Raw genomic sequence first — 72,089 nt, 5'->3', positions numbered from 1 at the left:
TGAAGAAGCCTTGGGATGTTTCATTACATTCAAGATTCTATATAAATATACGTTGTTATTTTTGTTGTATGGAAAGTACAGACTAGGCAATAAAAGGGACAAATTTATTTGATGTGATACTGTTTCAGCTCACGTGTATCTCACCATCAATATCTGTGTATGTACCGTACTGTGTACACAAAATGTAAGGGATAAGTTAATCTCACCTCGAACTCAACCATCTATTTTAGTGTCTGTTATGCTAAATAGAAACAGGATAAACTACAGCTCCCTTATAAGTCGGTTCTGGTGCTGTAACTAAAGTTGCCACAGTCCCAGATGACCAGAGGCTGCTTTCCCCTTTGAGGGGGAGAGCTGACTGGTGGTGATTTAACCTGAGGTTCACCGCACCTCAGGCAAGGGACAAGGTTGACAAGGCTGGGCCTTCATGGATAACCTCAGCCGGTACGGGAATTGAACCCGCGCTTCTGGCCTCGCTCTGTATCACATACCAGCGAAATGAGCTAAACCCGTATGATCTGTCTGAATCACAGTGTGAACTTTTCCCACAGTGTCACTATAAAGAGTGGCGGAGCAACTTCTGCCCGGTACTTTCCAACTTGTGTCTAGCTTGCTATCACCTGTGCATCTTAAACTGGGTGAAAGGTAACAATTCTCTCCTGTCTGGTTACTCTGTGACTCATCTCATCTTGTGTACAGAGTAATAAGTCACAGAGGGGCTGTGAAGGCTCAGGACTTGTCAATACCCCGACCCGTAGCACGAATTAAAACCGAGATGGAAAAGAAAATTGATTACGCTGATAGTGATGTTAGCGTCTTGCGATGTTTTACTACCTTGAGGTTTTATGCGCTGGCAGCACGGTGGCACTGTGGTTAGCATTGCTGCCTCATCGCGCCAGGGACCCCGGTTCAATTCCTGCCTGGGGTCTGTCTGTGTGGAGTTTACACGTTCTCCCCGTATCTGCGTGGGATTCCTCCCACAGTCCAATGAGGTGTAGGTTAGGTGAATTGGCCATGCTAAATTGCCCATTAGTTGGCTGGCCTGTATGTGAGTGTGGTTTGATGTGGTGTAATTCCTCTCAAACTATAAGCTCCTGGCGACAGACTAGCGACCTGTTCCAGGAATAATTAACAACAGAAGCAGGCAAATGTCTGACCTGTGCACCATCAGGGAGCGGAAAGGTTGAGAGAGAAAGAGAGAGAGAGAGAGAGAAGGTTCTATGCAAATCCAAATGTTGTAAAAACCGAAAATCTAAATCAATTCAGTTTCCTAACAGACAAACACAGATTAGTACCTAAAATCTCAACCGAGCTTTCAGATGTAAACAAATATGTCCCATACAAACAGCACAAATTAATATCGACCACATGGAGGATCAGTATTAAACTGCAACTCGTAACTGATCCATGCAAATCGGTATTCCCAAATTAAATTCCCACTCAATGCTGAGAGACAGATCTGAGTTACAGGAGGCAACTGGTTTCAGTAAACCCTGGGACGAGGGAGATTCACCGGTCAGAGTTCTCCCTCCTAATTGCTATCTACTGACAAGGGCGAAGACAGGATTGGGATAATGATACCTTCTCATGACGAGAATCTGAAATTTGTTTTCTGAACTCTGATAACTGGTTCTGCTACATCAAAAGCAAAACTCATTGGAAGATTAAAGGTTGTACAGTTATAACGCTCAACACAGGTTTACCAAACCAAAACATGGAGTAATGTCTGTTCAAGCAGTGAGTAGGTGGCATTGTTGTATTGATTACAGGGCACAGAAACAAGCCATTCAGCCCAATTGGGCTGTGCCAGTGTTTACTCTCCAGTTAAACATAACCCTTAAAGAGCAAATATTAAAGCAGACTTGTCCAAAGTACAGCCAGTGGGTCAGATGTGGCCTGCGAAGTCCAACTGTGCAGCTAATGAACCAGTTTTCACACGAGTGATCAACTTGGTAGATTTGAAAGGAAGATTCTGCACACAGGTGCTCCTCTAATCACAGGCTGTTTCACTGGTGAGCCTACCAGCTGCACGTGAGAGAGAGATTGGCAGGACAGCGAAGACCAGCAGTGGTGAGTGTGCTGAGGGCTAGTCAAGCAGGGCTGGAGCCCAGGGACGACAGAGTTGTGTTGGGCCCGGGGAGGATGGAGTTGTGTCAGGCCCAGGGAGGATGGAGTTGTGTTGGGCCTGGGGAGGATGGAGTTGTGTCAGGCCCAGGGAGGATGGAGTTGTGTTGGGCTCGGGGAGGATGGAGTTGTGTTGGGCTCGGGGAGGATGGAGTTGTGTTGGGCCTGGGGAGGATGGAGTTGTGTTGGGCCCGGGGAGGATGGAGTTGTGTTGGGCTCGGGGAGGATGGAGTTGTGTTGGGCCTGGGGAGGATGGAGTTGTGTCAGGCCCAGGGAGGATGGAGTTGTGTTGGGCCCGGGGAGAATGGAGTTGTGTCAGGCTCGGGGAGGATGGAGTTGTGTTGGGCTCGGGGAGGATGGAGTTGTGTTTGGCCCGGGGAGGATGGAGTTGTGTTGGGCCCGGGGAGGATGGAGTTGTGTTGGGCCTGGGGAGGATGGAGTTGTGTTGGGCTCGGGGAGGATGGAGTTGTGTTTGGCCCGGGGAGGATGGAGTTGTGTTGGGCCCGGGGAGGATGGAGTTGTGTTGGGCCTGGGGAGGATGGAGTTGTGTCGGGCCCAGGGGGGATGGTGTTGAGTCGGTCCTGGGGAGGATGGAGTTGAGTCGGGCCCAGGAAGGATGGTGTTGAATCGGGCCTGGGGAGGATGGAGTTGTGTTGGGCCTGGGGAGGATGGAGTTGTGTCGGGCCCAAGGGGGATGGTGTTGAGTCGGTCCTGGGGAGGATGGAGTTGAGTCGGGCCCGGGAAGGATGGTGTTGAATCGGGCCTGGGGAGGATGGAGTTGTGTTGGGCCCGGGGAGGAGGGTGTTGTGTCGGGCCTGGGGAGGATGAAATTGAGTCGGGTCATTGTTCCCATTGTGGCCGTCCCCACATTGTCGGGAAATCCTTGGCCCACGAGTGCGCTGCCGGCGGAGCGAGGAATCCCGCTGACGGAGAATCCAGGTCCTTATTTTTCTGAAATTTACTCATCGGCTCCTTGATCGGTAAAATATGCAACTGTGCCCCCCGTGTGAAAAGTATTATTCATAAAACGTATAAAAGTACATTGCATGACCTTTCAAAGTTGACGTTACATCAAAAGCAAAATAAATCAGCTTCTTTCAATACTGTATGTTACTCACTACATTTACAACAGCGCTCAAAATTAACAATGTCCATTACATGCCAAACATACCGCCCTTTCCAGCCATCAGTATAACATGGCCGACCTTTCCTCATGGTGCCTTTGTGACTGCTACCCCATGTTGTTATGCATTCCTCAGCATCTAGTCCTGAACCTTGAAATGTGCCAGTCTGCAACACTCAGTAATGACTCCGCAATGCTCTTTGCACTGGAAAACCAGTGAGTTTCGGGCAGACCAAATAGCATCTTTCAACCGGGTTGGTAGTCCTCCAGCAGCAAAGAATACTTATCTCGGGTGTGTGTTGCTGGGGACCAGCCTGTGGAGCAGGTTCTGCCTCACAGAGCTCCCCAGAATCCACTGGCACATTCCGGGAGGAGGCGGGCGATGCTTTCCTCATTGTTGCAGCCACCTCAAGGGCAACGAACGCTGGCACAAAACAGCAACTTTTATCGTACCAGTGAGAGAGCGAGTATTTCACCACGAGTGTTCAAAAGGAGATTTAGGGTTAATGAAGCACTTTTAAACTATAGCCACTGTTGTGACGTCGGAAACACAGCAGCCGGGTTTCATACAGCAGATTCCCCTTACCCAGATTCTGCTTTCCTTTGCAGCAACATACTTTAACGAGACTTGTCACAGACACACCTAGTGTATGTAATGAAACAGCTGCACAAGACACACACACACACACACACACACACACCACCTTATTCAGCAGGCAAACAGAATTGATTTATCTGGGCCATGTAAAAAAAAAAGATAAGTTTGTTAACAGTCATGCTGATTGAAACCTGACTGTCACTGTGCGTGAAATTTGTTCAGACATTCATTTGGGGAATGTAAAATATGTATGCCGGCTAAAGTGGGCGGCCACTGTTGTTATTATGAAGATGCTTACCTGTAAATATACATGTTAATTTTTGCGTGTTTTTTTTTCTAATAATTTGTGATTTGTTGGATATAAAATATGAAAACTCAATAAAAAACATTAAAAAAAAAACAGCAGGGAGATGTTTGCTTTTTGTACATTGCACTTTCGCATTCCTACTTCCTCAGCTAGTTCAAGTGAGCCATATAGGATCCTCTGTTTCTTTTTGAATCTTTGCTATCTTCTCTCCTCCCCTTTGATGCGACCATCAATTCACCCGAGACAGAGAATCGAAGTGAACAGAGGTTTTAATCAACGAGAACAGTGCCTGCCTGCGACTGCTCTGCTATGAGAGCCGCCTACAGGGCAGCTGCTCTTTATACCTCCCCTCAAGGGGGTGGAGCCAGGGGCGGAGCCCACAAGTGCACCAACATGATACAATCAGTGTAGTACAGGACAATGGTCTATAGGTGGAGCCCACATGGGCAACAGCGTGATACAATGTAGTACAGTGGTGAATGGTTATTATAATACGTTCACCACACCCTTGAAGACCCCCACAGTTGCTCAGTTACACTTCCACTGACATTGGTCATTCGCCGGCCAGGAAAGGTAGGAGGAAGTTGCATTTGTACAGTACCTTTCAGTTGCACAGGACATCCCAAGTTCGATTCACAACCATTGACCTCCCACCTCTGTTGTTCCCTAGGCACGGGTGACATAACGAGATCTCACAAGCATCAAAATGGGATTATGTTAACAGCCAATGTGTTTAGACACGTTGGTCATCGTACAGAGGAGACTCTCAACTTGCCATAAGATTGTTGTTGCCCAGCTGAGCAGGTAGAGTGGGTGTCCATCGGTGCAGCACCCACTGTGTCAAGTTAGGCTAATTGCTCAAGTCCTGAAGTGGAGCTTAAACATGCAAACGGCTGACTCAACCTGATCCGGCCCTCACTTGACACCTCCAGACATGCACGGTCCAATAGAATGATGGGCAGGAATTATATTACTGATGTTTCCTCTACATTGTGCGGGCTTCAGGGGGACCATTGTAGAATCTCCCCCCAAGTTAGCAACTCGGTAACAAACCAGCTAAAGCATCCGGGGCATTGCCCTTAGTGTTGGGTGGGGTTACTGGGTTATGGGGATAGGGTGGAGGTGTTAACCTTGGGTAGGGTGCTCTTTCCAGGAGCTGGTGCAGACTCGATGGGCCGAATGGCCTCCTTCTGCACTGTAAATTCTATGATTCAGGCATCATGCAATAATTTGGAATACCACATAGAATGTTCAATGAACTGATGTGTGTGTGTGTGTGTGTGGCCAAGGGAGGCTTTTGGTTTAATTCCAGCATTTCTTAACTTGCAAAACAAACGGGCATTATTTATTGGCACAAACCCTAATTGACTGCAATGTTTGCGACATGATTTTTGTTCCATGCATAAAAGGGGCAAGGTGGGGGGGGGGGGGGGGGGGGGGGCGTGGGTCACACTGTCAATGGGAGTATGTGTACATAAATGGGAAAAGTGAAATAGCCAATAAATATTTAATTAGGCGAAGTTGTTTCTTGTATTTGACTCCCAGCTTGAGCAAACATTTGTCTGTTTGTTGAAGGAAGATTGACTCTGAGGAGATGCTGAACCTGCACCTGTTGAACTAGTTGTTACTGAACAAACTCCATCTTTGCCAATTTGACAATTGATTTTCAGCAGAGCTATGCGACACAGTCAACATCTCTCTGCCACTCACCACTGACCAGGTCAGTTCATATTTTCAGTTGCACTCCAGCTCACCATGTTCCTCCTTGCCTGCCTTGGGCTTTCTTTGAGCTGTAGTAATCTTTCTTATGAATAATCATAATCACTCTTATTATTGCCTGCTGCCTGCTACTGTAATGACCCTCCGTAATTGAACCGCATTTTCCAAATCCATGACCTCCACCACTTCAAAGGACAGGGGCAGCAGATGCATAGGAACCCCACCACCCGTAAGCACCCCTCCAAGTCACGCACCATCCTGACCTGAAAATATTTAGGCATTTCCCCACTGTCGCAGGGTCCACATCCTCAAACTCCCCCTCATCCACCAGCCTCCTGACAGCAATGTGGAAGTTACCTACGCCAGACGGGCTCCAGCTGTTCAAGAGGGGCAAAGAGGTCTGAGTAATAAATGCTGGGCAAAGAGGTCTGAGTAATAAATGCTGGACAAAGAGGTATAAGTAATAATTAATAATCTTTATTGTCACAAGTAGGCTTACGTTAACATTGCAATGACGTTACTGTGAAAAACCCCTCGTCGCCACATTCCAGCGCCTGTTCGGGTGCACAGAGGGAGAATTCAGAATGTCCAAATTACCTATGTCTTTTGGGACTTGTGGGAGGAAACCGGAGCACCCGGAGGAAACCCACGCAGACACGGGGAGAACGCGCAGACTCCGCACAGACAGTGACCCAAGCGGGAATCGAACCTGGGACCCTGGAGCTGTGAAGCAACAGTGCTGACCACTATGCTACTGTGCTGCCCATGCTGCCAATAAATGCTGGGCAAAGATGTATGAGTAATAAATACTGGCCATATCTCGTGAATGTAAATTTTAAAAACGTGGTAGAATTATAATCCCACATCCCCGAACAGGCGCCGGAATGTGCCGACTAGGGGCTTTTCACAGTAAACTCATTGAAGCCTACTCGTGACAATAAGTGATTTTCGTTTCATTTTCATTTCATTTTTCAGATGAACAGCATAGTGTGACCCACATGTCTCAGAGCAGAGACCAACCTGTCTCAGATTATCAGGGAACTGTCCAGTAATCTGGTTTAACATGATTATGGACCGCCTGGAGACACGGTCACACCTCTGGGATGCCAGAACTGTTCAACCGAGCAAGTAGTCACAATTACTGTAGTGTAAACGCTGACCTTTGATTGATGGATTGCTCGAAACACCTACACCGGTTTAGCTGACGGATAAACTTTCTTTGTTTGTGTGTGCATGTATGTGTGTTTAGATAAACATATCATGCAACATGTGTGTGTGCTTGTGTGTTTGTATACACTGTTTAGCCTTAGCTCTGAATATTCCCAGGGCATGCGGGGTGGCTGTATCCCTGACCTTGTCCCTCTGACCCGATTGGAATCCCCGAATCCAGAATGTTTACATAAAGTGGCAAGCTCTTGTGCCAGTGATGGTTATGTGCCTCAGGGCCTGGTGTAACATGTGTGTAACATGTGCATTTAGTGTGTCAGTCTGTGTGTAACATGTACATTTAGTGTGCCAGTATGCATGTAACATGTGCATTTAGTGTGTCGATCTGTGTGTAATGTGTGCATTTAACGTGTCGGCCTGTGAGGTATCTGTGCATTTGGTGTGTCAGTCTGTGTACAACATGTGCATTTAGTGTGTCAGTCTGTGTGTAACATGTGAATTTAGTGTGTCAGTCTGTGTGTAACATGTGCATTTAGTATGTCAGTGTGCATGTAACACGTGCATTTAGTGTGTCAGTCTGTGTGTAACATGTACATTTAGTATGTCAGTGTGCATGTAACATGTGCATTTAGTGTGTCAGACTGTGTGTAACATGTTCAGTTAGTATGTCAGTGTGCATGTAACATGTGCATTTAGTGTGTCAGTCTGTGAGTAACATGTGCATTTCGTGTGTCAATCTGTGTGCAGCTTGTGCATTTAGGCTGTCAGTGTGCGTAACATGTGTATTTAATGTGTCGGCCTGTGAGGGATCTGTATTTTTAGTATGTGTAACGTGCGCATTTAGTTTGTTAATCTGTGAGTAACATGTGCATTTAGTCTGTCAGTCTGTGAGGAACATGTGTGTTTAATGTGTCAGCCTGTGAGGATACTGTGAATTTAGTGTGCCAGTCTGTGTGTAACATTTGCATTTAGGGTGTCAGTCTGTGAGTAACATGTGTAGTTAATGAGCCAGCCTGTGAGGAATCTGTGCATTTAGCATGTCAGTCTGTGTGTAACATGTGCATTTAGTGTGTCAGTCTGTGAGTAACGTGTGCATTTAGTGTGTCAGTCTGTGAGTAACATGTGTATTTAATGAGCCAGCCTGTGAGGAATCTGTGCATTTAGCATGTCAGTCTGTGTGTAACATGTGCATTTAGTGTGTCAGTCTGTGTGTAACATGTGCATTAAATGTGTCAGTCTGTGTGTAATGTGTGCATTTAGTGTGTTAGTGTGTGAGTGATTTGTGCACTTAGTGTGTTAGTCTGTGAGTAACATGTGCATTTAGTGTGTCAGTCTGTGTGTAGCATGTGTATTTAATCTGCCAGCCTGTGAGGAATCTGCACATTTAGCATGTTAGTCTGTGTGCAACATGTGCATTTCGTGTGTCAGTCTGTGTGTAACATGTGCATTAAACGTGTCAGTCTATGTGTAATTTTGCATTTAATGTGTAAGTCTGTGTGTAATGTGTGCGTTTATTGTGTCAGTGTGTGAGTGATTTGTGCATTTAGTGTGTAAGTCTCCATGTAACATGTGCATTTAAAGTGTCAACCTGTGTGTAATGCGTGCATTTAGTGTGGCAGTCTGTGTGTAACATGTGCATTTAATGTGTCACTCTGTGTGTAACATATGGATTTATTGTGTCAATCTGTGTGTAACATGTGCATTTAATGTGTCAGTCTGTGTGTAATGCGTGCATTTAATGTGTTAGACTGTGTGTAATGTGTGCACTTAATATGTCAGTCTGTGTGTAGTGTGTGCGTTTATTGTGTCAGTCTGTGGGCACGATTCTCCGCCGCCGCACGGCATCGGGAAAGTCGTCGTGATCTCGGCCGAGTTTCACGATGGCGTCGGAGGCCGCTCCTCGCACCTTATTCACCCCCCCCCCAGGGGGCTAGGAGCGGCGTTGCGAGAAACTCGGCCGATGGGCCTTGACGCTTGCGTCAAAGTGGCGCGCCGAGAATGACGCGACAGCGGCGCCTAAGTGACATCAGCCGCGCATGTGCAGGTTGGCCGGCTCCAAACCGCGCATGCGCGGTTGCCGTCTTCCCCTCCACTGCCCCGCAAGACATGGCGGCTTAATCTTGCGGGGCGGCGGAGGGGAAAGAGTGCGTCTCTTAGAGACGCCGGCCCATCTCCATGTAACATGTACATTTAAAATGTCAGTCTGTGTGTAACATGTGCCTTTTGTGTCAGCTTGTGTGTAACAATTTCATTCAGTGTGTCTGTGTGTAACATGCGCATTTAGTGTGTCAGTTTGCATGTAGTGCGAGCGTTTAGTGTGTCAGCCTGTGTATAACATGCGCTTTTAATGGTCTGTCTGTGTATAACATATGCATTTAGTCTGTCAGTCTGTGTGTAACATGTGCATTTAGTGTGTCAGTTTGTGTATAGCATGTGCTTTTAGTCTGTCAGGATGTGTGTATCATCTGCATTTAATGTGTCCGTCCGAGTGTAATGTGTGCATTTAATGTGTCAGTTTGTGTGTAGCGTGAGCATTTAGTGTGTCAGTTTGTGTGTAGCGTGAGCATTTAGTGTGTCAGTTTGTGTGTAGCGTGAGCATTTAGTGTGTCAGTTTGTGTGTAGTGTGAGCATTTAGTGTGTCAGTTTGTGTGTAGCGTGAGCATTTAGTGTGTCAGTTTGTGTGTAGCGTGAGCATTTAGTGTGTCAGTTTGTGTGTAGTGTGAGCATTTAGTATGTCAGTTTGTGTGTAGCGTGAGCATTTAGTGTGTCAGTATGTGTGTAGCCTGAGCATTTAGTGTGTCAGTTTGTGTGTAACATGTACGTTTAGTCTGTCAGTCTATGTGTAAATTTTGTTTTTTTATAAATTTAGAGTACCCAATTCATTTTTCCTAATTAAGGGACAATTTAGCGTGGCCAATCCACCTATCCTGCATATCTTTGTGTTGTGGGGGGTGAAATCCACGCAAACACTGGGAGAATGTGCAAACTCCACACGGACAGTGACCCAGAGCCGGGATCGAACCTGGGACCTCGGCGCCGTGAGGCAACAGGGCTAACCCACTGCGCCACCGTGCTGCCCCAGTCTGTGTGTAATGCGTGCATTCAATGTCTCTATGTAGTCAATGTGTGGATAAATGCTATCTTCGCCATTCTAAAATTCTTATTTGCATTCAGATGTAGAAAAGTACAAACTGTTTTTCTTAGACCCTGCTCTTGTTTAATAGGGAATGAATAAATCACTGCAGTTTTGGATAATCAGTAGAATGCTTTTCATTTAAAAAAATAAAGTGGAGGAGTCTTTAGTTGTACAGTTTTATGCAGAGGAAAGCTATTGTATGTGTGTAGTGAAGCATGTCTTGTACTGCTGTATGTTTCCAGATTAGCTCATTTGCTAAAAATTGGTTTGGAATGCAGAAAGGTCTATTAGCGTTACATTATTGCATCTCAGAAGATAAATTGTCTTGTATTGAGATGATGCAGCTAGCACTGGGAGTTAACAATCCACTTTCAGCCCTCTCTAAGACAGATGGGACAGTCCGTGTCTGGACCGTGATTGATTTGATTGGAAAAGCCTGTTGAACAGGATTGCATGAAGATTGATGGTTGTTCCCTCCAACAATATTTCACCAAGAAAAAAGACAAACAGAAAAAAATGTGACGGCAGTTAATAATATCTAACAGTCTGCTTCGGTTCCGGTTAAAATAAAGTGGGTTAAAAAGTTATATGTTTAACATGCTGCAAATCCCATTTGTGAACTTAACTTCTCGAGAATTGTGATTCTTGTTGAAAGGGAAGAGTAAGTGGTCAGACTGGACTGTACCTTTAAATGTAGCCAAGTAGCATTGATTCCTTTTAGACTAGTTGGCCTGTTCCAAAGTAATCTTGCCGTAAAGGTTAGAATTTGCAGTGCAGTCCTTGTCAATTTTTAAAATTCTGTTATGACTGCTTGTCCAAATGGTTTTGCAAGTAGGTGACCAGGATAAATCTTCCATCAGCCCAAGAACTACCAGGAAATAAAGCATTGCCATTGTAACACAGGTTACAATGTAACTGTTTTTACAGAAGACAAAGATAATTCTTTTTTTAGGCAGGGTGTAATCTTGTTCATAGGGTGGTGAGATTCAATAATTAATTGTAATAGCAAATTAGTTAAATGCGTGTAAAGGCAAAGGAATGTGGACCTATGGGGGGGGGGGGGGGGGGGGTTGGGTAAGAGCAGGAGAGTGGACTAATTAGATAGCTCTTTCAAACAGCTGACACAGGCACGATGGGCTGAATGGCCTCCCTTTATATAGCATGATACGTAGTCACTCTCTGTCCAGGTCATGGTGTTAGGGTGGAGAGAGGAATGGGGGAAGGACAGTTTTAAGGGATTGTGCTCGAGGTCTGCATTCGAAGTTTGGCTGTTGGTTGTCTGCATGGCAGGCACAATGGGCGCGATTCTCCGACCCCCACGCCGGGTGGGAGAATCGCGGGAGTGCCGGGCGATTCACGCCACGCCGCCCTGGCACCCACACGCGATTGTCCCCCCCCCCAAAAACGGCGTGTCGCGTTTTGCGACAGGCCGCTCGGAGAATTGCCACTCCGGTCGAGCGGCGACTCTCTGGCCTGAATGGGTCGAGCGGCCTGCCTAATCCGACCGGTTCACGCCGGCACCAACCACACCTGGTTGCTGCCGGTGTGAACAGCGCGCGACCGCTGCGTGTGGGGCCTGTGGGGGGCGGAGGGAGGATCGAGCACCAGGGGGGTGCTCAGGAGGGGTCTGGCCCGCGATCGGTGCCCACCGATCGTCGGGCCGGTGTCTCTGAAAGACGCACTCTTTTCCCTCTGCCGCCCCGCAAGATCAATCCTCCATGTCTTGCGGGGCGATGGAGGGGAGAACGGCAACCGTGCATGCGCGGGTGACGTCATTTAGGTGCCGCCGGCCGCGTCATTCAGGCGGCGCCACTTTGATGCGGGCGCCAAGGCCCGGCACGCGAGATTGGCGCGTCGCTGCTCCTAGCCCCCTGGGGGTGGGAGAATCGGGGGCAAGGAGCGGCCTCCGACGCCTGAGTGAAACACTCCGGCATCGGCATTTTGTCTCCCTTTGGGAGAATTGCGCCCAGTATGTGTGAGAGGCCTGTGTAATGCATTCGGATCCAATAACAGGCTCTGAGCTTTTTATAAACTCTTTCATGGGGTGTGAGCATCGCTAGCAAGGCCAGCAATTGTTGCCCATCTCTAATTGCCTTTAGGTAAGACAATTGAATGTCAGCGGGCGATGGTTAAATTCTCTCTTGTTGAACATGTTTATCAGGGGCTGGTTTAGCTCACTCAGCTAAATCGCTGGCTTTTAAAGCAGACCAAGCAGGCCAGCAGCACGGTTCGATTCCCGTACGACCCTCCCCGGACAGGTGCAGTAATGTGGCGACTAGGGGCTTTTCACAGTAACTTCATTGAAGCCTACTCGTGACAATAAGCGATTTTCATTTCTCTTGGCACCTGTAACAGCCTCCCTGAACAGGCGCCGGAATGTGGCGACTAGGGGCTTTTCACAGTAACTTCATTGAAGCCTACTCATGACAATAAGCGATTTTCATATATGTTACTTGCCACTTATCATCCCAAACCTGGGACGGGATTCTCCCCTACCCGGCGTGACGGAGGGTGCCGGCGTAGGGGAGTAGCGCCAATCACTCGGGGGTCGGGCCTCCCCAAAGGAGGGGAATTCTCCCCACCTTTGGGGGCCAGCCCCACGCCGGATGGGTTTGCACCAGAAGACTGGCGCAAAAAACCGGCGCCCCCGGCAGCGGGGCTGGCCGACAGGCTTTCGCCGGTCGGCGCATGCGCGATGTGGGGTTCTCTTCCACTTCTGCAATGGCGGAGGCCGTGGCGGACGCGGAGGAAAATAGTGCAGCCAGGGCACTGGCCCGGAGTCTGAGCGGGGGGCCCCGATTGCGGGTCAGGCCACCATGGGGGCACCCCCCCGGGTTCGATCGCCCCCCGCCCCCCCCCAGGATCCCGGGGCCCGCTCGCGCCGCTGGTCCCGCCGTTCCAGAGGTGGTTTAAACCTCGGCGGCGGGAGAGGTCTCCCAGCGGCGGGACTTCGGCCCATCCGGGCCGGAGAATCACCGCAGGGGCCTCTCCGATCGGAGTGGCGAGATTCCTGCCGCCGCCACTTCCCGGGTGGCGGAGAATCTCTGCGGGGGCGGAATTTTCGGCGGCCCCAGGCGATTCTCCGACCCTGCTGGGGGTCGGAGAATTTCGCCCCAGAATGTAGTCCAGGTCTTTCTGCAAACGGACACAGACTGATTCAGTATGTGAGGAGTTGCGAATGATACTGAACATTGTGCAATCATCAGTGAACATCCCCTCTTCTGACCTTATGATGAGGAAAAGGTCATTTCTGAAGCAGCTGAAGATGGTTAAACTAGGACACAACGTTGAGGAACTCTTCAGTGATGCCTTGGGATTGAGATGATTAGCCTCCAACACCCACAACCATCTTTCTTTTTGTGGGTGTAATTTCACCCAGTGGGGAGTTTATCTCCAATTTCCACTGATTCCATTTGGCAAATTCTTTTTGATGCTACACTCAGTCAAATGCTGTCTTGATGTCAAGGGAAGTCACTCTCACTTCACCAGTTCAGTTCAGTTCTTTTGTTCATTTTGGGACCAAGGTTGGAATGAGGTCAGGGGCGGAATTCCCCGACCCCCCGGGAATCGGCAGGAGCGGGAATCGCGCCCCGCCGATCGGCGTGCCCCCCACGGTGATTCTCTGGCCCGCGATGGGCCGAAGTCCCGCCGCTGTCAGGCCTCTCCCGCCGACGTGGTTTAAACCAGCTCTGTGCCGGCGGGATTGGCGGCGCGGGTGGGCTGCCACCCTGGGGGGGGCGCGGGGCGATCGGTTCCTGGGGGATGCCCCCACGGTGGCCTGGCCCGCGATCGGGGCCCACCGATCGGCGGGCGGGCCTGTGCCGTGGGGGCACTTTTTTTCTTCCGCCGCCGCCGCCACGGCCTCCACCATGGCGGAGGTGGAAGAGACCCCCCTACCGCGCATGCACCGGAGCGTCTGCAGCCGCTGACATCACCACCGGCGCATGCGCGGACTCACGCCGACCGGCGAAGGCCTTTCGGCCAGCCCCGACGCCGGGCGGCTTGGCGCCAATGGCCGTTGGCGCCAGTTTTGGCGCCAGTCGGCGGAGCGGGAGCCACTCCAGCGCGGGCCTAGCCCCTAAAGGCGCGGAGAATTCTGCACCTTTTGGGAGGCCCGACGCCGGAGTGGTTGGCGCCACTCCGCTACGCCGGGACCCCCCGCCCCGCGGGGTAGGGGAGAATTTTGCCCCAGGAGTTGAATGGCCCTGGGGAAACCCAAACTGAGAGTCAGCGAGCAGGTTATAGCCGCGCAAACCATGCTGGATAGCACGGTTGCTGATCACTTCCATTACTTTACAGGTGATTGAGAGTAGATGATGGAGCGGTAACTGGCCAGGTGGCATTTTCGTCTGCTTTCCGTATTTAGGGCATACCTGGGCACGTGTTCACATTGTCAAGTAAGATACCAGTGTTGTAACTGTACTGGAACAGCTTAGTAAGTGGTGTGGCTAGTTGTGGAGCACAGGTCTTCGGTGCTATCACCAGGATGTTTTCAGGGCCCATAAACTTTGCCGAATCCAATGTCTTCAGCAGTGCGAACTAAGAGAGGGCATCAGCTGGACTATTGAGCTGCAAGATGGAGGTGTTGATGTCAAACCAGGTCATCACGATTTGTCAGCTCTCTAATAATGACGCACTCCCTAAAGCCTTTACCAAGATGGAATATGGGGCGCTCACGTCAGAAATGTGCACATGTGCTGCAGCCACCAGTCTGAAAGCGTAAAGGCGCTCATAGCACCTAATAAATGGTTGTACTGAGCCCAGCGTTTCACACGTTTTAGTGCTGTTTGTGGAACCTTCCCACGTGCAAATTGGCTACCACGATTCCTACATTACAACTGTGATTAGAAAATAAGTATTCTGTTAGCTGTAAAGTGCTTTGGGATATTCTGAGTTCATGTAAAGCTGAATATAAATACCAAGTTCTTTCTTCCCTTCTGTATTGTATCGATGAGTAGCACTTCATTTAAGGCCTAACGCTATAAAAAGACGAGACGGTTTAAGGTTTAGGTGGGACATTTTGTCAGAAGTAAGAATGTAGAATTATAGGATGACCACAGACCGAAAATGAACTGAACTGGAAAAATTTCAGGTATTTTTACATAGAATTTACAGTGCAGAAGGAGGCCATTCGGCCCATCGAGTCTGCACCGGCTCCTGGAAAGAGCACCCTACCCAAGGTTAACCCTATCCCCATAACCCAGTAACCCCATCCAACACTAAGGACAATTTTGGACACTAAGGGCAATTTATCATGGCCAATCCACCTAACCTGCACATCTTTGGACTGTGGGAGGAAACCGGAGCACCCGGAGGAAACCCACGCAGACACGGGGAGGATGTGCAGACTCCGCACAGACAGTGACCGAAGCCGGAATCGAACCTGGGACCCTGGAGCTGTGAAGCAATTGTGCTATCCACAATGCTACCGTTTTGTACCTGAAATTCAGGTATGTTGGATTCGGGACAGATTTTTTCCCCCCAACTTGTAGGAAGAAGGACAGAGTAACCGCAGAGTAACCAGAGTAAGGTGCAAGAGGAGGACTGCGGGTCAGGTTGCTGTGGAGTCTGAAAAAGCAAGGCAAAAAGCAACGTCACTTGGATTAACCCGTTTCAAAAAAGCGGGTTCTGGACATGGGTGTAGGAGCCACATTTCAAGGCAGCTGCCATGGCCCCCTGAAAAAGTCTGAGCTGAATTTAACACATTGAGCTTTCCCACCGCTAAATTTGGCATTGTTGACTCCAAAATGCTGTCCAAAGAGGTGCAGGTTAGGTGGGGTTACAAGGTTGGGCGGGGGAATTGGACCTCAGTAAGGTGTTCTTTCGCTGGGCTGGTGCGGACGTGGTGGGCCGAATGGCCTCCTTCTGCACTGTATGGATTCTGGTGGGGAGGGGGGTTTCCCAGGCCATTTCAGACCCCCGGGTGGTCAGGGACAGGGCAGAGTGGCACCCTGGCACCGCCTCTGGCACCCTGCCAGTGCCACCTGGACACCCTGGCAGTGTCACCTTGGCACAGCCAGTGTGCCAGGGTGGCAGTGCCAGGCTGACAGTGGTGTTGCCAGGGTGCCAGGCCGCCTGGGTGCCAGGTTGGCGCTGCCAGAGATCCGGCCCGAGGGGGCTTTACCAGGTGGAGGGGAGGGTGAGGGGGTGTTTCGGGGGCTTCCCCAAGGTTGGGGGGAGGAGGGGAGAGGGTCCAAAATCTGGGGGGGCCTGAAAGGGAAATGTGGGGGAGGGGAAGACTGGGCAGCCTTCCAAAATACCGTCCCGATCTGCGAGGAGCCTTTCCTTACGGCAGGCTGAAGCTGGCCAGCAGGAAATGTTAGTGCGGTCTCGGCGGAGAGACAGTCCTTGAGGCCACAAAAAGTGATAAAGTGCCAGCGAATCACAGGGTATATCTCGGCACTGCAGCTGGCGAGAAACACTCTGCTAAATGCACCCAAGACCAGACATAGATTTCTTCCGGTTGACTCTTGCCCACTATCTCTGGGCATGGTTTTCCAGCCGCCCCCCAATGCAACATGCTTTCCGGCAGTGGAGACTGCTCCCCACTAACCATTGGTGGCATCTTATGGTCCCACTGATGACTATGACACCTGGTGTCGCTCACCCGCTCCGCCACAGGGGTCATGGCCTTTGGCGGGACCGGAAGGGCTGGAAAATCCTGGCCGCTGTTTCCCTTCACAGATGTTGGGTGAAAGGCTCCTCGCAGATTGAGGCACCATTTTGGAAGGCTGCCTGATCTCCCCCCCCCCCCCCCCCCCACCACCCCCCTCCACACTATCAGCCCTCCCCCACTTTTGACCCCAATCCCCAACACTGGCAAGGCCCTCGGAAGCACCCCCTCAACCCCCACCTGGTAAGAGTGGCACTGACAGGGTTCCTGGGTGCCAGAGGGAGTGCCAGGGTGCCACCCTGCCCTGTCCCCAACAACCCAGGTGTTCCTAATGGCCTGGGGGACCCATCCAGCTGCCATTATGACTGATTCAGGTTTGTGTGGACCAGTACTAGATGGCGCCCTGGCAACGTACCCCAGGCGCAGCCATTACGTCCCGGGCACCAGGAGAATTCGACAAACGCATATTCAAATGAGCCTAATGGTTCATTTAAATATGCTGATCTAGATCATGCCCAGTGAAGGCAGGATCCAGATTGTGACATCTCGTGAGATTCCGTTAAATCTTGCAAGATGTTTAGAGCATCACAAATCTCCCTGGAGGCCTCACGCGAGACTCAACATCCTCGTCCCGACACCAAGTTGAGCGTGACAAGGGCGCTAAATCGCACCCGTTGTCTGACCTGCTGAGTATTTCCAGCACTTTTTGTTTCAAGTTAAAATACTACTCTTTGTGTGCTCCACTGGATGGGCTCAGGGTAATCACATTATGCAATCGTCTTGCCCATTTTCACTAGTTCACTAATTTAGTCTCCCATATTTCAGTTTCTCGTTTTGAGGTGCATGTGGCTTATTACAGAACTGCAATTTGATTATCAGCTCCATCTTCATCCCCCAAAGTCTGAAATGCCTCTCCTGAATGGCCCATTCCACCCATATAATAAATCCCTTTACAAAAAAGAACAAATGTGTTGATTGGTTAAATATTACCACATTTCAACTGAAACAGATTCACATTTTGCTCTCAAGAATCTTCCCTTTATTACAGAACTTGGTGCTAAAATTCTGCTTCAATGAGGCAGCTTCAGTCTGTTCAGATCAATATCTGGATCGTATCATCCCACAGTGAGATACAAACAAGGCTTTGGAGATCAAATTCTTCAGGAAATGACATTTGAATCTGCTGACCGAAACAGTCCTTCAGCCTTCAGTCCTCTCTCTCTCTCTTTCCCTCTTTCTCTCTTTCACTTGAATTTGGGATGCTCTTCAATGAATAAAAGATTGCGAACACACTTTCTCAGTCTTGTAGCCCCAGGCATCTTTCGAGGAGCCTGCTATGATTGGACGCTTCTCTCTCTATGATCAGATTGATGATGCCATTACCCAAGCAGCAATCAGCAACTGTGTGAAGATAACAGAAGGAAGTCAAATAGATCTCAGGAAGCCATGAATGTGCATTGAGAGCAATTTGGCCAGTGGATCGAATGTCTGAGCTCCAAAGGGTGACCCAAGTCCATGTCAATTCCATTAGTCCAGAGAACATGAACTGCCAGGGGTTTGGATGCACATTTCCCTCCTTGAGGTGCGAAGGATCTAGCTGGAGATTTACTGGAGCCACCAGGGATTTGTTGATAGATAGGGGTATGACCTGCATAACAAATAAATAAAATAAACTCCCACCTTTGTTCGCTACAGTGTGGTTTACAGTTTAAATTTCATTGGGGTTTCCAAGCCTCGCAGAAATCGTGAAGCCTACTGTAATCCACGTAGGACCATCGCTCTTGAACGGTTCAAATGAGTATTCAGAAGGAACACAAATACAATATCACCATAGATAATTGCAGTCTGATGGACGAGTGAAGCATTTATATGAAAGGCTACCTGTATGTAAAGTGATTGATGATGACTAATCTGAACCAATTATCAGGGTCAATTTTCAATCAATAGCTCTCTGTTTACCCTTTCTGCCTTCATTATCATTGCAGAATCCCCCAGAAGAGACCTTACATCTGCACAAACCGCTTAAAATGTGTTGCAAATGCTTTACGCTGATCCTTCGTGTATTTTCCGCAGGTCATATTTTCAAATATTTATGGCTTTTCCTGAATGTTACAACACGGGAAAATGGGCCATACGTTCCTTCAGACCAGCGTTGGTGTGGAGCGACCACGCCGAACTCCAACCTCATGTTTGCTTTTTGCCTTCTTTAGCATTCTTCTTTTTCAAACTACAATCCGTCTTTAAGATACATCGGGTGGGATTTATTATTTTTTTTAAATTTAGAGTATCCAATTCATTTTTTCCAATTAAGGGGCAATTTAGCGTGGCCAATCCACCTACCCTGCACATCTTTGGGTTGTGGGGGTGAAACCCACGCAAACACGGGGAGAATGTGCAAACTCCACACAGACAGTGACCCAGAGCTGGGATCGAACCTGGGACCTCGGCGCCGTGAGGCTGCAGGGCTAACCCACTGCGCCACCGTGCTTCCCTCGGGTGGGATTTATGGGCCACGATAGCAGTGGGTGCAGATCCTGTCATGGCCGGTAAATCGCACAAGAGGCCAGAAATGGGATTTGCGCGGTGGGATTTCTGATTGCGATCCTCCCGGGCCCTCCACAGCCCCGGATGTGCGGGAACCTGATTTGCATGAATTAGAATACATTAACATGTACTTAGCAAGGTTAATGTCGCATTGTCAGCGCCCCCGTTTCGCATTTACCCATCCACCGGGCATGCTATCATGCCTCTGTGGATTACTGTTGCGTTTTTTAGATGGGAACCAGGCGAGAGAGGGAGGATGGAGGTGAACACCTTTGTCTCCACTAAGCGCCAGGCTACCCAAGAGGAGAGAGCCCGCTGACCAGCTCCGGAGAAGCGGGGGTGGGGTGGGGGTGGGGGGTGTCCAGGGGTGGGGGGAGGGGGAAGGGTGTGTGGTGTGGGTCCTGAAGTCTGTTGTCTGTGTTGTTTAAATGTGCTTTTCGAGCTGTGTTAGTCTGCTGTCTGTGACATTGGGTTGTGGGGCGGATCACATGGGGTGCGGGGTGTGGAGTGTGATGGGAGTAAAGCAGATTCGCCTAATGGACTAGGCCGATGAGAACCCAAATGAGAAGGCAACATGGTGGCCAGCCTGGGAGGGGGGCACAAACTCTGGAGCGGGGGTCCAGGAAGCTAAAGTAACATGACAGCAATGCGACTTCAGAAAGATGGAGCCTGAGTGAAAGGGTGCCTAACCCTGAAGCAGAAAGCAATTGTGCCCTCTAAATATTCCTTTTTAAAATAAATTTAGCATACCCAGTTCATTTTTTCCAATTAAAAGGCAATTTAGTGTGGCCAATCCACTTACCTACATATCTTTTGGGTTGTGGGGACGAAACCCAGGCAAACACAGGGAGAATGAGCAAGCTCCACATGGACAGTGACCCAGAATCGAACCTGGGACCTCGGCGCCGTGATGCCGCACTGTTATCCACTGCGCCATCATGCTGCCCCCCTATAAACATTCCTGAGACTCATGGGCAGTGATTCTCCGACCCCGCGCCGGGTCAGAGAATCCCCGGGGGGACGTGAAGATTGAGCTTCGCCACCTGACGCCGCTTCCCTATTCTCCGACGCCGATTCCCGGGCGCCCGCTGGATTCCCGCCGCGCCGGTCGGGGGCTGTTGAAAGCGGCCCCCCTCGGTGATTCTCGGGCCCTGATGGGCAGAGTGGCCGTCGAGTTTGGCTGAGTCCCGCCGGCGTGGGTTACTCAGGTCCCACACGGCGGGACCTGGAGGGTGAGTCTGTGGGGGCCATCCTGGAGGGGGTACAGTGGGATCTGACCCCGCGGGGGGGGGGGGGGCACTGTGGCCTGGCCCGCGATTGGGGCCTGCCGATTAGCGGGCTGGCTGGTTCCGTGGGGACCTATGTTCCTCTGCACTGGGCCCCTGTAGGGCTCCGCCATATTGCCCGGGGGCCGGCGAGCGCGAACTCGCGCCGGCGTTCTGCGCCGGCTGGAGCTGCGGGGACAACTCCGGCGCCGACCTAGCCCCCTTGGAAGGGGAGCATTCCTCAATATCGGGGACCGTTGACGCCGGAGTGGTTGGCGCTGCTTTTCACACCGCATCGGAACTTGGCCACGGGATTGGAGAATCCCGGCCTTGGTGATCAAACGAATTGCCCATCAAGTGTTAGCCCTTATCAAGTTTGTCTGCAGTCTCAATGTACAGGAAGGCTGGGTATCCCTGAAGAGGGAGCATGTGGTGTCCACTGGCACCATTACAGCCTTACATGCCTGGTGGGCACCGTAGTGTCTGGAGTGCCTTATGGACCCTTTTAGTCACCATGTGGTTTGAGGTTTTAAGTTCCAGTTGATCTTTGTTTCTGTTTGGTCAGTGCCCCTTTAAGGAGTGGCCTCTTTTGTTTTATCTCTTAATGAGTTTAATTTACTTTAATTTATTGAACCCCAAAAGTGTTCAATATCCAGGAATGGGATAAATACTCAGGGTTCAGGATGAAACGCTTGGTTGTACGGGTTAAGAGGCACTTGTTTGGACCCTAATACCTGACAGCTTGGACCCATGATCCGCAAGGCGGACATCACTGCCCAGTAGACCCTTGCCATTAGGAATATCCTCTCAGGTCTTGGCTGATGATGCCAGTGCAGAGGCCAGAGACCGCAGCAGAGGCCATGAGTCTCACGAGCGGTGCATCGACCTCCTACGGATGTGGTTCCGCTGCCGTGACCAGTTGGGTGGACGGGCCCTCCAGTACAGCCCCCAGAGGGTCTCCTGCATTGTCGTGGTCTGCTGTGTGCTACACAATCTGCCTCTGCAGCAGGGCGATGACCTTCCTGAGGACAATCTCAAGGAGTGGCATGTGTCCTCGGATGAGAAGGATGTTCAGGAGGGGGGTCAAGGAAAAGGCTGCTGAGAATCTGGAGGATGGAGGGCAGGTGGGGGCCCGCTCCTCCGCTGCGAGCTCCATGGCTCTCTCTTCGTGAGGAGTTGGGATCCTCAGCTGGGGCATCCCACTGCTTGTCTTCTCTCGCTTGCAGCGGTTCTGGACGAGTTTGTCCCGTAGGAACAGGCGAATCAGGTGCGCTGTTTTTCATGTGGGGAAAATTTAATTCTTCTAAGTGCCCGAAAATGGTGGTCCAGATCGCAATGCTGGGGCTGACAGGAAGCGCACCGCTTCTCCTGCGAATAATGACACTTTGGGTGGAATCGTACCATATTTTTTCATCGTTTGGTCCTGGTGAGAAAATTGGGGAGAATCCTGCTGGTGCCGACGGCGGAAACCCAGGAATTTTCAGCCAATTTAACAAAGAGGCGGCTTGCCTCTGAAACGCTCGCCCCGGGAAAACCTAATCTCTGTAATCAGTGGAGCGCTCCTTTTAAATTTTTTAATGCCTCCCAGCACTCCGCAACCATTGTTCCAAGTCCATTCGGGGGGATGGCTGTGAGAAAGACAGCACCATGATTCATGGAGGGATCCCTCACCAAACCCCATCAACCAAGGTCAGCCCCTGGGAGGCTGTGGCCGTGGCAGTGAGTGCCAGTTTGTTCCATAAGAGCAGTGCTGGAAGAAGATAAATGAACTACTTGGTGCTGCCAGGGTAGATCTGCCTCCTAATGTCTTCCGCTATACCCCTACACACATCCATCACACCACCACGGTGATCTCTCTCCCAGCCACCTCACAGATTCCCCACACTTGTCATGGCCCCCCACCCCCATCTCCTCATGGCCCCCCACCCCCACTCCCCATGGCCCCCCACCCCCATCTCCCCCACTCCCCATGGCCCCCCCACCCCATCTCCTGCACTCCCCATGGCCCCCACCCCCATCTCCCCATGGCCCCCCCACCCCCATCTCCCCCACTCCCCATGGCACCCCCACCCCCATCTCCCCCACTCCCCATGGCCTCCCACCCCCATCTCCCCCACTCCCCATGGCCCCCCCACCCCTACCTCCCCCACTCCCCATGGCCCCCCCACCCCCATCTCCCCCACTCCCCATGGCCCCCCACCCCCATCTCCCCCACTCCCCATGGCCCCCCCACCCCTACCTCCCCCACCCCCCATGGCCCCCCCCACCCCCATCTCCCCCACTCCCCATGGCCCCCCATCCCCATCTCCCCCACTCCCCATGGCCCCCCCACCCCCATCTCTCCCACTCCCCATGGCCCCCCCAGCAGATAGTCGCAGATTCACACTGCCACTCCCACTCACACCAGCCTTCAGCCGCATTTGACCCGGCTAAATTTACCCCATCTCCCTCATTGTCGGGCAAACCCAAGCACAGCCGGCGTGAGCGGGCATAGCCTGCGGGAATCACACCCAAGCTGAGAAGCCTAACACCCTATGAGGTGAGAACCCTTGAGCAGGGCAGGCGAAGAGCAGGGTCACATCTGTGCAGAGGGCGAGCTGGGGGCAGCAGACAAAAGTGAGAACCCTCAAGATAGGCAGCCACAGTGCAAACCTCACATGAGGTAACTGTCTCCCATCATTCATCCCCCATGATGCACTAATGCCATCTCGCTTCCCTTGCAGGTCAATCAGTCGATAGCTTGGACCATCCTCATGCCCTTTGGAGACAGCAGACCAGAGCATCTCCGAGGGAGACATCTTGGAGATAAGTATTGAGGAGGCATCACCTATACCCTCCACCAGTGTAGATACTCACACCTCGGTGGGATTACCTAGTAGGCAGTCGTCTGGGTCAGTCACTTATGAGCAGCGCACAGCTGAAGATCCACCGCAGGCTGCTGAAGGACCTTCCCAGGGATCGGGTACTCGGAGGGATGCTGGAGCCCAGGACTCTGCTGAGCCCCTGGCCGATGATGTACCCCTGGATCTGGTCGTCCCAGAGCTCCTGAAGCTACAAAGGCAGAGTCACCAGCATCAGGAAGGGATGACAATATCCCTCCTTGGAGTCCCATCACCTTCTGTCCAAGGAGATGGTGCCATAACTCCAACGCAACAAGACCAACACTGGTCGTGGATGATCTGGGCATTTAAGGAATGGAATCCCTGATGGTTATAAATAGCTCCCCATACGTCATGGGGAGATCCACGTGAGTGCAGCCGATGATACCCTGCACCTGGGGCATGCCAACTATGTGGGTGAAGACCATTGCCTGGCACCCTGGCTCACTCGATCCCGGTCCAAGTTGACGTACATGTGGGCACTCACAAATAGCGCATCTGTTACCTGCCTTATGCACTCGTGTAGTGCTGACTGGGATATTCCACACAGGTCACCCATGCAGCCTTGAAACGAGCCATTGGCAAAGAAATTCAGAGCGGCGGTAACTATCAGGGCCACAAGGCAATGGGTGACCTCCCAATCCATGCGATGGCAATGTTTGAATCCCCTGGCACAGGTAGTCAATCGTCCCCAGGACAGATAGTCTTCTCTGGCGCTGGACCTCTGACATCTGGAGGTACTAACTCCTACGCTGGAATACCCATGGCCGGGAGTATCACGTGCGAGGTTCCACCATCTGTGACCCTGGTCGCCTGCAGTGGCACGTCGATGCCGCTGCTGATGGTCAATCGCAATCAAAGAATTGCCAGCTCAGCTGTTCCATGATTCTCCAGAATCAAAGGCTGAAAGGAAATTAACATAATAATAATAATCTTTATTAGTGTCACAAGTCCGCTTACAGTAACACTGCAATTAAGTTACTGTGAAAAGCCCCTAGTCGCCACACTCTGGCGCCTGTTCGGGTACACAGAGGGAGAATTCAGAATGTCCAATTCACCTAACAAGCACGTCTTTCGGGACTTGTGGGAGGAAACCGGAGCACCCGATTGCTCCTCACCTGCACCGAGTATTTTTACAGGATATCTTTGTGGAGAAGCATTCATAGAATAGAATCCATAGTGCAGGAGGACGCCATTCAGCCTATTAAGTCTGCACTGACCCCCTGAAAGAGCACACACCCACACACCCACACCCACACCCCCGCCCTATCCCTGCAACCCCACCTGAACTGCACACCCTTGGACACTAATGGGCAATTTGTTTAGGGTGACCAATCCACCGAACTTGCACATCGTTGCTCAGTGGGACGAAACCGGAGTACCCGGAGGAAACCCATGCAGACACGGGGAGAAGGTGCAAACTTCACACAAACTTCACCCAAGGTTGGAATCAAACCCGAATCCCTGATGCTGTGAGGCAACAGTGCTAATCACTGTGCCACCGTGCCGCCCACCCCACATACATTTGCATTTCTGTGCAGTTGCCAGAAACACAGTGCAGTAGCTTCACTGGCTTTACTACTCAAACACTGAGTGGAGGTGGGAGACAGGATTAACATCCAATTTCCCTGGGCACAACAACCGTTATTCACACACTACTTAGGAGCTAAACCCTGGAAAATCAGCCCCATTATCCAACTTGTTTACATGGATCCTTCTTCATTCACTATCCATGGGCGAAATTCTCCCCTACCCGGCGGGGAGGGGGGTCCCGCCGTAGCGGAGTGGCGCCAACCACTCCGGCGTCGGGCCTCCCCAAAGGTGCGGAATTCTCCGCACCTTTAGGGGCTAGGCCCACACCGGAGTGGCTCCCGCTCCGCCGACTGGAGCCAACGGCCTTTGGCGCCACGCTGGCCGGCGTCGGGGCTGGCCGAAAGACCTTCGCCGTTCGGCATGAGTCCACGCATGCGCCGGAGCATCAGCGGCTGCTGATGTCACCATCGGCGCATGCGCGGTGGAAGGGGGTCTCTTCCACCTCCGCCATGGTGGAGGCTGTGGCGGCGGCGGAAGAAAAAGAGTGCCCCCACGGCACAGACCCGCCCGGCGATTGGTGGGCCCAGACCGCGGGCCAGACCACCGTGGGGGCACCCCCCGGGGTCTGATCGCCCCGCGCCCTCCCCAGGACCCCAGGGCCCGCTCGCGCAGCCAATCCCGCCGGCAAATAGGCGGTTTAAACAACGTCGGCGGGAGATGCCTGACAGCGGCGGGACTTCAGCCCATCGCGGGCCGGAGAATCACCGTGGGGGGCCCGCCGATCGGCGCGGGGGGCCCGCCAAACGCCGGGGCGCGATTCCCGCGCCCGCCGATTCCAGGGTGGCGGAGAATTCCGGCCACGGTGGGGGCGGGATTTACTCCGGCCCCGGGCGATTCCCCGACCCTGCGGGGGGTTGGAGAATTCAGCCCCATATCCATTTCCATATTCTGTCTCTGAAAAGCATGGGCACGAGAATCTCCAGGGTCGGCATGAATCCCTGCTGCTCCGACGCCGGCTGCCGAATTCTCCAGCGCCAGTTTTCGGGTGGGAATCACGCCCCGCCGGTCGGCGGCCGTTGGCAGTGGCCCCCGCGGCAATTTTCCGGGCCCTGATGAGCCGAGTGGCCACCCGTTTTCGGTCAGTCCCGCCAGCGTGAAATGGACATGAAACTCTGATTACCGGAGTTCTCTGGGGGGCGCGGGAGGATCCGGCTCCGTGGGGGGGCCCCCACGGTGGCCTGGCCCCTGATCGGGGCCCACCGATTTGCAGGCGGCCCTGTGCTGTGGGGGCACTCTTTCCCTCCGTGCCGGCCTCTGTAGGTCTCCGCCATGACTGGCGCGGAGAAGAAACACCCTGTGCATGCGCAAGAACATGCCGGCGGTTCTGCACATGCGCGGGACCACGGCGGCCCTTTGGCGCTGGTTGGTGAGGTGCCAACCCCTCCGGCGCCGGCCTAGCCCCCGGAAGTGCGGAGGATTCCGCAACTTCTGGGTGGCTTAACGCCGGAGCGGTTTGCGCCATTCTTGGCGCCAGCATCGGGCCATCCCGCCGATTGCGGAAGAATCCCGCCCCATGAGTTTTCCTTCCACCTTCAACTATTTTCATCCAATTCTACAATCCAATCCAATTTATCCCTGTCTGTATAATTCCACATCTATCTTTTGGTGTTTCCCTTCACTAGCATCTGCCTCTGTATCTTTATATCACTGTCTAACTGTATCTCTGTAACTCCATCTATTGGTAGCCCCCTAATCCATTTCCCAGTCTTTCTGAAGTCCTTTGTCTCTCACCTGTCTCCATATCTCCATCTGGTTGAGTCTCTGTAATCTACATTCACCTCTACAATCTTTTGTCTCTTCATTCCTCCATTTGTTCAATGGGTGCAGTAGTGTTAGTTGTTGTGCTGCTAACCTCATTACCCAGAAGCCTGAACTAATAATGGGAATTCCAATTCCACTGTGGCGATTTGAAAATTTGCATTTAAAGAAAAGAATGTCAGAAATATGTATATATTTTGGCCCGTGCAGACACAATGAAACGAATGGCCTCTTTCTGTGCTGTAGCTTTTCTAAGGTTCCAAAGGCCAGACTGTATAAAGACTGCCGTTTTCCTTCCCTAAAGGACAGGAACCATTTGGGTTTATATCGCAAAACTGGTGTCACTTTTTCTCATTTTCAGATTGAAAGAAATTTGTATTCAAATTTCCATGGTGGGATTTGATTTGACATTTCCCAGGTGACAAAGCCACTCGACTACCAGACCCTACACCTGCTTAATAATGGGAATCTACCATTTGTTTCATCTATCGGCCTATCCACATCTCTCCCTCCCTCTGTTTGTACATGTTGACGTCTTTGGCCCCATCAAGCATCTTGGTGACAGAAAGTTACAAATTAGGGATTGCCTGGGCCATTTCTGAGGGAGCTCTCACAATCCTACTGGTCCAATAACCCACCTTGAGTAATGTATGAAGATATATATGTACAAGATCAGAATGGGGAATCTACAATTATAGAATTGTTGAAAGAGGGAGAGAGATGTGCCCACAACACTCTGTTTATTCCGCACAGACTGATCTCATTATTGATCTGGCATCATTTCTGCCAAGGCGGCTTCGATAAGGCAGCAGGGAGTGGAGTCCTAGCAGAGTGCTAACCTCACCTGGGTTCCATTCTTGCCTATCTGCTTTATTCTGGTGCTGGGAACAAAGCACCTCAGTTGTAGCGTGTACTGGCTCCACGGCATTATGTGTGGGTCAGGGACCTGTCGCATGGCCAAGTGCGAAGGCATCAGTCGCAGCCAACAGGATGCAGACGCAACGCACATTAAAAACACCAACACACAAAGTTCACGAATGCTAAATCGGTTTGTCATCTTAGAATTTTACAGTGCAGAAGGAGGCCATTTGGCCCATCGAGTGCGCACCAGCCCTTGGAAAGTGCACCCTACCCCAGCCCACACTTCCACCCTATCCCTGTAACCCAGTAACCCCACTTAACCTTTTTTGGACACTAAGGGCAATTTAGCATGGCCAATCCACCTAACCCGCACATCTTTGGACAGTGGGAGGAAACGGGAACACCCGGAGGAAACCCAAGCACACACGGAGAGAATGTGCAGACTCCTCACAGACAGTGACCCATGCCGGGAATCGAACCTGGGACCCTGGAGCTGTGAAGCAATTGTGCTAATCACTATGCTACCGTGCTGCCCCTGTCAGCCAGAGACAGCTCGGATCACCCCAGTGACAGTGTCATGTGCTTATTAAGCCCCAGCACCATTCAAATTCCATCTCTTTCATCAGAGTACTTGTGTACGAGTCCCTAATGAAGCCTGAGACTTTTCCTACCCACTGAATTTTTGCATTATCATCAAGGGACATTAACTTGCTTTAATTAGCTTCAGGAAGACAAATGGAAAGCCCCCCCCCCTTCCTCCCACCAATAATTTTCAGCTGATGTGATGTGTTGCTATGCTGAGTGTCCGGTTGCAGTCACATTACTGATGCTTGAACAACTGCGACCTCATGCTTTCTATATAAACTGGCCACCTGGGTTCATGACATTCCGCAATCCAGGGCAATGATCTTCAAATCTGTCTGGGGCCAAGTCCCACTAAACAGGCTTCCCATAACCTCTCGAGGCCCATTAGATCTGGATGTTGATTGTTTGCCAAGATCACGTCATCTTCGCTCCTGTGTCTTTTCTCCTTTGCCAGTTTCTCTCTCTCTGCTCTCTTCCTCTTTCATCACTTTGGTATCTCTCTCTCTCTCTCCTTCAATTCTGTTTTCCCACTCCTCTCCATCTGTTTCTCTCTGGCCCTCTTGAAGAAAACAGCAAAGTCTAATTAAAAAAAAACATTTTGAGTACCAATTCTTTTTTTTCACAATTAAGGGTAAATTTAGCGTGGCTAATCCACCTACCCTGCACATCGTTTTGGGTTGTAGGGGGGGCGAGACCCACGCAGACACGGGGAGAATGTGCAAACTCCACATGGACAGTGACCCGGGGCCAGGATTGAACTCGAGTCCTCGGTGCCATGAGGCAGCAGTGCTAACCACTGTGCCGCCGTGCCGCCCAGCGAAGTCTAATCTACGTGAGGATTGTACCATGATTGGGAATCGCATGCGCTTGAACTGTGAACCGTTGTCATCACTCCAAGTAGCAACTGAAAACCAGGAAAGAACAAATCATTTTTAAAAATTCATCCATGGGATGTGAGTGTCATCGGCTGAGCCAGCAATGATTGCCCATCCCTAATTGCCCTTGCGAAGGTGGTGGCGAGCCGCCTTCTTGAGCCGTTGAAGCCCGTTTGGTGTAAATTTCTGTAGCCGTGAGATGCGACTGCGTGGCCTGCGAGGCCATTTCAGAGGGCAGTGAAGAGACATTGCTGTGTGCTTGAAAAGATGCCTTTGGACAATGTTCGCCTTGTGGCTTGCCATAGTCATGTGACCTCTGAGATCATCTGGGGTAAATAAAAGGTTTGAGGCCAGAAATTATTTTTTACGCACCACACATAACATGGTGGGTCTGGAGTCACAGATAGTCACCCAGACTGAGTCAAGGCAGAGGATTTCCTTCCCTAAAGGGCACCAGTCAACCAGATGAGATTTTATGACAACCTGGGAGTCTCATGATCATCATTACTGAGACTCATATTTTATTCCAGATTTATTTAATTAACTGGATTTAAATTTCCCAGTTGCCATGGTGGGATTTGAACTTGTGCCCCCAGCACATTAGTCCAGGCCTCTGGACCTCTACTCCAGTAACATAACCACCCTACGAAACTTCTCTTAAGATTTACTGGCTCACATTCCTTTGAAGCAAATTGTTGTCATTCTCTTGCTCAGCCTATCTCCGCTGAGATGCTGTTAATGGTTCTCATTTTATCCCTATCTGTAGGTTGCTCGCATAGGAAGTAGATAAATCATTGGGCATTAAGTCGCCCTCCGTGGGCATCTGGAGCTTGCTTGATCATCTCTGGTGGAGAGGGGGGTGGGGGGTCATCGAGAAATTTCTCAGAGTTTGTTTTCCAAAATAGAACCCTCTGCTTTCAGCCATTCCAGGGAAATTGGATTGGGGGTGTGGGGGAGCGGGGGCGTGTATCAGTGGGGCAGTCTTGTGGTGCCGTGGTCGAGTCCCTAGCTCTGCACCAGAAGCTCATGGCTCAAGTCCTACTTCTGGACTTGATGGTCACGGAAGGTGCATTTGTAATCCAGCCCAGCAGACTGATTATCAGGCTGGAAAACCTTCCAGTATGCCTGATGGCAGGCAGTAAGAGGGCGAGAGTTTACTACAGAAGGCACTGCAATCTGGAGCTGGGGTTGAGGCACTGATCAACCATTGAATGGCAGAGCAGGTCGAGGAGCTAAGACACTGCAGTACTTTGCCAAGCATAATCATGAACCAATCCAATTGAGGGCCATGGTCACTAACATCTTGAGGGAGGACGGAAGGGAGTACAAATAGACAATTAGCTCCTCGATCGGCTCTGAATTCAAGAGTTGATCAGTGCCTCAACCCCAGCTCCAGATCGCTAGGTGTCCTTGCCAAACGAGAATTTACCTAATTGAGTCTTGAAAGCTCCTCCTGCCCCAGCATCTATAACCATGAGGAGGAAGAGTTCCAGATTTCTTACTTTGTCCTGTGTGAAAAAGTGCTCCCGGATTTCATTCCGATTGACCCAGCTTTAATATTACGCTTGTGTCCCTTGTTCTTGGTTCCCCCACTGGAACCAATGGTTCCGACCGGACAAAAGCCTTTAAACATTTTAAACACCTCAATCCTATCTTCCATATTCAAAGGGACACAAGCTATATTCTAGCCCGTGCAACATGTCTTCATAATTTAACCACCTAAACCCTCATTCAGCCTAATCCTGGTGAATCATCATTGCACTTCCTGCAAGGCCAATAAATCCTCCCTGATGTGGGGTGACCAAAAACGAATAACGTTCACCAGGTGGGGTCCAGCAAAGGCTGACTGAAGCATAGCTTTCTCCCTTGTATTGTGTGTATTTGTCTCCATGCTATACTAGAACTTATGCCTGTCAGGAAAGGAAGAACATGCAGGAGAGAGGATGTGGACGAGATTTGTAAATATGTGGAAGGTTTTGGTCGAATAGATGTAGAGAAAGTGCTACCAGGGCAGCACGGTGGCACAGTGGTTAGCATTGCTGCCTACGGCGCTGAGGACCTGGGTTCGAATCCCGGCCCTGGGTCACTGTCCGTGTGGAGTTTGCACATTCTCCCCGTGTTTGCGTGGGTTTCACCCCCACAACCCAAAAGATGTGCAGGATAGGTGGATTGGCCATTCTAAATTGCCCCTTAATTGGAAAAAATAATTGGGTACTCTAAATTTATAAAAAAAAAGAGAAAGTGCTACCACTTGTAGAGAGAGATAAACCAAAGACCATCGACATCAGATAATCCAAAAATCAAACAGGAAGAAACTTTTCTACCCAGAGTGTGGTGAGAATGTGTAACCCAGGGGTGGGCAAACTACGGCCCGCGGGCCGCATGCGGCCCGCCAAACGTCTTCATGCGGCCCACCAAGATCAAGTCATAAAAATTAAGGTTAATGGGGGGGCTGTTGGGTTACTGGTATAGGGTGGGTACGTTGACTTGAGTAGGGTGATCATTGCTCGGCACAACATGTGTTTCATGTGAAGTTTCTACTTTAAAATATTAATTAATTAAAATTAATTGCTTTTTTTTCTTTAAACTGAGTTACTTTGTTTTTCAAATAAATGTGTTTCATGTAAAGTTTCTACTTTAAAATATTAATTAATAAAAATTAATTGCTTTTTTTTTCTTTAAAAACCTTTTATTTTGGCTATTTTAAATATTAATTATTTTACTTAATATACTATGCGGCACTTTAAAATTGTGAATTTCTGAATGTGGCCCTTGCACAGAAAAGTTTGCCCACCCCTGGTGTAACCCGTTGAGATGAATCGTAAAAATGGACTGAAGGTGAAGCCAAAAAGGATATGAGGAGTAGGTAATTTAGGGCTATTCTGATAGTCACATAACAGAAGCATGGGGGAAAGCGAAAGTTCAGCATAAATATGGACATGGAGAGGTTGGGCTGAATGGCCTATTTTTATGCTACTTTTCTATGTATTTAAGAAGCAGACAGGGTTTCGATTTAATGGGCAAAATTTCCCCCTCAAAATGAGGATTTCCTGATAATACGGGTGGAATGGCGGTTAGCACTGCTGCCTCACAGCGCCAGGGTCCCAGGTTCGATTCCCGGCATGGGTCACTGTCTGTGTGGAGTTTGCACGTTCTCCCCGTGTGGGCGTGGGTTTCCTCCGGGTGCTCCGGTTTCATCCCACAGTCCAAATGATGTGCAGGTTAGGTGGATTGGCGAAGTAAAATTGCCCCTTAGTGTCCAAAAGTGTGTAAGTTCGATTAAGGGGTTATTGGGAGAGGATTGGGGAGTGGACTTGGTTAAGGTGCTCTTTCGGAGGGTTGGCGCAGACCTGATGGGCCGAAAGGCCTCCTTGGGCACTGTAGGGATTCTATGATTTTGAGCCTGTGTTCGCCGTCAGTGAGATGGCCGATGTGGGTGAGTCAGTGAGATGGCCGACGTGGGCGAGTCAGCGAGATGGCCGACGTGGGCGAGTCAGCGAGATGGCCGACGTGGGCGAGTCAGCGAGATGGCCGATGTGGGCGAGTCAGCGAGATGGCCGATGTGGGTGAGTCAGCGAGATGACCGATGTGGGTGAGTCAGTGAGATGGCCGATGTGGATGGGCCGGCGAGATGGCCGATGTGGGCGGGTCAGTGAGATGGCCGACGTGGGCGAGTCAGCGAGATGGCCGACGTGGGCGAGTCAGCGAGATGGCCGACGTGGGCGAGTCAGCGAGATGACCGATGTGGGTGAGTCAGTGAGATGGCCGATGTGGGCGGGTCAGCGAGATGGCCCATGTGGGTGAGTCAGTGAGATGGCCGATGTGGGCGAGTCAGCGAGATGACCGATGTGGGTGAGTCAGTGAGATGGCCGACGTGGGTCAGTCAGCGAGATGGCCGATGTGGGTGAGTCAGTGAGATGGCCGATGTGGGCGGGCCGGCGAGATGGCCGATGTGGGCGGGTCAGTGAGATGGCCGATGTGGGTGAGTCAGCGAGATGGGCGATGTGGGCGGGTCAGTGAGATGGCCGATGTGGGCGGGTCAGCGAGATGGCCGATGTGGGTGAGTCAGCGAGATGGCCGATGTGGGCGAGTCAGTGAGATGGCTGATGTGGGTGAGTCAGTGAGATGGCCGATGTGGGTGAGTCAGCGAGATGGCCGATGTGGGCGAGTCAGTGAGATGGCCGATGTGGGAGAGTCAGTGAGATGGCCGATGTGGGCGGGTCAGCGAGATGGCCGATGTGGGTGAGTCAGCGAGATGGCCGATGTGGGCGGGTCAGCGAGATGGCCGATGTGGGTGAGTCAGCGAGATGGCCGATGTGGGTGAGTCAGCGAGATGGCCGACGTGGGCGAGTCAGCGAGATGGCCGATGTGGGTGAGTCAGTGAGATGGCCGATGTGTGCGAGTCAGCAAGATGGCCGATGTGGGCGGGTCAGCGAGATGGCCGATGTGGGCGGGTCAGCGAGGTGGCCGATGTGGGTGAGTCAGCGAGATGGCCGATGTGGGTGAGTCAGTGAGATGGCCGATGTGGGTGAGTCAGTGAGATGGCCGATGTGGGCGAGTCAGTGAGATGGCTGATGTGGGCGAGTCAGTGAGATGGCCGACGTGGGTCAGTCAGCGAGATGGCCGATGTGGGTGAGTCAGTGAGATGGCCGATGTGGGTGAGTCAGTGAGATGGCCGATGTGGGCGAGTCAGTGAGATGGCTGATGTGGGCGAGTCAGTGAGATGGCCGATGTGGGCGGGTCAGTGAGATGGCCGATGTGGGCGGGTCAGGGAGATGGCTGATGTGGGACAGTCAGTGAGATGGCCGATGTGGGACAGTCAGTGAGATGGCCGATGTGGGTGAGTCAGCGAGATGGCCGATGTGGGTGAGTCAGCGAGATGGCCGATGTGGGTGAGTCAGCGAGATGGCCGATGTGGGTGAGTCAGCGAGATGGCCGATGTGGGCGAGTCAGCAAGATGGCCGATGTGGGTGAGTCAGCGAGGTGGCCGATGTGGGCGAGTCAGTGAGATGGCCGATGTGGGTGAGTCAGCGAGATGGCCGATGTGGGCGGGTCAGCGAGATGGCCGATGTGGGCGGGTCAGCGAGATGGCCGATGTGGGTGAGTCAGCGAGATGGCCGACGTGGGCGAGTCAGTGAGATGGCCGACGTGGGCGAGTCAGCGAGATGGCCGATGTGGGTGAGTCAGCGAGATGGCCGATGTGGGTGAGTCAGCGAGATGGCCGATGTGGGTGAGTCAGCGAGATGGCCGATGTGGGACAGTCAGTGAGATGGCCGATGTGGACAGGTCAGCGAGATGGCTGATGTGGGCGGGTCAGCGAGATGGCTGATGTGGGCGCGTCAGCGAGATAGCCGATGTGGGTGGGTCAGCGAGATGGCCGATGTGGGTGAGTCAGTGAGATGGCCGATGTGGGAGAGTCAGTGAGATGGCCGATGTGGGCGGGTCAGCGAGATGGCCGATGTGGGACAGTCAGCGAGATGGCCGATGTGGGCGAGTCAGCGAGATGGCCGATGTGGGCGAGTCAGCGAGATGGCTGATGTGGGCGAGTCAGTGAGATGGCCGATGTGGGTGTGTCAGCGAGATGGCCGACGTGGGTGTGTCAGCGAGATGGCCGATGTGGGGGAGTCAGCGAGATGGCTGATGTGGGCGAGTCAGTGAGATGGCCGATGTGGGTGTGTCAGCGAGATGGCCGATGTGGGGGAGTCAGCGAGATGGCTGATGTGGGCGAGTCAGTGAGATGGCCGATGTGGGCGGGTCAGTGAGATGGCCGATTTGGGGGCGGGTCAGCGAGATGGCCGATGTGGGTCAGTCAGTGAGATGGCCGATGTGGGTGAGTCAGTGAGATGGCCGATGTGGGTCAGTCAGTCAGATGGCCGATGTGGGCGGGTCAGGGAGATGGCTGATGTGGGCGAGTCAGTCAGATGGCCGATGTGGGCGGGTCAGCGAGATGGCCGATGTGGGTCAGTCAGCGAGATGGCCGATGTGGGCGAGTCAGTGAGATGGCCGATGTGGGCGAGTCAGCGAGATGGCCGATCTGGGCGAGTCAGTGAGATGGCCGATGTGGGCGGGTCAGTGAGATCGCCGACGTGGGCGAGTCAGCGAGATGGCCGATGTGGACGGGTCAGCGAGATGGCCGATGTGGGCGAGTCAGTGAGATGGCCGATGTGGGCGAGTCAGTGAGATGGCCGATGTGGGTGAGTCAGCGAGATGGCCTATGTGGGTGAGTCAGCGAGATGGGCGATGTGGGCGGGTCAGCGAGATGGCTGATGTGCGTGAGTCAGCGAGATGGGCGATGTGGGCGGGTCAGCGAGATGGCCGAAGTGGGCGAGTCAGCGAGATGGCCGATGTGGGTGAGTCAGCGAGATGGCCGAAGTGGGCGAGTCAGCGAGATGGCCGATGTGGGTGAGTCAGTGAGATGGCCGATGTGGGTGAGTCAGTGAGATGGCCGATGTGGGTGAGTCAGTGAGATGGCCGATGTGGGTGAGTCAGCGAGATGGCTGATGTGGGCGAGTCAGCGAGATGGCCGATGTGGGCGGGTCAGGGAGATGGCTGATGTGGCGGGTCAGCGAGATGGCCGATGTGGGTGAGTCAGTGAGATGGCCGATGTGGGAGAGTCAGTGAGATGGCCGATGTGGGCGGGTCAGCGAGATGGCCGATGTGGGACAGTCAGCGAGATGGCCGATGTGGGTCAGTCAGCGAGATGGCCGATGTGGGCGAGTCAGCGAGATGGCCGATCTGGGCGAGTCAGTGAGATGGCCGATGTGGGCGGGTCAGTGAGATGGCCGACGTGGGCGAGTCAGCGAGATGGCCGATGTGGACGGGTCAGCGAGATGGCCGATGTGGGCGAGTCAGTGAGATGGCCGATGTGGGCGAGTCAGTGAGATGGCCGATGTGGGTGAGTCAGCGAGATGGCCTATGTGGGTGAGTCAGCGAGATGGGCGATGTGGGCGGGTCAGCGAGATGGCTGATGTGGGTGAGTCAGCGAGATGGGCGATGTGGGCGGGTCAGCGAGATGGCCGAAGTGGGCGAGTCAGCGAGATGGCCGATGTGGGTGAGTCAGCGAGATGGCCGAAATGGGCGAGTCAGCGAGATGGCCGATGTGGGTGAGTCAGTGAGATGGCCGATGTGGGTGAGTCAGTGAGATGGCCGATGTGGGTGAGTCAGTGAGATGGCCGATGTGGGTGAGTCAGCGAGATGGCTGATGTGGGCGAGTCAGCGAGATGGCCGATGTGGGCGGGTCAGGGAGATGGCTGATGTGGCGGGTCAGCGAGATGGCCGATGTGGGTGAGTCAGTGAGATGGCCGATGTGGGAGAGTCAGTGAGATGGCCGATGTGGGCGGGTCAGCGAGATGGCCGATGTGGGACAGTCAGCGAGATGGCCGATGTGGGTCAGTCAGCGAGATGGCCGATGTGGGCGGGTCAGCATGATGGCCGATGTGGGCGAGTCAGTGAGATGGCCGACGTGGGTCAGTCAGCGAGATGGCCGATGTGGGACAGTCAGCGAGATGGCCGACGTGGGTCAGTCAGCGAGATGGCCGATGTGGGCGGGTCAGCAAGATGGCCGATGTGGGCGGGTCAGCGAGGTGGCCGATGTGGGTGAGTCAGTGAGATGGCCGATGTGGGCGAGTCAGTGAGATGGCCGATGTGGGCGGGTCAGTGAGATGGCCGATGTGGGTGAGTCAGCGAGATGGCCGATGTGGGTGTGTCAGCGAGATGGCCGATGTGGGCGGGTCAGCGAGATGGCCGATGTGGGCGAGTCACCGAGATGGCCGATGTGGGCGGGTCAGTGAGATGGCCGATGTGGGCGAGTCAGCGAGATGGCTGATGTGGGCGAGTCAGTGAGATGGCCGATGTGGGCGGGTCACTGAGATGGCCGATGTGGGAGAGTCAGTGAGATGGCCGATGTGGGCGGGTCAGCGAGATGGCCGATGTGGGACAGTCAGCGAGATGGCCGATGTGGGTGAGTCAGCGAGATTGCCGATGTGGGTGAGTCAGTGAGATGGCCGATGTGGGCGGGTCAGCGAGATGGCCGATGTGGGTGTGTCAGCGAGATGGCCGATGTGGGTGAGTCAGTGAGATGGCCGATGTGGGCGAGTCAGCGAGATGGCCGATGTGGGACAGTCAGCGAGATGGCCGATGTGGGCGGGTCAGCGAGATGGCCGATGTGGGTGAGTCAGTGAGATGGCCGATGTGGGTGAGTCAGTGAGATGGCCGATGTGGGTGTGTCAGCGAGATGGCCGATGTGGGTGAGTCAGCGAGATGGCCGATGTGGGCGGGTCAGGGAGATGGCTGATGTGGGACAGTCAGCGAGATGGCCGATGTGGGTGAGTCAGCGAGATGGCCGATGTGGGTGAGTCAGTGAGATGGCCGATGTGGGGGAGTCAGCGAGATGGCCGATGTGGGTGAGTCAGCGAGATGGCCGATGTGGGTGAGTCAGCGAGATGGCCGATGTGGGTGAGTCAGCGAGATGGCCGATGTGGGGGAGTCAGCGAGATGGCTGATGTGGGACAGTCAGCGAGATGGCCGATGTGGGTGAGTCAGCGAGATGGCCGATGTGGGTGAGTCAGTGAGATGGCCGATGTGGGTGAGTCAGCGAGATGGCCGATGTGGGCGGGTCAGGGAGATGGCTGATGTGGGCGGGTCAGGGAGATGGCTGATGTGGGCGGGTCAGGGAGATGGCCGATGTGGGCGAGTCAGTGAGATGGCCGATGTGGGCGGGTCAGCGAGATGGCCGATGTGGGTCAGTCAGCGAGATGGCCGATGTGGGTGAGTCAGTGAGATGGCCGATGTGGGTCAGTCAGCGAGATGGCCGATGTGGGCGGGTCAATGAGATGGCCGATGTGGGTGAGTCAGTGAGATGGCCGATGTGGGACAGTCAGCGAGATGGCCGATGTGGATGAGTCAGTGAGATGGCCGATGTGGGCGGGTCAGTGAGATGGCCGATGTGGGCGGGTCAGCGAGATGGCCGATGTGGGTGAGTCAGCGAGATGGCCGATGTGGGTGAGTCAGTGAGATGGCCGACGTGGGCGAGTCAGCGAGATGGCCGATGTGGGCGGGTCAGTGAGATGGCTGATGTGGGTGAGTCAGTGAGATGGCCGATGTGGGTGAGTCAGTGAGATGGCCGATGTGGGCGAGTCAGCGAGATGGCCGATCTGGGCGAGTCAGTGAGATGGCCGATGTGGGTGAGTCAGTGAGATGGCCGATGTGGGCGAGTCAGTGAGATGGCCGATGTGGGTGAGTCAGCGAGATGGCCGATGTGGACGGGTCAGCGAGATGGCCGATGTGGGCGAGTCAGTGAGATGGCCGATGTGGGTGAGTCAGCGAGATGGCCTATGTGGGTGAGTCAGCGAGATGGTCGATGTGGGCGGGTCAGCGAGATGGCTGATGTGGGTGAGTCAGCGAGATGGGCGATGTGGGCGGGTCAGTGAGATGGCCGATGTGGGCGAGTCAGTGAGATGGCCGATGTGGGTGAGTCAGCGAGATGGCCGATGTGGGCGGGTCAATGAGATGGCCGATGTGGGTGAGTCAGTGAGATGGCCGATGTGGTTGAGTCAGCGAGATGGCCGATGTGGGTGAGTCAGCGAGATGGCCGATGTGGGTGAGTCAGCGAGATGGTCGATGTGGGTGAGTCAGCGAGATGGCCGATGTGGGTGAGTCAGCGAGATGGCCGATGTGGGTGAGTCAGCGTGATGGCTGATGTGTGCGGGTCAGTGAGATGGCCGAAGTGGGTGGGTCAGCGAGATGGCCGAAGTGGGCGAGTCAGCGAGATGGCCTATGTGGGCGGGTCTGCGAGATGGCCGAGCGCATCTTGCCGGTGAGATCACGTATTTTCATTTTCCAGGCCTCTCACCAGGGGTGTAGAGAGAAAAACTCCATGGAACGCTGGGAACCTATTTATATCATCAGCAAGCCCTGCCACCAGGACGTTCCTCCTCAATAAATACTTCACGGCACGTTTATGGAGGCCAGGCTGTCATCAATTAGTGTCTGGGTGGCTGGATGTTCAAGTTGGAAGACTCATTTAATCCAAGCCCATGAGAGCTGTGGGAATGGGGGTGACCTCTAAGGATGAAATTGACATGCTAAATCCAGTCTTCACATGCATCAAGTGTGCCTCGCCTGGCACAAGGGGAAGCCAGTTGCCTAATCAGTTCCCTGACCCTTCCTTGAAGAGTCAATTCTGCCAATTTAGTCAGTATTGCAATGCATGAGCGTACCACTGATTGGAGCCCAATTTTTAACCTATGGAAGCCTAGAATTGAGAGCATCTGCTGCTGCAGCTGGGGCTGGGGGCAGGGCCGGGGGCAGGACTGGGGCTTGGACTGGGGAAGGACACGCGATGGGGATGGCGCTGGGTCAGGACAGGGGCTGGGGCAGCCTCTGAACTGCTGCTGCTACTGAAGTCTCTTTCCCTGAGGAGCAGGATTTGGGAGGACTTCTGTGTAGTACAAGTAAACAAGTAAATAGCAGAATCTTTATCGTCTGTATTTGACTTGCTTGCCTATCGAGCCGAAGGAAGGAGAGCGATTCTGTGCATTGCCTGCCTGCAGACCTGTGTCGCAGTTTTATGCAGGGCCTAATTTGCCTGAGCGCTTCCACCTGCAGCAAAGAGCCAGTGCTGGAGCAGCCTGGAAACTGGAGCAGGAGGATTCAGGGGCCTAGCGAGAGTGCAAGCCAGGAAGGAGAGTACCTTCGGGTATAAGAGCATCTGACACCGGAAGGTCGGTGCCTGGAACCCTGTGTTGTGGGGGGAAAAGCTTCATATTTTTTCCCATCCATTGACTGAGATGAGATGGGGTGGAAGTGAAGAGAAGACTTCATTTTTGGATTAAAGCTAGCCCCCTTCTGGGCTGATGTTTCTGTCCAACACCCCCACCCCTCCTCCCACTGACAAAAGGAACCAGCCAATCACCCCCCACCCCCCTCACCATTTACACCCAACCTGGGGCATCTTGTGTCCTCTCTCCATCCACCCTCCTGTGTCTGCCTCTCCTCCCTCTATCCTCTCTTTCCCCAACTCTCTTCCTTCTCATAAACAACACCTTGGTAAACCAGGATGAGTGGGGGCCTGAGCTGCCCACCCTCTGGCCCAGAGCCCCGAGAGGATCCCAAGGAGAACCCCTTTGTTGCTGATCCTGGGGGTGGGATCGGGGCGTAGTTAGCGGGTAGCCAGTTGTCGGGTCCGTGCTGCCCACCACGCTGACTGTGATTGAGGACTCCGACCCGTGTGGTAGCATGACTAGGGGTATTACTGTACCTGGAACGGTGTGCTGCCATTGGTGCAGAGGGCTCGCTGCCCATTGGCCCAAGTATCATGTTCTCTGTATTCTCATTGGTTGAGAGGAAGGTAGCTCTGCCTACGAGGCGGGGTATAAGAACCCGTGTTCCCCAGCAGCCAGGTCATTTCTGTACTCCTGCTGCTGGGCACACTTGTTGCTGATTAAAGCCTTCGAATCGGACTACTCCTTCGTTTTCGTGTCCATTGATTCTGCATCAACCCGGATGTCGACTGCACAGAGGACAACTGCTTAGTGGTGGGCACTGGGGACGAATTAGAGTCCATCTGTAGTGAGGCAGTGTGCTCCCTCATGTCCTCCACCGAGTCGTGTCTCATCCCCCCTGGGGAACTCTAGGAATTTCTTTTCATAAACCAATGTCGCTGGAACAGAGTCCAGCTGGCCCTCGGCCGCTGGTCAGAGCTGACACTGCTGGTCCGATCTATCCGCACATGTGGGAAAGGGCCACTGGACATGGACTGAAATGAGCAGCGGCAACTGAACAGTTTCCTTGCTTCGCACCAAATGGAGCGGAGGGGCACATTTGCCTCCTCTCCCTCTGAACACATCTGACATGAAGGTGACCATAGCCACCCTCATCATCCATGGAAGCAGAGAGGCACAGCACAGGTTTCGAAACTTTTCTGACCTCCGGGACGGGAAGTATGTGGTGTGCTTCCTGCAGGAAACCCACACCGTTCCCAGAAATCAAGCCACGTGGTTCCTGGGTTGGTGATTTTGGTGGGGGGAGGGGGGGGGGGTGGGGGCTGTCTACATGAGTCACCTGGCCTCCCATTCTGAGATAGCTATCTTGTTGGTCCCGCATTTTCAGACAGAGATCTTGGGGGGGGGGGGGGGGGGGGGGGGGGGGGTCAAGGAGCCTGAGCCCTGCTGATTGTTGCACCTAAAGGGTCGGGTCAGAGGATGCGTGCTTCCTGGTCTCGTTTTCTTCATTTCTGGGACGGCTGGAGAAGGAAGTGGGGAGGCTTCCTTGAGGCTACGGTGGGATGTAGGCAAGACGCACGTCCGTATCTTCTGTCAGGAGTATGCGAAGGATTGGCAAAGAGGCAGAAATCCCAGGTCGAGAAGTTGGGGAAGGCGGTGCTCGACCTGGCATCATGTCTCAGTCACCCCAATGAGGACCCAATCCTGTGACTGGCATATGAAGAGAAGAAGGGGTGCGCTGAGGGGGCCCTGGGGTGCATACGTGATGTTGCAGATCAGGTTCCTTAAGAGCCTGGACCGCAGCTCCCCTTACTATCCGCTGGAAAGAAGACATGGGGTCCATCAGCAGCCCTTTACACTGCTGGCCGACGACAGATCCCTCATCTTGGATCTGGAGAGCGCCAGGGCCCATGTCCAAAATTTCCACTCTGCCCGTTTCTCTCCATTCCTTCCAGCAAGGATGCTCTCAGAGGTTTGTGGGAGGACCTACTCCAGATCGGCCCAGAGGGCACCGGAAAGCTTGATGCCCCTGTCTGCCTGAGAGAGCTGACCAGGGCCCTGAACAGCTTCTCCGGGGGTAGGTCCCCAGGGCTGACCGTAGAGATCTTCAGGGTGTCCTGGGGAATGATAATGTGGGTGTACTGGGGGAGACTATCGTACTGGGGTCACGCATTTCCATGGTGCAAGGTCGTTATCGCTCTGTTGCCCAAGATGGTAGATCTCTGCCTCCTTAAAAACTGGCACCCAGTCTACCTCCTCAGCACGGATTACAAAATCTTCACCAGGTCTTCCTGCCGTGGAACAAGGCTGGACCACATGATTCACCCTGAACAGTCCTACACAGTCCCGGGTCGAACCTTTTCCAACAATATTCACCTGGTCTGGGATCCGATCCACCATTTCCTCAGGGCTGATCAGTTGAGTGCCCTCCTGCCTCTTGGCCAGGACCAGTTAGACAGGGTTGATCACGACTACTTATCCGGAACTCTGCCGGCATTCGGGTTCGGGGTGCGCTTTGTCACCCGGATCCGACTTCTGTACACTGCCGCAGGTGTGTGCCCGTTTTCCGAGGAGTGCCAATGACAATTACATCTCAGAGTTCCTGTTGATCCCAGCCATGTTTGAGTGAGAGCAGGGCTGAAGTGATGACTCCTGGGGAACAGTGGGTACCACCTTGGAGGTGGCTGATGATGCCAGTGTGGAGGCCGCAATCACCTGCTGAGACTCACTATAATGAGGCTCATGCGTCAACGCGGGCCTTGGCTAACAGATGATTGGACTGATCAAGATGCAGTTCCAGTGCCTGGACTGGCCAGGGAGCCCTCCGATAAAGCCCCAGAGGGTGACCTGCATCATAGTGGTCCACTGCACTCTGCACAACCTGGCACTGCAGCGGGGAGAGCAGCTAGACTAGGAGGACATGGAGGAGGGCCACATCTCCTCAGATGAGGAGGATGTCGAGAGGAAACCCGCGGAGGAGGAGGAAGGACCTCAGGTGGTAGCCAGGGCCCACACTGGGTACAGTGCTAGGGACACCCTCATTGACTCTCAATGTCACAACATCCAGGACTAGGTTGTGAAGATCTCTCCCTCCATACAGTCTGATATCCACTCATTTCTGAGGTGCCTGCGGAGGTCATCGTGATGATGGCTACATTCATGAGTAGGATGCGAAAGTAGGATTGACTGGACGCTGCAGGAGAATGCTGATAACTTGCACTGAGGACTGAGTGATGCTCCCAACATCCTCAGCGATATGACTGATCCATGGCTGATAGAGAACTGAATGCGACCTGCCAATGAACGGGCCTGTCATGGGGCCCAGAGACACTGGATGACAAATGTCAGCTGATGCGCCCTCCTCTGAGGTCAGAGGTCCTGATATTCCTCTTCACCTACATACAAGGTGGGCAAGCTTTCAACACGTTGGCATCACTAGAGAATACTGTCAGACATGAGAGACTTGAGCATTGATATTGTTGGTGGCGCGGTTTAACATTCCATGAATAGGGGGTTGGGGAGGGTGTGGGTGAGGTGGGGGGGGGGGGTTGCATTTAGGTTGGGAGCATGCCATGACAAGTGTTTGGTATCCGTGAGGTGTCTGGGAGAGAAATCACTGTGGAGGTGTGATGGGAGTGTGAAGGGGTACAGCGGAAGGCATCAGGAGGGAGGCCTACCATGGCTGCACAAAGAAGGTCATTTATCTTACTGCACTGTTGCGCCATCCTCTTATGGAGCGAGCTTGTGCTCACTATGGTGGCCACTGAATCCCATGGCGGGTTGATAGGTGTCTGCACGATTGCAGATGAGAATGTCATGGACTTGCTCCACACCACCCACGGGTTTGTCGAAAGGCTCCCCTCAGTGAATCTTGGTGCTGTCTCCCTGGCAGCCGTCCCCAGACTGGACTTGGAAGAAGCGACAAGGAGGCATTGAAAAGGAGCCCCCCCCCCCCCCCCCACCGCCTTCTCATTACAGATTACATGTTCCCAGAGCGAGCGAATCAGATGCAAGCCACCATGAGCGCAGCGCGAATCATGTTTTTTTTTGTTTTATAAATTTAGAGTACCCAATTTTTTTTTCCAATTTAGCGTGGCCAATCCACCTAACCTGCACGTCTCTAGGTTGTGAGGGTGAGGCCCACGCAGACACAGGGAGAAGGTGCAAAGTCCACACGGACCGTGACCCAGAGCCGGGATCAAACCCGGGTCTTCGGCGCCGTGAGGCAGCAGTGCTAACCGCTACGTCACCGTGCCACCTGCGTGAATCATGTTAAATCAGCTGCATATTTGGTGAGTTTTCCTGTTAGGCAGGGGGGGATTCTCGCCGGTTTTCATCTCAGAAATGACACTTTGAAAAAATAGAGTAAGATTCCACCCGCAGAGTTTGTCATTTGTGTTTTATCCTCAAATCGTAAATTCAGGCCATTACCTGGCACTTTTAGCTCATCCAATCTTAACATGCAGACCAAAGTATCTCTGTGGTAGGTGCTTAAATGTTGTTTTTCTGGAAAGGCCTGTGTCATATGCCTGCATGCAAATGTTAGCAGCAGCAATGCAAAAAGTAATAATTCTAGCCTATTATCGCAGGATTGATTACAGTCACTACTGTTCTTTACTTCAGGACAAGTTAGTTCATAATCCTTCCAACGAAGACTTTCAAAAACCAAGGCTGGGATTTTTTAGCCCTGCTGTGGCGGGTTACCCCAGGCCGGCCATTTACACATTCATTGGCTTCGGCGGGAATGGATAATCTGCCACGTGCCAAAATCTCAAACCTGGAGACCCTGGAGAATTAGGCTGCAAATTAGTTTTAAGAGCCAATCTCTAACCGACATGTAAAGTGATATCTATGTTGCTGCTTAGGAACTGGGAGCAAGGTGATCAGGTGAGGGCCTTTGCCGCTCTGACAGGAATCTTCCATGAGCCTCAGTTTGACGACGGGTGCAGAAGTGAGAATGATTTCCATGGGTGGGGTGGAGGTGGGTGGGGGGGGGAGCGTTGGGAGGGTGTGTGTGAGTTGGGGTGCGATGGTGGGGCGTGACGGGGGGATGATAGTTGACCATGTGTAATCTTGCGGCAGTCAGCTCATTACCGCGAGGTGCTCAGCGATTTTTGTGGCTGGGGGCCAGGCAGGAAGTCGCCATCCCCACCATTACCTCGTGGAGTGGGAGGTCCGGGGGTCGTAGGTCCGGGTGTCCCAAATATCAAGGGCACCCAGACAGCCATTCACTCACTATGGGCCAGGAGCATCAGTCTGGACGTCATTCAAAATTCTGCCAAAGCCAGAAGGTCACAGAGAAGACAATGTGTCACCCCCACGGTTCAGCAAAGCTCCCCTGGAGATTTCCCAGGCAACCCGGGAAAGGTGGGAGGTGCAGTTTTCCAGGGATGGCAGCAGGAGGCACTCTTGTCTGACCATAGCGACCTGGGCCGAGGTCGCAGAGGACTTCTGTTTGTCCCACAGGAGGACTGCCCAGCAGGGCAGAAAGAGGATGAATGGTCTGCTGTACTCCACCAGGGTAGGTGGCACAGCCTACTCACTGTAAATTGACACTCACCGAAGGTGAGATAGGGTTCTCCCGGGAAGCCAGAGAGGATGACTCCAGTCTGATCTTGTCATATGTGCCCACCGAGTGAGACATTGTTTTATGAAGGGAATCTGTTGAGGCATCCACTAAACCTTTCTTTAGTCTATTCCAGGTACCAGCAAGAAAAGGGGACCACAAAGGAGTCCAACCATCAAACCAGCCTCAATCCCACCTCTGAGGAAGATGCCTCAGAAGCCTTGGCGGATATACCATCACGGTGTTGACCTGCACCCTGTGCCAACCCGAGCCTCAGTGGCTCCATGATCTAGAGCAGGTCCAGGGTGACAACCCGGTGAGCACATCACAGACATAGATATTCAGCTGGTGGAGGAAGTGACAGCTGATGTCTCTGAAACTACAAGGACGACTGGAGACCAGACCACTGCTCAATGATGAGCCCCTGGACTCGGCCATAAGAAACATTTTGAAAATGCAGAGACAGGCACTGGCATCTGGTTGCCTTAGAATGAAGTTCGGGACCTGGAAAGTCAGGCCCTTCATGGACAACCCCAACAGCAACCGACCGGAACAGCGCACTACTATTGTTGCACGCACTCAGGCGGGATTGGGTTGAAGACGGAGCCTCTGTTAAGGAGGTCGTTCGACCTTCCAGTAGAAACTGACTGCATCTCTGATCTTTTTTTTTTGAAAATCTTTTTATTGGCTTTTCTCATATTTATAAACAGTTGTTACTTATAGACATTACATTTTTCTTGCCCGCTCTAGTTTGCTTTATTTTACAGAAAAGCTTGTTTTGTCCTTCATTTTACTAACTGTACGTGCATTTTGCTGACCTCTGAATCGGTCTATGATATCCCCCCCTTCCTCCTCCCCCTTCCTCTTCTCTTGTGGCTTCCCTATTTTTCTCCCCCCCCCCCACCCCCCACCCGGGTTGCGCAGTCCTTTGTTCTTCATCTTTTATTTTTTCCCCTGGCTTGCTCCTTTCCTGGCCTCGAACACGTTTAGGAACAGGCCGACGAACTGCCCCCAAGTATCCAAGAAGCCTTTCTCTGACCCTCGGATGGTGTACTTAATCTTCTCCAGGTGGAGAAATTCTGAGAGGTCAGCGAGCCAGTCTGCAGCTTTGGGTGGTGCTGCCGATCGCCAGCCGAGCAGGATTCTCCGGCGGGCGATTAGGGAAGCGAAAGCGAGGGCGTTGGTCCCGATCCCCATGTGTAACTCTGGCTGCTCCGATACCCCGAAGATTGACACTACTGGGCATGGCTTCACCCTCACCCCCACAACCTTGGACATTGCCTCGGAGAAGGCTGTCCAGAACCCAGCAAGCTTGGGGCAAGCCCAAAACATGTGGGTATGGTTGGCCGGGCCCCTCTGGCACCGTTCACATTTGTCCTCCACCTCCGGGAAGAACCTGCTCATTCGGGTTCTGGTCAGGTGCGCTCTGTGCACCACTTTGAGCTGCATTAGGCTTAGCCTTGCGCAGGAGGAGGTCGAGGTCACCCTGTTCAGTTTAAAAATTAATAAGAAAAACACTTGCAGCACAAGCATCCACATGGCCCACCCCACTGGCCAAGGTGCTCATCAAGATCAGTGATGCAATATGGACAGCTACTGGACAGAGCCCGAACACCACTGGACGGGACCAGACAAAAATGGGAGCATGAACAGGGGACAGAGGTAGGATGGGGACTCAGGAGCGAAGCACTGAGCAGGGTGAGCTCCGCCTCCTCCTGCGCAAGGCTAAGCCTAATGCAGCTCAAAGTGTCGCACAGAGCGCACCTGACCAGAACCCGAATGAGCAGGTTCTTCGCAGTGACCCAAGCCGGGAATCAAACCCGGGTCCAGAGCACTGTGAAGCAGCAGTTCTAACCACTGTGCTACTGTGCTGCCAAAAAAAAACACTTTTGTGAAATCCATGGACTTCTAATAGTATGTTGGACAACTTTGATGGTGTTATTTTGTGACAAGTTCAATATATGGTTTGCACACCCTGTTTGAGGTCCTTAGTGAGAAAATGGGAAGGTAAGTTACCCAACTGATCACAAAATCCAATTTAAGACGACTTTGCAGTTCTTCACATTGAGGTAAGTTGCTGGTCTTATGCATTACACCCTGCACCCCCAGGGCCTTAGTCGATACCAATTAAACAATATTCATCATACTTATACGCACATCATGACAACATACCAGAAGAGCTACAATTAAGTACATGTACCACACAGGGAATACACAAGATGAAGTGTCGCATCTCTTAATAATTACATTCACCAGAAGGTGGGAAGAGTCTGTTGCTTCTCACACCAGCCCATCGTGATGCACCCTCAGAGTGAGACTCTCAACTTAATGGGGACTTGTGCCAAATTATTATTTTTATAGGCGCGGTGCCTGACAGGAAAGTGTTGAGCCTCCTTCAAATTGTTTAATTAGAATTCTTAGAAGGGAAAAAGGAGATTTTCAGTTGCAAATCTTCGCTGGGAATGGGTGTCAAAACAGCAGCAACTCGCATTTCTCAAAATGCTGCACGGTGATTTATAGGAGCTAAAAGGAACTGGCGCCCACACTTTTGTGAGAGGGTTAGGAGAGGCGGTTGAAAGTTTGGTTCGAAGAGATGGATTTTAGGGTAACATCCGAAAGGTGGGGGTGGAAGGCAGGAGGACCTACAGGATCGGACTAATTAGTCTCCCCGCGGGTTTCATTGAGGAGTGTTACTATGGTTACTATGTATAGTGGGAGCTGAGCAGTGAAGTCCCGACTGGGACATGTGTACACTGTGTAAATCATTCCTTATTCAACAAATGGACCAGTTTTGTTACGCCTCTCGTGTGGACTCCTCTTTGGACACAATAAGGACCAACTGCTGCATTCGCCGCTCCCAATGTGGTCTCCTCTATATCGGAGAGACCAAACCCAGACTGGGTGATCGCTTTGCTGAGCATCTTCGGTCTGTGCGCATTCAGGACGCTGATCTTCCTGTTTCTTGCCATTTTAACAGAATACCCTGCTCCCGTGTCCACATGTCTGTTCTTGGCCTGCTGCAATGTTCCAGTGAAGCGCAATGCAAACTGGAGGAACAACATCTCATCTTCCGGTTAGGCACGCTACGGCCTTCCGGCCTGAACATCGAATTCAACAACTTCAAATGATCAGCCCCACCTCGACCCATTTGTTTTCATTTCATTTTAACTGTCTTTTACCATTTCTTTCTTTCTTAATATACATTTAATTCCCCCCCCCCCCCCCCAATCTTATCCACCTTTCCTGCACCTTTCTCCTCTTTGCCTCCCCCTTCCCCTCCCCCCACACCTACAGTTCATCCTCTGATGTTAGTTTCCCTGCTGTTTGACCTTTCACGTTTTTTGTCTTCTCTGAGGACTGCCATTAACACTCTTTCCCCTTGGTATCTATGACCATTAGCACCCGGTTTCCCTGGGTTTCTGTGGCTATGACCCATCTTTCATTCTCACTCCACAGTATAAATATTTCCCACTTTCTCTGTCTGTTAGCTTTGACAAAGAGTCATCGGACTCAAAACATTAGCTCTTTTCTCTCCCTACAGATGCTGCCAGACTTGCTGAGATTTTCCAGTATTTTCCCTTTCGTTTCAGATTCCAGCATCCGCAGTAATTTGCTTTTCACCAACTATCCTGGCTTGAGACAATTCACACCTCTTTAACCTGTGACTATCCCTCTCTCCAGTTGCTCCGTCTGGACCTGTAGACTTAATTACTTGCAAAGACTTGCATTCAAAGTATTGGATTGCATCTTTGACTTTGTCTATATATATATATATGTTTCTGGAATCCACCTCTTCATTCACCTGAGGAAGGCGCAGTGGTCCGATAGCTAGTGATTTGAAACAAACCTGTTGGACTTTAACCTGGCGTTGTGGGAGGCGAGCAGAGAAGTCCCAGCCGGGTTCTCTCTGCTCGCCTCCCATTATACCTGGTGTTGCAAGACTTCTTACTGTGCTCACCCCAGTCCAAAGCCAGGCATCTCCACAATAAGGAAGGAAATCCCAAAAAGCCTGCCAGCTGGCAATGCAGCGAGGGGTGAATGAGCAGCTGGGTGGCTAGAGAACATGGTAAAGTTGGAGAAGGCTGTTTGAAGAATTTAAATAAGGGCAAAAGATTTTATATGCAATGAACTGGTGGAGTGGGAACAGCTTGGATAGAAAAAACGTGGGTCACGGAGAAGCAGGTCTTAGTGTGAAATGGATCTTTGTCCAATTTACCATGAAGGCGTAGAGTATCAGTTTGGCAGTAATGGGTATCATATTCTGTAGATTGGCCGATATGAATGATGCACTGCAGAACATAACTTATTTAAATAAGTTATTATGAAACAACTGCGTGGTAAAGATAACTTGAATAAATAAATAACAAACTACTAACACTAACTAACTATTATGGAGCAACTGAAAAATACATCAATCCCCCAATACGGCTTACTCCCAACTCTCCCAGTTACTGAGCCGCATGGTAGACTTACACTGCCACACTGCCACCTGCTAGTCAGAGGTCATGTGCAATATTATATCCAGATTATGCATATCATCACAGTGGGCAATGCCATAATGTTGGTAGTAAGCAATCTTGGTCATGGATAGAGTATGGGGCTTGAAGGATAGCTCTGTGATGAAGAATAAGCTGAGATTCTCCACTGTTTGGCAGGAAAACAAAAGGGATTTATATTTGTATTGGTAAATATTAGAAATTAGTTTTAGTTTTAAGTAGGTTGAAATATTTTTGTGGATGGAAGGTGTTGCCTGCTGGACAAAGGTGTTTTTATGTGTGGGTGCTTTGGTTTCAATTCAAACTTGCTTCTCTTGTGCTTAGAGAAGTTACAGCGTGAAGTGTAATAAAGGCAAGCAGAAGCATAAGGTTGTTGCTTAGCAACTGGGGGACCCTTTTAAGGTAGGGAAGCTCTTGAGTTTAGTTCTTAACTGGATATTGCAGTTGAAGGTAGGACACCAGGAAGTGAACATCTCTCAACTCTGCCAGAAGACAAGCCATATAGGACAAGAGGGCTGCAAAGAGGCAGACTCTCCAAAGGATCGGATAGAGTCCAGACAAGCAGGGAATGAGGACAGAAAGAATGCCTTAGGAAGACTGAAGTTAAGAGAACCGAGACCAAGGGGTGGGATCTCCCACGCAACCTGCTGCGTGTTTTGCAGAGGCGGTCGGTCATTGATCGGTGGTGGGATAGTCTGGTCCTGCCATTCTCAATGGCGTTTCCCGTTGAATGCATTGCTTGTTGCCTTAAACCCGCGATAGGGCTGGTGGAACCCGCCAGTGTGAACAGCTGGAAAGATCTGGTCCAACAAGCTGAATCATTGAATCCCTACAGTGCAGTGCAGAAGGAGGCTATTTGGCCCATCAGATCTGCACCGGCCCTCCTAAAGAGCACTCCACCTAGGTCCACTCCTCTGTCCCAACCGCGCAATCCTATAATTGAACCTGCACATCTTTGGACACTAAGAGGCAATTTAGTATGGCTTATCCACCTAAACTGCACATCTTTGGACTGTGGGAGGAAACCTGAGCACCCGGAGGAAACCCACGCAGACACTGGAAGAAAGTGCAAACTTCATACAGTCACCCAAGGTCAGAATCGAACCTGGGTCCCTGGCACTGTGAGGCAACAGTGCGAACCACTGAACCACTGCGCCAACGTACACTGCACCACTGCCTCCCCAAATAAACTGAGGGACAAATTAAAAGGACACTCCCTTAAAGGAAACTGCAAAAAGTAAATCACAAATGCGACTTAAAACATCAACGCAAAATATGATTAAAGGCGTCACTATGGCACCCCAGCACCTATGTGCCCCATGGGCACAGAAGGTCTCGAGGGTGCCAGTGGATGCCATGGACTCCAGGGGCAGTCAGCTGCGAAAGTAGTCGCAGTAGAAGGCAGACAGTTTGGTGGGATGATCTCCTCGATTGTCTGCTGCCTGGACCTGTTGATGGGATGTTTGGCCAGGTCCATGAGCAGGTTCACGAGGGTGTCCTCCTCTTTCCCCACCCCTCTCCCTGAACCAGGTGCCCCTAGATCAGGAGCATGGGGCTGAAGTGCAGACAAAATGGCGACGAAAGGTTTTTAAAATAACTTTAAATGGGTTGCAGTCAAAGTGTTAACAATTGTGTGCGCCAATCAGTGGTACACTCTTGCATTGCAATGCTGACTCAACTGGCACAATTGACTCATCAAGGTAGGGTCAGGGAGCTGGTTAGTCAACTGGCTTCCCCTTGTGCCAGGCGAGGCACACCTGATGCATGTGAAGCTTGCAATTAGCAGTAAACGTCATCCCTTGATGATACCGTCATTCCCTCAGCTCTCAACGGCTGCGGATTAAACAAAACTTCCAACTTGAACAACCACCACCAAGACACTAATCCCTGACAACCTAGCCTCGACAAACAGTGGCCTTGAACTTCCAGACATCTCCCTCCCTCTGGCTTCAATGTGCTGCCTGAGTGTGGGGGTTCATTCAGATCGTATTCAGCCTCCCCCCCCCGTGCGAGGTTCTTCAACCCTAAGCAGCCTGTAAACCACCCCACTCTGCCCTTTCATCCTGGCATCTCACGGTACCCCACCCGTGGACCCCGCAGTTGCTCCCTGTGCTGACCCGATGGATTCACCTGCTCCCTCTTTCCAGCTGTAACTCTGGAAGGGCAATCCCTCAGCGTCGATACCACCCCAAGCTCAGCAAAGAGGACATGGAAAATGATGCCTGCAAACCAGCCGCCGGGCCCCTTTCAATCCAGAGGCTCAGGTGTTCTGAGGCCTGCGAGCGACTCCTACTCCCAAGATGCCAAGACTGAACCCCACCCCGCTCCCCGCACATTGGCCGGTGCCCCGTGTTCAATTATCACCCTGGAGGATGATGGTGACCTGAGCACTCACCTCCGATACCCCGTTCAGAGCTGAGGTCGTCAGGTTCATATTTTTATACAGCTGTTGTAAATCGCGCTGGCGTGAATATTCCACGGGCGGGGCAAGTCCTGGAGGGAGGGCACGCTCATAAGGTGCTAATGAAAATGAAAATCGCTTATTATCACAAGTAGGCTTCAAATGAAGTTACTGTGAAAAGCCCCTAGTCACCACGTTCTGGCGCCTGTTTGGGGAGGCTGGTACGTGAATTGAGCCGTGCTGCTGACCTTGGTCTGCTTTACAAGCCAGATATTTAACCCACTGTGCGCTAAACCAATGTGTATAAAGCACCCGACCTTCTGAGGGGTGTGGGGGGATTCTTGTTATGCCACTGGTGAGGGGCCTGGAGAATCGGAAAACGCGATCTCACTGGCGAGAACTGCGTTTCCCGATTCGTGCTATATTCTGTGCCCGTGTCGCCAGCCTGTGTTGCCATTCCCACTGGCGGCTGATGCAGGTTGAAAATTGCCCCCATGGAGTGTGTGAGCCCGAAGCCAATCTATCAAAATTTCATTTCAAACCTTATTTAATCTACTCATTCTAGTATATTTTTTAAAACACAATTACTTCCTCCATTATTTTCATTTGTGCATTTCGGGAGATTTCTGTGTGGCGGAAACGAGGGATGTGCATCATCCCGAACCCTGCGTGAGATTTCACAAGGCCGACACAACAGCTTCATTTAGTCAGGCATGATCAAAGGCAATATGAAAAATAATTTAAATTAGGTATGTGGGCAGGAATGCTGATTCGGGAGATAATCACTCAATGCAATAGGCCTTGTTGTCTTAACTTTGTCACATGTAGAATGTGTCATCCTGATTTAATTGTTCCAGAGCCAGCAGTTGTGCGTTCAGCTGCCAAGGCTCGAAACTCTGGAATTTCCTCCTTAAATGTCCCTGACTCTTTCCCTCTCTCTTCCTTAGAAACGTCCCTCAAAATCTACCAGTTTGGCCAAACTGTAGGTGACCTGTCCTTCCATCCCTCTCATGTGAAGCACCTTCGGTCATTTTACAATGCTAAAGATGCTATATAAATGCACGTTGGTGTTGTTAATCAATATTTCCTTCATATTTACAATTAGATGTGTGGTTCTTTGCAACGGGCAGCACGTTAGCACAGTGGTTAGCACTGTTGCTTCACAGCGCCAGGGTCCCAGGTTCGATTCCCGGCTTCGACTACTCTCTGTGCGGAGTCCGCACGTTCTCCCCGTGTCTGCGTGGGTTTCCTCCGGGTGCTCCGGTTTCCTCCCACAAGTCCGAAAGTCATGCTTGGTAGGTGAATTGGACATTCTGAATTCTCCCCCTGTGTACCCAAATAGGCGCCGGAATGTGGCGACTAGGGGCTTTTCAAAGTAACGTAATTGCAGTGTTATTGTAAGCCTACTTGCGACAATAAATATTTTAATTATTATTAGAGGCGGATGGAGGTTGGTAATTTGGTGAACGAGCTTGCATCAATTCCTCAAGAGTGCCGACTTCCCTGGCTCCCTTCTGCTCCTGCCCAGCACCGAAGCACTTGATCCAAAGTTGGCTGTTCCTGTCGAGACCTGGGACATTCAGGCGGCTGCAGGAGAGAACTCTCACTGTAGGTGCAAGCCTGCCCCCTGGATCTCTGTCGACCCACCGTTTGGACGGGTGCCTGGGGAAGCTCCATGTCGCCAGGCCTCAGCGAACATCCCCAGGGCCGGGAACACCCTCTCAACCCCACTTTGTGTGCCCACTATGGGTTTCTGCTCATCGCATGCTTGTGCTTGCCACTTGAGTGCTGATGTCAAATGGATCGAGACCTCTTTTGCTGGGTTGGGTTCCTTCCCCTTTTTCCTGTGATCATTTGTGAATGTGTAAAAATGTCTTTTTAAGTGATACAGCATCGCGTTAGGATGCAATAGATATTAATAGAATAGAATGGCAAGGAACTAGAACATAGAGAATATAAATAGCATAGTTTAATAGAATCAAACGTCAGAGTGTATCAGTAAACAGTACAAAATAGTGTGATAGGTCTGGCAATACACATGGGGAATAATTCAGTTTATTTTGATGGAAGGGGTAAAGTTTATTTCTGCTGCTTTCATTTACACAAAGTATTTCAGCTCTCGAAAGAAACTGCACTGTAAATTCTACGATTCTAAGGAACTGTGAGCTGGCCACCATGGCCCCTCGGCAGAATTATCCCCTTTACCACTCAAAGGGCTAAATGAACTGACGAACAGGTTGTTTTGTCCTCGAAACCCCGTAAGCCTGCTTGAGATCGCATCCAGAATCACAGCAATTCCAAGAATAAGATCTGTGTGTGTTTGAATGAAGCACAAGCGGGCCACAGATCTGACCAAACCAGCGAACCTGTGCCGCAGTCACTGGGCTATTTTCTGCTGGTAACGATTTTCAGCAGTATATGGGCATTCTACAAATAGGCAGACAGGAGTCAGGGTAGGCGTTAATAAACCCTGCACAGTCGCAGCTCGGGAATGCTACCAGCCTTAACATTCTGGAACTCAAAGGCTCGATGATTTTTGACAACTGCTGCAGCCACTGCCAGGACATTACCGTGTGGGGATGCGGGGAGCTGGCTGGGAACATTTCAGCAAGGACTTGGCCCTGCCTTCGGAGCAGCATTACGAACATTCCAAGGACTGAAGTATTTTTCAGACGCTGCAGCAATGCTCCATTGGTGGAAGCCTCAGCACTCAGTGCTGGAAGAGTTGGCGAGTTGAAATTCATGATTCCAAAGGGTAGGTTTTCCCTGTGGTTCGGCCAGCGAAATGCTCAGTTTTCAAACACAGTGAAGAGAAAAGAGAGGCAAGACTTGTTATGGACCCACTACACTAGGGCAGCACGGTAGCATAGTGGTTAGCACAATTGCTTCACAGCTCCAGGGTCCCTGGTTCGATTCCCGGCTTGGGTCACTGCCTATGCGGAGTCTGCACGTTCTCCCCGTGTGTGCATGGGCTTCCTCCGGGTGCTCCGGTTTCCTCCCACAGTCCAAAGATGTGCAGGTTAGGTGGATTGGCCATGCTAAATTGCCCTTAGTGTCCAAAATTGCCCTTCATGTTGGGTCGGGTTACTGGATTGTGGGGATAGGGTGGAGGTGTGGGCTTGGGTAGGGTGCTCTTTCCAAGAGCCAGTGCAGACTCGATGGGCCAAATAGCCTCCTTCTGCACTAAATTCTGTAAATTCTACACTGGCTGACCCAGAATTATAGTGGGAAACCGCATCAGGCAGAACTGGGGCCTGCTCCTCAATTTTTTATGGGAGAATGTGAATGGAATTAGATTTAGGTTTCGATTTATTGTCACATGTACCGAGGTACAGTTAAAAAGTATTACTCTGCGTATAGTACAGGCAGATCATTCCATATATGAAAAACAGGACACATGATAAATACACAATGAAAATATATAGACATAGACATCAGGTGAAGCATACGGAGTGTAGTACCACACAGTAGAGAAGATGTGTTGAGGGGTCAGTTCAATCCATAAGAGGGCCATTCAGGAGTCTGGTAACAGCGGGAAAGAAGCTACTTTTGAATCTCTTAGTGCGTGTTCTCAGAATTTTGTATCTTCTGCCCGATGGAAGAGGTTGGAAGAGAGAATGACCCAGGTGGGAGGGGTCTTTGATTATGCTGCCTGCTTTCCCAAGGCAGCGGGAGGTGTAGACAGAGTCGATGGATGAAGGTGTCAGGTTAGCTCAGAACCATCCATTCAGAGTGAATTCATTTAGCCTCACTATCTCGGCTCATAGAAGGGAATTCAGTCACAGAAAAATTAAGACGTAACTTTCGTTCATCCTTTCCATCATTTGTGGCTCAGTTGGTAGAGTTCTCATCCCGATTCAGAAAGTTGTGGCTCCAAATTCCACGCAAGGGACTTGAGCACAAAAATCTAGGCTCTCTGCCTAACACAGTGCTGAGGGAGTGCTGCACTGTGGGAGAGGCTGGCCGGGGTTCTCCGCTGCTAGCGAGGACGGAGAATTTGGCCGCGCCGTTGGGTGGCGGCGGGATTCTCTCTTCCCGTCGCTCGGCTATGGGATTTCCCATTGAAGCCACCCCACCCACTGCTGGGAAACCCGCGGGCGGGGGTGTGCTGCTGGCGGGAGCGGAGAATCCGCCGCTGCCGATGCATAACCGGAGTATTCCGGCCATTGTCTCTGGATACGATGTTGAAATGTGATTTCATCTGCTCCCTCTCAAGTATAAGCCTATTTCAAAAAAGTGATTTATCCAGCGTCCTGGCCATGATTCAACTAGCATCACACAAAGAGATTATCTGGTCATTTTCACTTTAAAGTTCATGGGATCTTGCTGTGTGGAAATTGGCTGCTGTGTATAATTCCGTACAACAGTAACTGCACTTCAAAAGTGCTTTATTGGCTGTAAAATGCTTTAGGCCATCATAAGATTCTGAAAGGCATGAGAAAAATGCACTTCTTTTGCCCTTATTTATTTCATGGTGCAGGCCGCAGCTGAGAAACGGGCTCAGCGCCACTCTGGCATCATGAAATTCTACTCCAGTGACATTTTCATTGATAGTGCAACTTACAATCTTCACCATTCACATTCATGCCTCTGTGCACATTTCCTTTTGGCACTGACTCACATTCAATCACATTTGTTGCTGTTAATTATACACGGTTCACTTCCAAATAACTGTGGCGGAATGCTCCCAACATGCGGGTTTGCTAGAAGGCGGGCAGGGAGAATCTGGTGAGAGCCAAAAAGTCGAAAACCCGCCGGCATAAAGTTCCATTGCAATTCTCCGAATGGTGGGAAGATGGCGGGTCTGTTCTTCCCTCCGGCACGTGGCACGAATTCAATATGCGTCCATTTGCATCTAATGAATGCTCATTAAAACAGCTGCCCACCGGCTTCCCCGTCAGGCCTTCCAATTTCATCACACCAGCAGGATATCACCCCAGCGTCAAACCCCATTGATGAAGGCCGGCATGCAAAGGATGGTCCTGAGTTTGCCAGTCTACCCTCTGATGTGCATCCTGGGGACACACCTAGATGTAGTGGTAGAGCTAGGAAGGCAAAGCACATCGAGGATCACTGAGGGCACCGGGAAAGGGGGGGTGGATGGGGTGGGGGGGATGGGTAGTTAGGGGTGGGGGTGCCGTAGGACGGGGGCGGGATCTTCCAGAGGTCAGAAAGGTCTGCAGGAATTGTAGCAGGAGGATAATTGCTAACCACATAAACACTAGCTGATGATTCCGGTGTGTTGTCCTCAGGCTCCAGCTGCAGGGAGGAGGACACTGCTCACTCCACCACACACTCCCTCATAGAGCGGACCATAGAACCTCTGAAGATGCAATTCAGCTGCCTGGACCACCCAGGTGGTTCTCTGTAATATTCACCGGAGACGGTTTGCTGCATGATCACAGTTTGCTGTGTCCTCCACAGTCTGGCTATACGCACAGGTGAGGCCCTGCCAGAGTGTTAAGAACCACGCTGATTTTATCTGCAAGGCTATCCCAACTTGGGGCATCGGTTCGTGGGGGTATAGTTCTGTTCTCAGGAATGGTCAAGTGAAACCCCATTGAGAAAAAGCAACCCAGTCGTCTTGCAACAATTATTTAAGATTATTTATCAAATTCAAGAAAATGCATACACACACGAACAGAACTATACCGCTCATAGGCAGTTCAATAAATGCATTACTAAACACACACACACACACATTTAATGTTATACATACCCCTTATTCCAAAATATATCTATGATCCCTGAACTTTGTTGGGCTACTGAATGATTTGTTGAGCTACTGAATGATCTGTTGAGCTGCTTGCAGAAAAATACTTTTCACTGTACCTCGGTACACGTGACAATAAACAAATCCAATCCAATTCTTATGACTTACCGATCCCACAAGCACACAATACATGGATGATACCCAAGTCCAGGTCTGTTCTGGTCCGGCAGAGGTATTTAAACTGCCGTTACTAAGGTTTCCTGCCTTGCCTTGGTTCTATGATTTAGAGGCTGTTAGATATAAAACCTGGCCTCCAGGCTGCTCGCTGGAAACTGGCTTGTCTGATTCTGAGACTGCTCAGTGTCAACTGGCTGCCTTTGCTTCTGTGGGTCTTGGCAATTATACCTTTGTTCCTCTGCCTTCTGTGCATTTGGCTGTCTACCCTGAACAAATCCCTTGACTCCAGGCGTTAGCATGTGTAAACCTCAGTTATCCCCCAAGTGTTTAGATACTCTGTTTCTTCTGATACATTATTCACATTGGATTGTATCTAAATAAAAGCAAATTACTGCGGATGCTGGAATCTGAAACAAAAAGAGAAAATGCTGGAAAATCTCAGCAGGTCTGGCAGCATCTGTAGGGAGAGAAAAGAGCTAACGTTTCGAGTCCAGATGACTCTTAGTCAAATTCTATCTAAATACCTTGTAATCTCATTACCGTGAAAGACGTATCACATCCAACCTTCTGAATACTGGCTGCTGCTGTTGCTGGGCAGATTTTTACCTTTTGCTGGGCAGGTCGTATCCTGTTGTGTCTTGTTAAATTTGTGTTATTGTTGGTACTAGACAAATCCATGATACAGAGGGTGAACTGGAGGAGAAGGAGCCCTCCTCGGAAGATGAAGGTAAGGAGGCGCAGGAAGCCCAGGGGGCTGCTGAGGGATAATGCCTTGGAGGCTAATCATTTCCCATGCCATTTAAGGATGCAGACACTGCTGTGAAGGAAGTGCTGGCCAGCGTAGGGCTCTCATCCTACAGTGTATGACGTGGTTTGGGAAACTATCGGTTCGGAAGCCCAGGTACGCAGAGCCACATATCTGATGAGCCCTCCTGAGCCATTGATATCCCTCGAGGACTAATGGTTTAGAACCCAACCATCATACACTCCGAATAAAGAATTACACACACCTCCCTGACAACACACAGAGTGCGGTGCCAGGTGGCACTGAGGTTGGCATCGCATGAATGTTAATTTTAAAAGGGGACACTCTGAGTGTGAGGAAGGTTGAACCTCGGAATATGAGGATTGAAAGGATCCAAACCAAAATGTTTTCATCTGACCATTACATTCACATTCCGATGGAATGGTTTAATTTATTTATGGTGATGAGCACCATAATCCTCAGATGGCATCAAATTGTTTTCGTTTTCCGACACCTGCCACCACCCCTTGGTGCAGCCCTGACATCCGCAGCAGGGTGCGGAGGCAGCTTATTGACTGTTACATCCTGATGCCTATGATGACCTTGGCGAACGCCCTGTGGGGCCTGAGTCCTGGAGGGTCCAGCCTTATAAGGGTCTCCTGCTCAGGGGTTGTAAACCCTCAATGGCTTGCACTGCTGGTGTTGGTGTGGGAACAGGCAGAGGGGCCTCTGAGTGGTTGTACCCCCTTGGAGTGTCCTGAGTTGAAGCTCCCAGGGTGTCCGGCTGACTCTCAACCGCCCTGCGGGTACCAAAGGGCCTCGGCCTGGGGGGGGGGGAGGTCAAGGTGCCTTCCCCCCGCGTGACCTACACCCTGATGGTGCCTGGCAGAGTGTGTGGCCATGGAGTGCAGGGCCAAGCGCAAATCTGACAGGATCTGCTGGACCAAGGTCTCCATGGTGGTTACCAAACTTCCCGAGCTGTCGGAGCCATGACATCAGACAGAACGTGGAGGGATTCCTCCATCATTAGCTCCGCTCTGACGAGTGACTGTCGAAGCTCTGTCCGTGTTCTGCTGCTTCCATATGCATCTCTGATCATTGAACTGACAGCTGCTTCCAGATGATCATCATTGTAATGTTCTTGTTGGATGGCCTGATTTATATTACAAGAACACTTGTAGCTAAAACTATAAGCAATTTAGTAACATTAACTGTTGGTAAACCATGTACAAAGCAACAGATGAATAACAGTAAGATCATGCACAAGCAACCTCTCTCTTCAGCTTCCTCCAGCCAGTCTGAGAGGTCACTTGACTCTAACATTCACTTATATACTAATGAGACTCCTAGTGGTCACTCGGTGAATTACGACACAACCATGATACCACTACAATCATCTAACTGGGACTGAGCAGGTGACTGATCTACAGAAACCCTCTGAGTGCCTGAGACCTGGGCTGTCCCTGCCTCCAACTGCTGCAGGGGCGTTTCTGTGAGGTGTGTTCCAGGAAAGACTCTGAGTCTAAACTTGAACTATGCCCCACAGAGGTGTGTGTCTCTGCACGAGTGGAGGGTGAAAGTGAACACTGTGATGGTTCTCCCTCAGCCCTCTCATCCTAACGAATGCTCCAGGGACTCAGAGAGCTGCTGAGCTGGTTAGATGGCTGCGGTCAGCTTGTATATGCAAACTACAAAAGGCCAGTCTTAGGGAGTGAGCTGAAGCTAATTCAGAGTTCATTGCACTCACTGTGAATGGCTGGGAAGGGATGGAGCTGAATTCTGACGAGGTTGTTGCGGGAGGTCAAGCTCTTCTCCACCACAGGAGCGATCCCTCTCCTTACCAGCAAGCTCCGCAGCAGTCTCCTCGAACTTGGTGAGGCAGCTCATCTGTGCTTCGCTCCCCTGGTCTGTGTTTGTTGTGCACAAGTTGAGCCTGTGCAGAGACGAAAGAAAGAGTTGTGATCAGGGAGGATATGGAGCAGAGGTTGGTTGAAATGCACGTCCCTTGTGTGTGCTGCACCCTACCCAGAAGGGACAGAGAATGGAGTGTGAGCAACAAGACAGATGGGATGTTGGTGTTGTGAAAGTCTTGTTGAGAGACTGAGTGTTGATAAGTGTCTCCCGCGACCGAATGTGTGAGATCCGTGAAGAGAGTAGCTGTTTGAGTACATGACGCCATGTTGAGAGTTTGATAGAGGAGGGAGCTGAGAGAGGACTTACCTGGAAATGTGGATGAGATCAGTCATCGGCTTCCTGCACTGGATGACACTTTGGGGGTGAGTTCCACCCTCACTGATCTCCTGGGCCACGACCTCCTCGGCTGGAGGTCTTTGAGCTGTCCCTGAAGTAGAGGATATGCCCATGGGTCTAAGTTCCTCGAACAAGGGCCTTGAGGGCTGAAAGGTGGTACTACCTTCTCCCTGAGGCTGCTCACCTTTTCCCTCTGGGTTCCGGACATCCTGCCTGGTCTGGTGAGGACAGCTGGGCGGAGAGTGCACTTGGACTGGTGTTCAAATATGGCATCGAGACCTTTGAACCTGCTAGCTGAGGGCGAGCGGATGAAACATCCAGGAGAGTCAGAGGGGAACGTGTCTCTACATAATTAATGAGGGTTCGAGCACTGAATCTTGTGCAGGATCTTGCCACCCTGGCCAGCGAGTAAGGCTCCTCTGGAGCTGCCCGCGACAGAACTTGGTCTCCAAATGGGAGAATTCTGCAGTTTCTTAAACTGGGGACAGAAAATGGTGATCCAATCGAACCACATCATCCGTAAATGCTCCAGACAACTCTCAAAATCTCCCTCAGTTCTGACTCTCCAAAAGCACATGAATTTCCAGTTGAAAACATTTGCCTTCTCAGCTTCAATCGGGTGGGCATTTTCACAGATCTTTTATCAGTAGAATTAAAACGATCCATGTGATTTCCCTTCCTTCTCCTAACTTTCTAACTATTGACTCATATTTCCCCCCCCTTCACTGTGGTGAACGTTTTCTTTGTATGAGTGGACTTGCGAAAGACAGAATCCTCTCTAACTGCTGCTCAGGATTTATAACTTCTCAAAGTGAAAGGGGTGGTTAGTGTTCTTTGTTTGATGATGGGGACAGGAATGGTTTGGACCCCCACAAGGCTGTGGGGAAAGGGCAGGCGAGTTGGAATAATTGGATAGCACAGACATTAGGGGCCGATTGGTCTCTTGTTATGCTGCATCATTCCATGATGAGGGCACAGTGGATTTCTTTTCACACTGGCATGAGAGGAATTTTACCCTGTTGGCATGATGATAACTTGTTTGCTGTAAACACGAGAGTGAGCCATAGCAATTGTTACGTAGGTGTATTATATCTTTATTGGCACGATGTGTGTCAATGATAAGGAGAGTAGGGTAGATTGTATGTGGTTGTCTTCAACTTTGGAACTTAGAGAGAGAAGGAATTTGCACTTTGTGTTTTTGCATCAATGTCTCAGGATGCTTCAAAACACGAAAAAAAACCACAGTTTGCTTGTAACTAAAAACAGAGAGAGGTGACAGTGATTGGGGAGTAGTGATCAGGTAGGGGGAGGGGAATAGGAGGGTCTCTCTGCAGTTTTGGTGGGAAGGGGCAGAGGGGTTCTCTTGATTCCACATTCAGGTACAGTGATTACATTTTAAACACTTCCTGATTGCGTGCTTCAGTGTTCTCATTCAGGGCTGCCTTTAGGCTACGTATAGGCCTGAAGGCGCCAACTGTTTGGGGGCCAACATTCGTGCTGGCGTTAAAATGGCGAGTAGCGCACTCTGGCTCACAATGAGCATTTGCTTCCTGCCTGTCATACTGAAGGAGAGAGATCCCATTGAGCAGCTGAGAAACGGTGGCAAAGAAGCAATGGCGACACGAGGAAAACCCCTTGATGCAGCGAGTGGTTAGAATCTGGAATGCACTGAATTAGATGTGGTGGTGGAAATGTCAATCAAGACCTTCAGAAGAAAATTGGATATTAACAATAATCTTTATTGTCACAAGTAGGCTTACATTCACACTGCAATGAGGTTACTGTGAAAATCCCCCAGTCGCCACACTCCGGCGCACCTGTTCGGGTACTCAGAGGGAGAATTCAGAATGCCCAATTCACCTAACAAGCACGTCTTTCGGGACTTGTGGGAGGAAACCAGAGCACCCGGTGGAAGCCCAAACTGCCCAAAGGTTAGGTGGGGTTCTTGCATAACAGGGATAGGGCGGGGGTGGGTCTCGGTAGGATGCTCTTTCAGAGGGCTGGGGTAGAGTCGATGGGCCGAATGGCCCCCCTTTCTGCACTGGCGTGATTCTATGATTCTACTTCCTCTACAGTTGTAGCAGTGTTAAAAAGCAAGACACGGTTTATTCTGAAATTCCTGCCAAACACTGAAGCCTGGAACTGGGAATAAAGTCAGAGGTCACATGTGTCTGGAAAAAAACCCCTTCCAAATGGATTGTGCTTGACCTCCGACCTTTACTTAGGATCTTGACAGAGAATATGACACTGCAGACGTGTCACTTTCCATTAACTCAAGCAGCGTCCTCAAAGGATTGAGGAGTCTCCATCGGCTTTATATGGCTGGTTCTGAATGTGCAAAGCAAAATGAGTGCTACATTCTTATATCAGGGCTAAAGATTACTTTTACATTGGGCTGGGCCATATTGCAATCTTTTGATAAAGTGCTGTTGTGGAGAGGCGGTGGGGGGTGGGGGGGGGGGGGGTGATGGAGGGCATGGCAGAGGGGCAGGTTGATAATGGAGATTAGAATTTAATCCCTCCCTCAGCACTCTCAGTGAGAGCAGCTGCCGCCGATGTATCTGCCCTTGACAGATTAAGCTGGAAATTTGGATACTTGATTAAGATGACACGAAACACGTGTTGAACCATCTCTGCATCAGGACACAGCTGCTCTTAAATTGTCTTTGTGAACCCCCCTCCGCAACCCCCCCCCCCCACCCCCCCCACCCCCCCACTGGGTTTCCAGTGTCTGAAATTAATTCCGGGGTGGGGAAAGGCGTGCGAACAGGAGATGGCGGGGAGAGCCAGTGAGCGGTGGGGAGAGTTGATAAGCTCCAGTAACGACAGAGTGCGGCTGCCGAAACAGCAGTTGCCTTCAGCACATGTCGATGCTTTTAACCAACGGTTCCAGGGCGATTAAACGCGATACGGGCCAGTGTAAATCTGGGGCCAATGTGTCAATGAGCCCGCTGAAAGTTAGATGGCAGTAAATCTCAGAGGCTGAGCTCTTGGCATTGAGGTCATGCAGGTTGTGGGTTTGGGCCTGCTCACTGCCAGCAGCATTCCTAGCCCACGAGAGCTCCACCGAGTGTACTTGTGCTCCTATTTTCAAATGTCACAGCGATTAACCCTTCCATCAGCTCCTTCCGATGACTCAAGTAAATGTTCTTGATGTGGCACAAAGCTTTGCATGTTCTCAAAAGTTTTGTTGGAGGGTTTTGTTTTTTTTGCAGCCTGGCAGACTGAATTCTCAGGAACAGCTGCCAAGAAATGTCAAGCTTGGTTTTGGATGGCGTTCGAATCAAAGTTGTTAGAAATCATAGATTGAAAAGGTCAATATGTAAATTGTTGCCCGCGCCCTGTTTTATCATGTGTTCAGCAATTTGATTCAAACGAAAACAACAGGAAACAGCAAAGAAGATCAACTTTAATTTAATCCAGCAGGGATTTGATTTTTCAGTTTGAAATGTCGGGGCAGCTGATTGCTGCCACTGATTCGCCATGTTTAACTAACAGTATTAAAAATCTTGTTTGATTACAACAACAGATTTCATTTATGTGGTGACTTGAACTTGGTAAAGATTTCCAAAGCACTTCACACTGGTGTTGACAAACATAATTTTTTTTTTTTTAATATAATTTTTATTGGAATTTTTTACAGAAAATATAAAACATAACGACAAACAATGAAATGCAACAAAATAACCCATAATAACTGTGACACCCCCAGACCGTATCGGCGCATGTATCACATCCCCCCACCCCCCCAACCCTAATGAACAACAAAAGAACTTAAAAAATATTAAAATTAAATAAACAAACATAGTCATTGTCGGCCCCCCCCTTTTCCCTCCCCGGGTTGCTGCTGCTGCTGTCCCCGTACCCTATCGTTGAGCCAGAAAGTCGAGAAAAGGCTGCCACCGCCTAAAGAACCCTTGTACCAACCCTCTCAGGGCGAATTTGACCTTCTCTAGCTTAATGAAACCCGCCATGTCACTGATCCAGGTCTCCACGCTTGGGGGCCTCGCATCCTTCCATTGTAGCAAGATCCTTCGCCGGGCTACTAGGCCGCAAAGGCCAGCACACCGGCCTCTTTCGCCTCCTGCACTCCTGGCTCCACCCCAACCCCAAAATTCGCGAGTCCCCATCCTGGCTTGACCCTGGATCCCACCACCCTCGACACCGTCCTCGCCACCCCCTTCCAGAACTCCTCCAGTGCCGGGCATGCCCAGAACATATGGGCATGGTTCGCTGGACTCCCCGAGCACCTGACACACCTGTCCTCACCCCCAAAGAACCTACTCATCCTCGTCCCAGTCATGTGGGCCCGGTGCAGCACCTTGAATTGGATGAGGCTAAGCCGCGCACACGAGGAGGAAGAATTAACCCTCTCCAGGGCATCAGCCCATGTCCCGTCTTCGATCTGTTCCCCCAGTTCCCCCTCCCACTTCGTTTTCAGCTCCTCTACTGATGCCTCCTCCGCCTCCTGCATAACCTTGTAGATATCAGATATCTTCCCCTCTCCGACCCAGACCCCCGAAAGCACCCTGTCGCTCACCCCCCTCGCAGGAAGCGAAGGGAATCCCTCCACCTGCCGCCTAGCAAATGCCTTTACCTGCAGATACCTGAACATGTTCCCCGGGGGAGCCCAAATTTCTCCTCCAACTCCCCCAGGCTCGCAAACCTCCCATCAATAAACAGGTCCCTCAGCTGTCTGATGCCCGCTCTGTGCCAACCCTGAAATCCCCCATCAATGTTCCCCGGGACGAACCTATGGTTCCCCCTTAACGGAGCCTCCATCGAGCCCCCCACTTCTCCCCTATGTCGCCTCCACTGCCCCCAGACAAACATAATTTGACACTCAAGGAGAGAAATAAGAAGACCGGTTTGGTCAAAGTGGTAAGTTCTCATGTACCTTCAAGGAAAGGTAGATATGGGGGCAGCACAGTAGCATTGTGGATAGCACAATTGCTTTACAGCTCCAGGGTCCCAGGTTCGATTCCGGCTTGGGTCACTGTCTGTGCGGAGTCTGCACATCCTCCCCGTGTGTGCGTGGGTTTCCTCCGGGTGCTCCGGTTTCCTCTCACAGTCCAAAGATGTGCAGGTTAGGTGGATTGGCCATGATAAATTGCCCTTAGTGTCCAAAATTGCCCTTAGTGTTGGGTGGGGTTACTGGGTTATGGGGAGAGGGTGGAGGTGTTGACCTTGGGTAGGGTGCTCTTTGCAAGAGCCGGTGCGGACTCGATGGGCCGAATGGCCTCCTTCTGCACTGTAAATTCTATGATAATCTATGATATGGAAGAGGTTTAGGGAAGGAATTCCATGGTTTAGGATTGCCAAGCATGGAGTGCTGCAAATTGTGGATGCACAAGAGAGCAGAATTGGAGCAGAAACGTTCATGCCACAAAAGGCAGTCACTGCACCCATCAAAATAAAATGTAACCATCTTCATCTTCCCTTGACATTAAACAGCATTGCCATTGTTGATTCCACCACATGATCAGCATTCCGGGGATCATCATTGACCAGGAACTTAACTGAACCACATAATTGCACAGGAAGCGGCACAGCGGCACAGTGGTCAGTGCGGCTGCCTCACAGCGCCAGGGACCTGGGTTCGATTCCAGCCTCGGGTGACTGCCTGTGCGGAGTCTGCACATTCTCCTCGTGTCTGCGTGGGTTTCTTCCGGGTGCTTCGGTTTCGTCCCATGGGCCAAAGATGTGCAGGTTAGGTGGATTGGCCATGCTAAATTGCCCCCTAGTGTCCAAACGTTTAGGTGGGGTTACTGGGTTATGGGATAGGGTGCCAAGGTAGGGTGCTCTTTCAGAAGGTAGGTGCAGACTTGATGGGCTGAATGGCCTCTTTCTGCACTGTAGGGATTCTATGATTCTAACATTCTATGATATACTATGGTTAGAAGAGGCGGGTATTCTGCGGCAAGTCAATCATCTCCCTACTCCTGAAAGCCTTTCTGCCATCTACCACCTTTAAATGGCTCCCAGCACTCCCCAGGACTTGTCCCAAGTCCAATTTGGGGGATGGCGGCAAAGAAGACAGCCCCACATACCTCAGAGGGGGGCCCCCTCGCCAAATTCTGGAAGGGGTGGACCAGAGGTGCGACATCCCCGACCCTCCAATGGGCAGGCGGGGAGGCAGTGGCAGTGTCAATGAGCACCAGCTCGCTACATAAGAGAACGGGGATCCTGTGTAGGAAAAAGATGAATGACCTTCCTCGTGCAGCCAGGGTAAGCCACCTTACTCTTTCGTCACCGTGCACCAACTCACACAACCATCACACCTCCACAGGGAGCTCACTCACAGCCACCTCATGGGGTCCCCAAACTCGCGCTCCCTCAACCCCCCCGACCCCAGCCCCCCCCCCCGCCATACCCCCAGTGGCTGCTCTCCTCACATTCCCATTCCCGCTCACCTACCTCTAATGGGAGGCATCATTACCATATGACCCGGCACTCATCCTGTCACAGAGGGTATACAGAGGGTTGTGGGTGCCTGGAACTCGCTGCCGGAAGAGGTGGTGGAAGCAGGGACGATAATGACGTTTAAGGGGCACCTTGACAAATACATGAATAGGATGGGAATAGAGGGATACGGACCCCGGAAGTGTAGAAGATTTTAGTTTAGACGGGCAGCATGGTCGGCGCAGGTTTGGAGGGCCGAAGGGCCTGTTCCTGTGCTTTGTTCTTTGTTCTGTCTGCACCCTCCCCATCTGTCTCATTTCAAGACAAACCCGACCACAATCGGTGTAAGCGGGCACAGCCCGTGTAATGCCTGAGATAAAGACCCTCACTCTGTTTGGGGAGACTGCCCTTGAGCTGGCCGGAGTGGAGCAGGACCCCAACTGTGCTGAGGACGGGGTGGGGGCAAGGGACATAAGTGAGGACCCTCAGCAAATCCAGCCACGGCACCAGCCTCACGTGAGTTAGATTCTGCTATCTTTATTCCACTATCATGCCCTGCTGCCACCTTGCTTCCCTTCCAGGTTGATCCGTCAATCAGACCGGCCCATTCCTCCCAGGTTTTGGAGAGGACGGACCCGAGTAGCTCCGAGGGAAATATTTCAGAGAGCAACATCGAAGAGGCATCACCCACACCCTTTCCAGCACCAAGTTTGCACTTTTCGTCATGACCTGTTGCAGCATGCTTCCTTCTTCCAAATGACAAACCTCTTTCCTGTCTTACCCCGCGGCTGAAACCTTTGCCAAAGGTTGGGGAGGGGTAGGAGAAGGTAAAAAACAAATTAGGTTAAAAGAGATGCCCCGGCCAATATTTATTTCTCAATCAACATTAGAAAAACCTATTATCTGATCATAAAGACATTTGTGTTGGCTACTGCCTTTCTTGCATTACAGCAGTGACTACACTTCAGAGAAAAAGTGTGTCATTGGTTGTAAATTGCTTTGATGTGCCCTGAGGCCCCGGGAGGTGCTACAGAAATGCAAAGCTTTGTTTCCCTTTTCTTCCAAGAAAATTACACATGATAAACACATAATTAATACATCAGCAGAAATAACAAACTGCAGGCAATGTGGATGCATGAAATTTACATCATGTATAAGAATGCGTAGTGTCAGGGGCAGTACGGTGGCGCAGTGGGTTAGCCCTGTGGCCTCACGGCGCCGAGGTCCCAAGTTCGCTCCCGGCTCCGGGTCACTGTCCATGTGGAGTTTGCACATTCTCCCCGTGTTTGCGTGGGTTTCGCCCCCACAACCCAAAGAATTCTGCGCAGTCCCACCACCGCGTTTTCCGCGCATGCGCGGTGTCTCCCTTGTCCGCGCCGGCCCCGACCCAACATGGCGCAGGAGTACAGGCACCGGCGTGGAAGAACGGAGGCCGGGAGACAGATTCATGTGATGGGCGGGACTGGAAAATAAATACCAAACTGTCCATGAATGCTCACCTAGAAACGAAGAATACATTCTGGAAAAAAATTAAAAGAAATATGTAAATAAATCAGTAGTTAGGCCTCAACTGACCCGTGTCCAATCCAGAGCACCATACATTGGGAAAAATATCAAGGGCTTGAGGAGAGATTTATTGGAATGGCACCAGTGATCAGGGACTTTAGTTATGTGGGGATTTTTCTCCTGAGAACAGAGAAGATTAAGGAGCGGTAGATATGTTCCAAAATTAAGAGCGGCTTTACAGGGCTCACAGCACCAGGGGCCCGGGTTCAATTCCAGCCTTGGGCGACTGTGTGGAACTTGCACATTCTCTCCGTTTTTGCGTGAGTTTCCTCCAGCTGTTTCGGTATCCTCCCACCATCCAAAGATGTGTGGGTTAGGTGGATTGGGATGCTCTTTTGTGTCACAGGGATAGGGAGAGAGAGTGGGTCTAGGTAGGGTGCTCTTGCAATGGGTTGGTGCAGACTCAATGGACCGAATGGCCTCCTTCTGCGCTGTTGGGGTTCAATGAACTTTAATGGAGGAAGTATTCCATTAGCTCGATGGACAGAAGCTGAGGACACAGATTAAAAAGTAATTGGCCAGAGGGGTGATAGGAAGCAATATTTATTTGTGCAGTGAGTTGTTTTGATCTGCAATGCATTGTCTGAAAGGGTGGTGGAAGCAGATTGAATTGTAACTTTCAAAGGGGAATTAGATAAATAGGTGAAATGGATAAAAATTGCAGAACTATGGGGATAAAGCAAGGAAGTGGGACAGCATCCTTCTGTTCTGCATGGCTCAGAAATGATAGTCCATGATTATATGTAAAAAGAAACCTTCATCCCTTAATGTTTAGAAAGCTTCCTGCCAATAACGCACTGCTGATGCATCTTACAACACAACAATATTTTCACAAGCTGTTCCAATATAAACCATAAATATTTCCACATTTAAACCACCCCATTTGCCTGGCTCACTATTTTCAGCCTAAAATGTCCTTTTATTCAGGTTTCTCAGCATTAAGCCTGTCTTCAGGAGAGGGGAATGGATGGCCGGACTGAACCATCCTTCTTAACGTGTAAGTGAATTGCAGTCTGTTTGAGGCCAGCTTCACTTACAGGGTGGCACGGTAGCACAGTGGTTTGCACTATTGCTTCACAGTGCCTGGGTCCTAGATTTGATTTCTGGCTTGGGCCACTGTCTGTGCGGAGTCTGCACGTTCTCCCTGTGTCTGCGTGGGTTTGCTCCGGGTGTTCTGGTTTCCTCGCACAGGTGTCAAAAGACGTGCTTGTTAGGTGAATTCTCCCTCAGTGTACCAGAACTGGCGCTAGAATGTGACGACTAGGGGGTTTTCACAATAACTTCATTGCAGCATTAATGTAAGCCTACTTTTGACAACAATAAAGATTAACTATTGATTAATGAAGCAGGTAAATGAGCTCAGCATTCAGGTGTACGGGAATCCCCTGGGACCGGCGCATCATTCTCAAAAGGGAAATCAGATGTCGGATGATATAAAAAAAACAGGAGCTGTGTCAGATTTCAGCGGCAGGGAAGTGGAGACCAGAGACTTTGTGTGGAAAAAGTCGGAAGTTTTCTAGTCAAACCAGAGTTGTACAGATATCAGGAAAATGCTTCAATGTTTCACAAAAAATTAGAAATCAGATCTAACTATGTGCAACATTACCTTGCAAATGCTTAATCTGCCCATCTAACATTACTTTTCTGCTCTTTTAATAAAAAGGGTTTATCCTGGTCATTTTAACCAGCTGAATTGTGAAGCAGACAATGTCATAATTTGTGAAGTAACATGTGTAATAATTTCTAAGCTTTAATGTCATTGCCATGGGAAAATGGGTATGTGGAATCACACACCATGGTGCGCTGCAAAAAAACATTGTTAATGATATGTGGGTGTCACTGGCTGGGTGAGCATTTCTTGCCCATCCCTAATTGCCCTTGAGAAGATAGTGGTGAGCTGCCTTCTTAAACCGTGGCAGTCCACATGGTGTAGGTACACCCACAGTGCTGTTGGGAAGGGAGTTCCAGGATTTTACCCCAATGACAGTGAAGGAACGGTGATATATTTCCAAGTCAGGATGGTGAGTGGCTTGGAGGGGGACCTCCAGGTGGTGGGGTTCCCAGGTATCTGCTGCTCTTGTCCTTTCACCTGAGGAAGGAGCCGTGCTCCGAAACCTAGTGATTCGAAACAAACCTGTTGGACTTTAACCTGGTGTTGTCAGATTTCTTCTTTGTTCTTCAGGGTAGAGTTCATGGGTTTGGAAGGTGCTGCCCAATGAGCCTGTAGTGCATCTTGCAGCTGGTGCACGCGGCTGCAAACTGTGCATCGGTGGTGGAAGAATGGATGTTGAAGGTGGTGGATGGAGTGCCAGTCAAGCGGGCTGCTTTGTCCTGGATGGTGTCAAGTTTAGTGCTGTTGTAGCTGCAATTATACAGGCACGTGGAGGGTATTCCATTACACTCCTAACTTGTGCCTTGTAAATGGTGGATAAGACATGGGGAGTCAGGCGGTGCATTACACGTAACAGAATTTCTAGCCTCTGACCTGGTGATGCAGCCGCAGTATCTATATATATATAGCTGGTCCGGTTCAGTTTCTGGTCAATGGTAACCCCCAGGATGTTGCTAGTGTGGGGGTTTAGCAATGGTTACGCCATTGAACATCAAGAGAGGTGGCTGGATTGTCTTTTATTGGATATGGTCATGGCCTGGCACTTGTGTTGTGCAAAGTTGGCACGTCCAAGCCTGAAAATTGTTCAGGTCTTGCTGCATGTGGGCACTGACTATTTCTGTCCCAAATGGCAAGGAACATTATGCAATGATCTCCACTTCTGACCTTAAAATAGAGGGAAGGTCATTGATGAAACAGTTGAAGGTGGTTGGGTCTCGGACCTTACCTGAGGAACTGCTGCCCCGGGGTGATGTCCCGGGTTTGAGGTGACTGACCTTCAACCACCAGAACCAT

The sequence above is a fragment of the Scyliorhinus canicula genome, chromosome 7 (genome assembly GCF_902713615.1).
Source record: "Scyliorhinus canicula chromosome 7, sScyCan1.1, whole genome shotgun sequence".
In the NCBI taxonomy this organism is placed as follows: domain Eukaryota; kingdom Metazoa; phylum Chordata; class Chondrichthyes; order Carcharhiniformes; family Scyliorhinidae; genus Scyliorhinus; species Scyliorhinus canicula.
The sequence above is the reverse complement of the archived record's forward strand: the minus strand, read 5'-3'. Positions refer to the sequence as shown.